This window comes from Miniopterus schreibersii, assembly GCF_964146895.1.
Source record: "Miniopterus schreibersii genome assembly, chromosome: 6".
Classification (NCBI taxonomy): domain Eukaryota; kingdom Metazoa; phylum Chordata; class Mammalia; order Chiroptera; family Miniopteridae; genus Miniopterus; species Miniopterus schreibersii.
Genome location: NC_138107.1, coordinates 54,357,892 through 54,429,980, shown reverse-complemented (window position 1 = coordinate 54,429,980; position 72,089 = coordinate 54,357,892). Strand labels below are relative to the sequence as shown.

Sequence of the window (72,089 nt, the reverse complement as noted above, 5' to 3'; positions counted from 1 at the left end):
CTAACAGGCCGACTCCCAAGTAGCGAGCTCCAGATCACGAGCCAGTCGGGACAAAGCGTTTTATATCTTGACTTATGAGGGCACAATAGCTGGCTTTTCAAAGGCACCACCTGTGATTTAGCGCGATTGACGTCTTTGTTAAGGAGGAGCCCGAGGGCAGAAGGGAAACAGCACGCGCTCCTTCGGGAACCCGCCGCCGCGATCCGCCTTCAGGCTGTTTCTCAGGGTCGCCGAGGCCTCGCCAGGTTTTTGGTTACAGTTTTTTTAAAAAGGAGGTGCGGGGAGAGAGGGGGGAAATGAACGTCGTCCAGCCTAACTGACCCAAAGCTCTGGACGCATAGCTTGCAAGTGCCCATTTCACAGATGGGTAAATGAAGGTCAGGTCCGCGGAGTGCCTGGCTCAGCAGGTGCAGGGGGTCGGGGACGCCGGGCTTCGGGGCACCCGCCTCAGGGTGCGGAGGGTGCGGAGGGTGCGGAGGGTGCGCGGCCGCGGGTGGGGACGGCCAGTCCCCGTGTCCGGCCCAACCTTCGGACCAGTGGCTTTTTGCTTCCTTCCCCGAAGGTCGCTTCTGACAAATCTATCTATTTGGGGCAAATTGTCAGTGAGAAACTTCCGCTCGAACTGCCCGGGACAAAACCGGCTGTTTGAAAATGGTAAATCCCGCGGCCCGGCGAGGCCGAACAATGGGCCGCTGGGCGGCGGCGGCGGGGGCGGCGGGCGGGCGGCACAAAGGGCGGATTAATTGGGGCCGCCGCTGCGCGTCCGCGCCCGCTGCACTCAGCCCGCGCCGCGGGGAGCCCCATTGACTGGGCCCCGAGCCCCACTTTTCACAAACTCCAAACAAAAGTCAATTTCTTTTTTATAAGGCGGGGGAGGGGGCCGCGGCCGAGATTCTCCACTAGCTTTGGGGGGGGGGGGGTTAGCTGGAGGGAGAGGGGCGTGGGGGAGCCCGGAGTGGAAAGGGGCGCGGTGGGGCGGGCTCGCCCCGTCCCGCCCCAGCCGCCCCCCGCCCGCCTCCTCCCTTCCAGGCGGGAGCTGAGATCCCCGCGCAGGCCCGGTGGCCGCGGGGCGCGGGGGGGAGGGGGGAGCGCGGGGGGGCGGGGGACTGTGCCCCGGGACCCAGGTGAGGCTGGGGCGCTGAGCTGGGGGAAGTACCGGCTGGTGATTTAGGAGGAAGGCGAGAGACGCTTCCTTAGTCTTCCTGGCCTCCCGAGGGGTGACCGCTCCTCAGACGTTTATTGAGCAACTACTATGTTCCAGGTAGGGGGCGGACTAAACCGCATTTGTCCCCAGTTTACACTCTTGTGTGCTCCGGGGCTGGCGAGTTGAAGTCCCGGGTGCTGGGTCTGCGCCGGCCGGTGGTAGGAAAGCTCAGGCAGGGGCTCGCCTGCAGCAGGCTCAGTGAGGGGCCTGAGGCAGCCTTCAAGGCCAGGCTGAGACCGGACGGGCAGACAGACCCAGACGCCGCAGAAGGAGGGAGGGCAGCGGATGGGCCTGCGGGCAGAATCCGACCTGGGCCCCTTCTCAACCACAGTTTAAAGCTGTAGATTTAAAAGGAGGTTCTCTGGGCCAGTCCGTGTACCCTTCCAGATTTCCCTTGAGTCAGAGGCTCTGAAAACCAAGGACGAATATTTATCTAAAGATGTCACAACTTTGAATTTCAGTAATAACTTATCTGCTAATCTCTGACGGAAATCTAGAATAACTATTACTCCACTGTGTATATTGAGTTCCTAAAAGATAAATTTGGGAATCAACATATTTCTCTCTACCAGTTCCCGGTATGTTTTCTTTTAGTTTATTGATGCCTTTGCAAGTTCAAATCAAATCAATGACATGACCTTTTGCTAATTATAAAACTTGTTAAAGCACACCAAAAACATATCGTATTGGACCCTTATTGGCAAGTGTGACAATTCTAAATGTGTCCATTCAAAAGTTGAATGAGGGTGTAAAGACCAAAATATTGCATTATTAGGAAGAAAAAAGAAAATGCAAGTATGAATCAGAGTGATGAAACCTCCACATTAAAGGATCGCTCTGTAGCTTTAGACAGAATCAATGATAGGCTCTCCTATCTATTAAAAGAAAGCATATGGCCACAGCTTCCAAGAACAACCAGCACGATCGCTTATCACGTCTATTTTACAGGTGAAGGTCCTCAGCGAGAGGGCAATGCCAGGTGATTTTGATAAGGTCCACCCATGAAAGGGTGACGTGCTGGATCAGGCCTTCCCATCGCTTCCTCTGGTTAGCTTTCAGGGCCTTGAATTACTCTCTTTCAGAAAGGATTATTTTGGACACACTCAAAGTGAACATCATCAGAGGAAAGAAGCTCCTGGGGATCTGATTATAATTAAACTTTTTTTATGTCTTTTACACTTGCTCGCTGAGCAAACACTGCTGGAAAGGGAGGATGATGACCTTGCTACCCCCAGACTTAGGTTGCCAGAAAAGTACAGAAATCTAACTCCTGATAATGGCAGAACAGGGCCAAGTACAGCATCAGACCTAAATTACAATAGTCATGAGCCAAAAAGAAGGAGCACTAGATCCAGGGATGACCTAGGTTTAAATCAATAAGAGAATGACATTTTCTCATGGCTTTTCCTTGAAGAAGAAAGGCAAAGGAGACAGGCTGAGCTTTGCGTGGTATGTTAGCCACAATCCTGGAAACAACATATCTAAGATTTGATTATGAAATATATCATACATATAAAATACTGTATGACTGTATCTGTACAATCCAAAGAATGAAATAAAATGAAAGCTCATATCCTAGCAGCTATGTTAAAAAAAAAAAAAAAAAGGAATCTCAGTACTATCTGTAAGAAGACTCCTTTGTGCCCTCTTGGGTTGCATCTCTCCTCCCCACCAACACACACCAGGGGTAGTCACCACCCTGACTCATTTGCTTGCTTGCTTTAGAATTTTACTACTTTTGTATGTATCCCTGAATAATATAGTGTAATGTTTTGCTTTTTAAAAACTTTATATAAACAGAAGCAAACATTATATAATCTTCAGAGATTTGTGTTTTTTCCCCCAACACTATGTTTAATATTGGTATTAAGTTAATTTCGGTACATTCACACAATGTGTTTTTTTCGTTGTCATTGTTGTATAGTATTCTAATCTGTAGGCATATCACACAGGATTAGTCCTCACTATGAATGGACATTTGGGTCTTCTCTCCCTTCTTTCTTTTATAATTATGATAAATGTTGTTGTGAGCATCTCAGTGCCTCTTGGTACATACAGGCAAGAATTTCTCTAGCATAGTAACCAGCAGTAGAGTTGTTCTCTTAGTCAATTTTAGTCAGTACTATCAGACTGTTTTCCTTAATAGTTGTATTAATTTATACTCCCACCAGGAGGTGATAAAAGTTATTGTTTTTTCACATCCATGTCAACATTTACTATTGACTTATTTAAAAATTTTTATTCATGTGGAAAAATATCTTTTTGTATTTTTCCCATTGGGTTGTTTATCTTCTGACTCATAGGAGCCTTAAAAAGTGTATTTTGGATACTAATCCTTTGTCTAAATTATGTGCATGCCAAATACTTTCTCCCTTTTATGATTGTCCTTTCACTCTCCTTCTAATGTCTTTTTATGAACCAAAGTTTTGATTTTGTGTGGTAGATTGTATCAGTATTTTCCTTCATGAGTTGATATTTTTGTGTCTTGTTTTAGAAACCTTTCCCTATTGTGAGGTTGTAATGGTATTGTCCTAAATTGTTTTCTAAAAGTTTTATAGTTTTGCCTTCTACATCTACATCGTTAATGCAGCTGGTATTGATTTTTGTGTACGGTGTGGGGTAGGGTTACAATTTAGTTTTTTCACTGTTGTTTAATAAAATTTCCTAGTACCATTGATTGAATCTGTTCTCTGTTTATCTCTAGTGCCCATGACATTATAAAGGCAAGTCTACCTATATACACTGATTTGTTTTCAGGTTCCTTATCATGTTCCTTTGGCCCGTTAGCCCTCTGCCAGTATCCCACTGTCTTATTTACTGGGAGGTGGGGTGCAAGTCTCCTTATCTTGTACTTTTTTTAGGGAGACAACCATTTTTTTACTATTTGCTCTTCCATTTCAATATTAGAGTTAACTTGTCAAGTTCCATGAAAAATATTGTTGGGATTTTCATTGGAATTAGATTTAGTCAATATGGGGGAAATTGCCATCTTCATGTTACTGAAGCTTCCTACTAACAACTTGATAATTCTCCATTTAAGATTTTTTAACGTTTTTTTCAATAAGGTATAATTTTCCTTTATACATGAGCTGCACAACTTTTATTAGATTTATATCTAGATTTATCATATATTTTTGCTACTATAATGGCATTCTTTTAAAATTATATTTTCTTATTGATTTTTAGAGAGAGATGAAGGGAGAGGGAGAAACCCTGATGTGAGAGTGAAGCATCAGTCAGCTGCCTCCTGCAGGCCCCCAACTGGGGATGGAGCCTGCAAACTGGGCATGGGCCCTGACCCGGCATCAAACCAGCAACCTTTGGGTGCGTGGGATGGTGCCCAACCAACTGAGCTACACCAGCCAGGGCAGTTATTACATTATTGACTGTATTCCCTTGTGTTGTACTTTACATCCCTGTGACTGTTTTTATAAAGGCATTTTGCACATAATCTCTTCCTTCTTTTCACCCAACCCCCCAACCTCCCTCCCATCTGGCAACCATCAAAATATTCTCTGTATCTATGAGTTTGTTTCTGTTTTGTTTGTTTATTTTGTTTCTAAGATTCCACATATAAGTGAAAGCATATGGTATTTGTCTTTCTGTGTCTCACTTATTTCACTTAGCATAATACCCTCTAGATCCATCCATGTTGTCGCAAATGGCAAGATTTCATTCTTTTTATGCCAAGTAATATTCCATTGTATATATATGTACCACCTTTCTTTATCCATTTGTCTATCAGTGGACATTTAGGTTATTTCCATAGCTTGTCTATTGTAAATAATGCTGCAATGAAAGTAGGAATGCATATATCTTTTCAAATTAGTGTTTTGGGTTTCTTCGGATAATACTGTACCCAGAAGTGGAATTTCTGGGTCCTTCTTTGTCTCTTGTTATAACCTTTGTTTTAAAGTCTATTTTGTCTGATATAAGTACTGCTATCTCAGTTTTTTTTCTTTCCATTTGCATGAAATACCTTTTTCCATCCTGTTACTTTCAGTCTGTGTCTTTTGACCTGAAGTGGGTCTCTTGTAGGAAGCATGTGTATGGATCTTGTTTTCGTATCCATTCAGCCACCCATGTCTTTTGATTGGAGCATTTAATCCATTTACGTTTAAAGTAATTATTGATAGGTATGTAGTTTTGCCATTTTATTATTCATATCTTGATCTTTTCCACCCCTTCTTCTTACAAGAGTCCCTTTAACATTTCTCGTAATACTGATTTGGTGGTGATGAACTCTTTTAGCTTTTTCTTGTCCTTCAGTTTTAAATGCCAGCCTTGCTGGGTACAATCACCTTGGTTGTAGGTCCTTGCTTTTCATCACTTTGAATATCTCGTGCCAATTCCTTTTGACCTGGATATAATTCTTGGTTCATAGTTATTTTCTCTCAGCACATTCATGACATGAATCCACTGTCTTTTTCTTTTTTTTCTGTTGCTGCTGTTGAAACATCAGTGTTTGGTCTAAGACTGCATGTTCACAGGTGATCTGTCTTTCTTCTCTGTGTAAAGTTTTCCCTCCCCTTTTCAGTTCTGCGTTTTTATGATCATAGTACTACATGTGGATTTCTTTTCTTTATCCTGCTTGAGAAGCATGTGGTGTCCTGCATCTGAGCACTAGTGTTTGCAGTAATATTGGAACTTTCTCAGCCATTATCTCTTTGGAAATTGCCTTCTCCCTACACTACTGTTTTCTTCACAAACTTTGATTAAGAGTAAAACTCCTAACATTTGTTTCCTATTTTTTTGTCACTGTTTCTGGACTATTGTCTGGAAATTATCTTTAAACCTGTTTTCCAGTTCACTCATTCTTTTTTCTGTTGGGTCTAAACAGCTGTTTAAGCCTCCTCTCCCATTTAAAAATTAATCATTTTATATTTTATTCCCTGAAGTACTTTTGGGTTCCATTTTAAACTGCTTGGAAGTTCCTTACAATCTCTAGTTCCTGGAAAATATTTTCAAGCTCCTCTTTTATTTCATTAAGTATATAAAATTTGCATTTGTTCACTAATGATGTCAATACTTGATGTCTCTAAGGGACTACTTTTGGTATCTGCTGCTCGCTCCTTTTGGTGCCATGTCTTCCTCAGCTTTATGATGTTTTTCTTCCAGGAGCTTCTCTTGTCTTGGCACTTTATCTCTGAGGTTCTTAGAGGCCACAGTCGAAGGTGAAGGTTTGCGTAGAAGATTTGCATCTGTTCTTCCTAGTCAAGTCACCTGGTCGTACTACCAACTTGGGGTCCTTTCATATTAAAATACTCTATTACTATGGCTAAAAAAATTTTAGGTGGGATGAATCCAGACGGAAAACCTGTGTGAGACCTAGTTGTGCTTCTAAGTTCTCAGGCAAGTGTTTTTTTCCGCCCTGTCCTCCCAGCATCAACATTAAGATAGACAAATGTCCTTGCTATGGCACCCCTCTATAGGGCAGGGTTTATTTTTAAATGTTTCTTTACACTGAGGATGCAGCCCCTTTGTGTTTTTAACTTTAAAGATTCTCCTATCAGGTCCCCTACTTTGGGCAATTCCTGAGCATTATCTCAGAATTAAGATTCAGTGTCTCCAGAGTCTGACAGGAACTCTCAGGGTGAAAGCTGACTTTGGGACTTGCTCACCTGCCAGAATTCCTGTTTTCACTTACATTTTGGGATCTAAACACTCCTTCCTTTTGTGCCAGTGATACATTTAAAATACATTTTTTAGCCTGGCCGGGCGTGGCTCAGTGGTTGAGCGTCGACCTAGGATCCAGGCAACTGGGTTTCAATTCCCGGTCAGGGCACATGCCCGGGTTGGGGGCTCGATCCCCGGTCAGGGGTGTGCAGGAGGCAGCCAATAAATGACTTTCTCATCATTGATGTTTCTATCTCTCTCTCCCCCTCTCCTTTCCTCTCTCTGAAATCAATAAAGATATATTTAAAAAATATATATATTTTAAATATGGTATAAAGCATTTCAGTTATTTTAGTTGAGATTGTCATTCAGTGTGTGTGTGTGTGTGTGTGTGTGTGTACAGAAAGAGAGACAGAGAGACAGAGACAGAGACTAACAGAAAGAGAGATTTTAAGGAACTGACTTTCAATTGTGGGGGATAGCAAGGCCAAAATCCACAGGGCAGGCCAGCAGGCTGGAAATTCCAGCAAGTCTTGAGTCCAAAGGCAGGTCTGTAGGCTGAATCCCTTCCTCTTCAGGGGACCTCAGCCTTTTCTCTTAAGGCTTCGACGGAGTGGATTAGGCCCACCCACATTATGGAGCGTAATCTGCTTCACAAAAACCCTACTTTAACCACATCTAAGAAATACCTTCACAGCAACATCTAAACTGGTGTTTGACCAAACACTGGCACCATGGCCTAGTCTAGTGCCACATAAAATTAACCATCGCAGGATGTAATCCACAAAGTGCTGGGAACAGAAGCCAGAGCTGTAATTTCTCATGATGAAATGGTAGCCCCATGCAAGGGCCCAATAATGTGATGCCCAGAGGCTTCAACGGAGAGCTCCTCCTAGGAGGCCGCCTGCCCGCTCTGTGCTCACAGCCTGGTGCTCACCGCGGGCCTGGCTCTACTATGGGTACCATAGGCTGTGCCCAACCAGCTCTCCACGTAGCAGTCCAGGAAAAGGAGGGGACAGTCAGTTGCTTTAAGTTCTAGGCCAGATAATGCAAGCTGTCCTGGAAAGTTATGTCATTTATTCAAACTGGCCAAAATTTATTAAGTATTTTAAACTAAAACTATAAAGAGGGCAGGACTGAGCAGAGTAACTACTACGTTGTAGGGGGATCAGAATAACGGTCAGTCCTGCTTTAGAATCTAAAGGGTGTTTTCAGGTGAATAAAAAGATTCTTTTTCTTCTCCCACTCCTTTCCCTCCCCAATCCTCTCCTCCTCCTCCCCACTCCGGCTTTTCTAGATATTCATGATTTCTTAGGAGCCTAGAAACAGAGGACAATAGAAATGCAAAAATCTGCAGGTTACCTGGCTGTCCACAGAAAGCTGCTGTTTCCTCGCAGTGAAGGGCGGGCCCACTTCTGCTGGAAGAGCTTCTCCGCGAGAGTTGGGGATGGGGGGGGGGGTCGTGGCAGCAGGAGGGAGGGGGGAGCAAGGGAGTCCTGCAGCCTTCCTGTTCCCGGTCTTCTTTCTTCATTTCTCTCTCTCACTTTTCTGTCCCTGTCCTGAGAAGTCAAGCCTCGCCTCAGCAGGAAGCATTAGTGCTTAAAACAGAACAGTGAGAGGCTAAAAAAACAAGCAATTTCAAAATATATGCACAGCCCAGAGCCTGGAAGAAAAAGTGAATGGTGGTTATCTGAATGGTGGAATTATCGATTATTTTTATCTTTATATTCCCCTATATTTTTCAAAGTTTCTACCATAAACACAAATAACTTTATACTCAGAACATAAATTGTGTTTAAATTTATTTTACAGAACAAGAACCTAAAATACCTTAAGGAATTTGAATTTTAAACTCAAATGTCTTTTCCGTATGCACAGTGTATAATACTAAGCTTTATACTGTTTAAAGCCACATCCATGCAAGATACTCCAGTGCTGAAAAACTTATTTTCATGTGAGCAAAATTAAAACTCACTAAATGATAAACATATTAAGATCCTTTGATAAATTTGTGTGGAAATCTTTAACATTTTAGATGAATTCCTCCAGAATTTATGAATTTTTCATTTTATTAGCATATTCTAAAAATCTGCTTTGCTAAAACTAAAATATTTTTTCACCTTCTAATTGAAGCTGGTATTTTGTCTATGAAATTTATAGCTTTAAAAGGTACAGTCTTTAACCTTTGTTACCTCTTTCAAACCCATATAGTCTATGTTCAGGGGAACTGTAGTTTAAAGTTCTTAGATTCCAAATCAGGAGGCATGTTCATTAATAAAAGCTATGGTTCTTTGAATTGCATGATTATGGAAAGGCCAGAGGATCAGTTTGGAGCAGAAGGGCTCAAGGTAGTTCCTTCTAGAGAGTAATCACATAAAACAGGAAACGTGTAAATCTGTGAACACAGATACATTCCTATGTTTCTCTGCAGAGGGGTCACTAACTACTGACCGAGCTAGGGAGAAATTAGCATTAGTGGTAAGACCTCCTAGGACTTGACTGAATTTTCTTGAAAAGAAAAAAGAATCCTAAAAGGTTAGGTAATAAGAAAAAAATGGTACTGCGCTGGCATGCCACTGTGCCTCTCTGGAGGGTTGCAAGGATGGTGCTCAGTGACCTCTCCGAAATGTCACAAAGAGCAGTGGCATCTGGATTAGTAGGGATATTAACATGCAGAAGGGACTTAAAAGTACCCTACAGAGACCAAGAAAATTCTTTAATGTGTATATATATATATATATATGTATATATATAAATTGTGTGTATACTGAATTAAGCTCTACAAAATATCTCTTGATAGACACATGGACTCCTTGTTTGGTGCATGAATATAAGAAGGAATGCTGGACCACCTGTAGTTCTTAATATTAAACCAATATCTCATCAGGCAAAACAAAATTCAGAATTAAGACTTTAGAATTTCAGTATCCAGATTTTGTCACCTTGGTGAGAAACATTAAATACATTACTAAAAATTTGTGATATGGGGACTCTAAAGAACAATATAAATGAACAAACAAAATAGAAACAGGCTCATAGATACAGAGAACAGACTGATGGTTGCCGGAGGGAAGGGGTTAGGGAACTGGCTGAAAAAGGTAAAGGCAATGAGAGGTACAGAGTGGTAGTTAGAAAGTGGTCATGGCAGTAATATTGGAGCAACCATGTATGGTGCCAGGTGGGTACTGGAAATACCCCGGGGAACACTTTGTAAAGTATTTGATTGTCTAACCACTATGCTGTATACTTGAAACTAATACAAAATAATATTGAATGTAAACTATAATTTTAAAAAGTTTAAAAGAAGAAACACAGAAAAAAAAGATTGATGTGATAAAAGAGAAGGGAAGGAGAGCTGACAGGAGTAAAATGGAGGTGAAAATAGGAAGAGAGAAGAGAGAAGCAGAGAGGAATAAGAAAGTTAGGTAAAGGGGGAGGAAGAGGAACCGTGTACTGAATGAGGGGATTAAATCGGGGGTGTGGGGGATGTGGGGGTGGGGGTGTGGGGGGTAGGGGGTGGGAACGCAGCTCCACTGGGCCCATCACGCATGAACTTTTAAGGCAGAGAACCCAACCCATAAACAAGAGATAACCTTTCAGCAGAGAAAAACATCCCACTTTCTTAGTAGTTAGGAAGTTCCTGGCACGGGAAGGGGCTCTTCCCCCTCGTGGGTAGGTCTTACTGATACTGAGAACAAAGAAAAAGGAATTGGTATTAGGGGTGCTGGGCCGCTGCTGGGTTGTCACCCATTTTCTCTGGCCCAGTGTGGTGACTCCCAGCCCTATGAATGCCCGGTATTGGAAGGCTCTCTTACTTCTGTCCCACCTTTGTGTGGGGTGAGGTGACGGGTCGAAGGCGGATGCTGTGAATACGTGGAATTGATTCCAGCAGATTTTCTCTCCAGCAACTCACTTACTTACTCACCTCTTTCCCACTTCTTCCTGGACGTTGTGTCTTTTTCACAAGAACAGAAGGAAGCCTGGTGAACCATGTCATCTAATGGAAACTTGGGACCCTGTAAATGCTCATGACCTGGACTGAAACGTGGAAGAATGCACTTGAAAACCGTACATTTCCCATGGTCCCTATACTTGTCCTTTCTCATTATATTTGATGTTAAGTGTCATGCAAAGTGAAAACTGTTGCTCCATTTAAAGGTGAGTGTTACAATTTGATAAGTGGGGACAGAGGAGGGTGAGTGAGGCAATTTAAAACCTGAAACAGGCCGAAAACTGACCATTTAACTAAAAGGCCTTTGCTATTTTTAAGCTTAATGGAGTAACAAACAATAGTAGAAGTTTAGAAAAATGATATTTCTAAATCATTTATAGAGACTTAATCTAATATAGCTTAGTTGATTTTTTTTAATGTACTCATAGACTGTTGTAAAATCTTATGATTGCTGAAGCTGAATTTCTAATTATTTTTGTTTCAGAATCTGAAAATTGCTAATCCCTTCTTCAATTTTGTAATAAGAACAAATAAATATTTAAAAAGGAATCACTCAAGATTTTGGTAAGAAATTTCTATCTCTTGTAATGAGCAGACATAAGGTCCCAAAATACAATAATAGTCATAATAATAACAACAAAACAAACTAGCAATGACTACCTTTTATTGGCTCTAATTATGTCCTGGGAATTTTGCAGTTTTAGCTCCCTTATCTCTATATCCTTTATCCCTATAAAGTAGTTACTGCTGTAGCCCCATTTTACAGATGAGCTAACAGAGGGCTATTTTAGGGTCTGAACCCAGAATTGCTCATAAGAAAATGCAGCAAGATCCATTCATTCACTCATTCTGAAATGCGTGCAGTCCAGCTGGGCATGCTGGCACCAAGACACAGATGTGGACACTGCCCTCATGAAGTTTACAGTCTACAGGGGATAGACTCTTCAATCATTTTTGCTTAAATGACTGCAAAAATGCAGATCTAATTAGACAGAAAAAAATAGTATTTCTTTGAACAAATTGATCATATGTATTTTTGAAGGTTAGTTATATGGTAATTCTGGGATCATTTAAAACAATTATAATTGTGGGAGACATTTATTTTTTGAATTTTTCATAACAGCTTTATTGAAATATAATTGATATACCATAAAATTCACCCTTTCAAAGTGTACAATTCAGTAGTTTTAAGGATATTCAGAGTTGTGCATCCACCAACACTCTCAAATTCCAGAATATCTTTATCACCCCAGAAAAGAAGCTCCCTTTCCATTAGCAGTCACTCCCCCCCCCCCCAGGCCCCAGAAACCACCAACTTACTTTCTGTCTTTATGGATTTGCCTTTTCTGAACATTTCATGTGAGTGAAATCATACACTATGTAGTCTTTTGTGTCTGGCTTCTTTCACTTAGCATGTTTTTGAGGTTCATCCTGTTGCAGCATGCATCAGTACTTCATTTCTTTTTATTTTCAAACACTGTCCCATTGTATAGATATGCCTCGTTTTATTTATTCATCCATCACTTGGTACACATCTGAGTTATTTCTACAGTTTGGCCGTTACGAATAATGCTGCTGTGAATATTCCTGTCTAAGTTTTTGTGTGGACATATGATTTTAGTTCTCTTGGTTATATGTCTGGGCGTGGAATTGTTGGGTTATATGGTAATTCTATGTTTAACTTTTGGAAGAAATGCCAAACTGTTTTCCAAAGTGACTGCACCATTTTACATTTTCATTAGCAATGCTTGAGGGTTTCAATTTCTCCACATCATTGCTAACCCTTATTACTGCCTATCTTTTTTATTATAGCCATTCTAGTGGTGTGAAGTGGTATCTCATCGTCTTCATTTGCATTTCCTTAGGGCTAAAGAGGTTGAGGATGCTTTTTTTTTTTTTTTTTTTTTTTTGTGATTTAAAATAATCTTGACTAAAGGAGCACAACAGAACCGCTTGAGGAGCTTTTACAAGTCACTACCTGGGCTTCACACCACGTAAAGTAATGACAATATTTGCCAGGATGGACTATTGATTTTTGGAATGTAATAGAAAACCACCAAAATGGCTTAAACAAAAGGAGAATTATTATTTCACATAACAAGAAGTGCAAGGGCAGGGAATTACGGAGTTGTCAACCACCTAGGACTATCGGGGAGACACAGCTTCCTTCCCTTACCCTACTAGCATGTTCATTTTGTCCGCACACTTGCTTTCTTTGCAGTAGCAAGATGAGGACTGGAATTCTGGGCAGTCGTCTAGACTTGGAAAGAGAAATCCTTCTCAGAAGACTTCAGCTGTCTTTTTTTTATATATATATCTCATTGGCCTAGATTTATATGCCACATGCCCAAATCTAAAGCAATCCTAAGCAAAATAAATGGAATTCCATGTATATGGTTTAGTTGAAGTGAGATTTACTATCTTCCTGAATGATAATTAAATGAGGTTCTGCTAACGGGAGAAGAGAGAAATAGATGTTGGAGAGGAAACGAACAGCGTCCCTGTTATGTATCTACAGCTACAACATCATGATAATGCAAAGTAGTAGGTTGAATCTTGAAATTGCTGCTATTGGACCATTGACACAACACTAATTTTATATGGCTTGAGCTAAGCATATGCCATTTTGAAAGATTGGGCTGAAGAGTGGGGAGAGGATAATAAGGCTCCAGGTTTTAGTTCAATCACTTAAAATAGCTCATAAATTGTGAATCACTTAAATTGATTGATACAAGTAAATCAGACTCTTGTGAGCAAGAAGAATTTGTGTAATAGATCTTATTTGATTTCTTTATCTCTTTCTTGGCACATCTCAAATGTTAGGAAATATTTCCTCAATTCCGAGGCCCAAAGCATTTGTCCCCATGCACGTGCTGATGAAGCCTGTGAATGTTTTATTTATATAGACTTAACAGTTTGTTGAATTTTAATTTTGAACAATTAAATCACAGAATGCATTTTTCTGTTTTCATTTAAAAAACATTTAAAGATTTCAAAGAGAGAATGACTGTACCTTCCATTTTAGGGGTGCCTTTTAATCTAGGCAGACTTTGAAAAGTCTACAGTAAACTTAGAATATGGACATGAACAGGATGACTTTAAATGTGGGTTCCCCTTGAATTGTACAGAGCTATGCATAGAGCAGATTGGAAAATGGCAACCTTTCTCTTTCTAAGATTTTTAATTTATGGATTTTTAAAAATAGGTAATACATTCACCCAGCACAAATCCAAAAGATACAAAAGCTATAGTAAATTGTCCCTCCCACTAGTTCTCTTTTTCTAAGACAACTGCAACTAGAAGAAAACTTTTATGACTATTCAAACCAGGCCTTTTCCTAACTGGTGACATACTTCACACACTGTTCGGCTCCTTCTTCATGTTGCTGCTGCTTTGATTTTTACCTCACAGTCCCTTCCAAGCTGGTATATAATGAGCATCCTGCTCTATTTTTTATGGCTGCATAATAGTCCACTTTGTGGCTATCCCGCATTTCTTTAACCAGTCCCCTGTTCATGACATTTACAGTGCTTTCTATCTACTATGAATGTAATATGAAGAATAACTTTATACATATGTCATTGTGCACACGTACATGTATATCGCTAGAGAAAATTTCTGGAGAGAAATTGCTGCGTCAATTTATCAAATTACAACCTTTTGAAATTTGATAAATGATGCCAAATGGCCCGCTATTCCAGAGAGGTTGTAGCAATTTAAACCCCCACAGCAATGCATGAGAGCACTTGTTTTCCTACAAGTGGCAGCTTCCTGGGAGAGAGATGTCATAAAGTTACCCCCCTGCACCTTCAATCTGGGTGTGTGGGCAGGACCCCAAAAGGATGTTGTTCCCATTTTTAATGACACAGAAATACTCATCATAGGGTATTAAAGGAATAAACAGAAGGGTACAAATCTAAACTGTGTAAAAACTTTGGGGTGCATGGAAAAAAAGAATGGAAAGACATAATTAAAATCTTGACAGTATTTAAAGTTTCTGTACTTTTCTACAATTAGCTCTAGTTCTGTGCATAATCAGAAAACAATCCCAAAGTCACTGCTGCTGTTGTCCTTGGGCTGGGAATCTCAGGAGGGCCCTTTCCGTGAAGCCCTCCTTTAAAGGAGCCTCCATCTCCCTCCCTTTTAGGCCAAGCACCTGCTCTTCCCTTGGGGGTTTCCTAGGCTTGGTCAGAGATGCCAAGGAGCTGGAGAGGCAGCCACAACTCACCTGTACAGTCTGGCAAATCTACCAAAACTAAAATTCCAGCAGGATTATGTCTTACTTAAAAAAAAAAAAAATTGTTCTGGTTTACCAATTTCACTGATCACAGTGGGGTTTCATCTTACTTTCTGACTTTTCCACCATCACTTGTTTTTCTGCTAAGACCATTAAAATATTTCTGAGCCCCCCCCCCCCAGCCCCAAAGACCACTCTATCCAGAATAAGACCTGTTCATTTGCTAATAGTCCCTGGGCCCCCGGGCAGCTCAACCCCAGCCTGGGCAAGGGCAGTCCTGTACACTGGAGCGTCTCCTGAGGAGGTGACTTGGAGCCAGCCGAGTCCCTGGCCCTGTCCTGCGCTCACTCTGCTTCAAGCCTGGTGGCTGTGGCAGTTGCAATTTTCTCTCTAAACCCCACTCCTTTTGTCGACTTGCAGAGGCTTACATTCCAAAAAAGGTAATTTGAAAGTGCTGCTGAATTAGATGCATTTTGCTAATTTGTTTTTATTATGCATAGAAATATTGGTATAAAAGGTGTTTCAATTATTTTCTAAGGGAGGGACCTATGCATTCTCTTGGGCCACAAAGCTTTTAAATGGAGTTATTTTTCTCGGCCTATAATCGGTCTCCCTTTTAAGTACCCCAGCAGAAAAGTAAGTTTACTGCTCCTGGCACAATGAGCCTCTTCACTTTTTAGGTTTGGGAGACCTGGGTGACCTACGAAAGTTAATTAGAAGGTTAACAAAGACGAAGACGGAGTCGAATCCATCGCCTCTCCTTCAGCCTAGATGTCATCCATTCATTAGGGAAATCGTTAAGGTGGCCCTTATGGAGCCCACAGACGATCTGCCGTTGGCGGGCGACAGTTTTGATCAGGTTTTCCTCTCCCGGCAACGCCACCCTTAGTGGTACGAAGCGCCGAGGCCGAGGGGGGGGCGTTTCGGCAGCGCTGCGGTTAACCAGCCGGTGCCGCCGGCTTTGATTCTCGGCGGCCCGCATACTTGCTCCATGATGTAATCCCATTGAACCTGCAGGCCGGGAGCGGGCGGGAGCGGGCGGGAGCCGGGAGCGCGGCCGCGGCGGGCGGCGCGGGCGGGACGCTCTCCCCGCGGCTCCTGCCTCCCGGGGCGGAGGGGGGGCGCTGGGGGGCAGCTCCGGTCCCGCCCCCGCGGGCAGCCCCGCCTTTTTGCTTTGGGGGTGGGGTATTTCTCCCGCTCTCCCGCCCCCGCCGATGCTCTGCCACCCGAACAGCAGCAGCCACGGGGGCGTCTGTCGGACTCGCTCTTTGCCGCCTGTGGAACCACCCGGCTAATAGGTCTGCAGTGTAGACACGGCCTCTCTGCCATCCCGCGTCTGGCCTCCACTCGTATTTGAACCTAGAGTTTTCTGATTTAGACAGTTACTAAAGTCTTCAGGGGTTCAATCTTGGTATTATATATTTAAAGATGGTATTAATTCTGAATATAAAATGCCATATATATATATATTTTATGTGGAACTTTAAGTGTACAGGGCAGTGGCATTAAGTACATTCACGGTGTAGAACCATCACCCCACCCGTCTTCCCAGAGGGAAGCTGCACTGTGGGACTGACAGAAAGCTGCCTTTCAGGGTTGGTTCCATGGTTTTCCAAGACATCAGTAAATTCTCTTTAAGGAATCGCTATCTTTTAAGGAATTGGGAGCTTTTGTACAGTTTTCCTTCATAGCAAAATGTGGCCCCATATAATGTCGCTCTTCCTTACCGTGCAAGACGTCTCCAGGTACTTTTGCCTCTGGCTGGACCGGCACTGAGCAAACGCTTACAGAGCCTCCCCCCAGTGACCTTGCTCACCTCCGCACTGTGGGCCGCGCTGCTGTGCCTGGGGAAGGGGAAGGGGCACTCTCAGCTCTTAGCATCACTGATGAGAGGACCAGAACTGCTGTCTAAATCTATAAAGTCGCATCTGGTGACTCTACCGGCACCCAGGCTCTAGTCTCTTCCTGAGACAGACTGAGAGGAGTTTCCCTCCGGTCCTCCGGCCTCTCCCTCCTGCCTACCCGGTCGGTGGCAGGCAGAACTCTGTGGCCCAGATCAGGGCTCTGGGACAGTAGCTGTCACACAGGCTCTGCCAGCAGCTCCTTCAGTGGAGTCATCATTCCTCCTTTCCTGGGTGTCCCCACAGCCCTGGGGGAAATTAGAGTGATGTGCCCCCAATTTCCCAGAAGAAAAAGTAATAAATATAAAAAATCAACTAAATAATTAAAAGTGCATAAAATCAAGAGTGTACAAAGCATGAAACATAAGCCATAGCTCTCTTTGTCACCAACACCAAAGTTTTAAATAAAACCTCACTATTCCAGCCCTGGCTGGGTAGCTCAGTTGGTTAGAGCATCGTCCCAATAAGCCAAGGTTGTGGGTTCGACCCCTGGTCAGGGCATATTTCTCTCTCTCAAATCAATAAAACACACACACACACACTCTCCCTTCACCATTTCCCATATCCAAAGGATTTCTATTGCCCCCAGAGGCTTTGTGCCTTTGATATCAGTTCTATCATGTGTACTTAGCACCTATGTTGTTAAATTGCTAATCTTCCTTTGCTGTACAGCTTGCAGTATATAAAGGGCCCTCAAGTAATTGAATTAAGAGACTCTTAGTGGTTAGTTGGTGGTGGTTCTGGGCTGTCACATAAAGTGCTACCATGTGGCCTCTCTGCCCCACTGCATTTGCTTGTTGAGGTATCTCATCTGGCCACCTTGTCTGCATATTAGAATCACCCCTGGAGCTTTTAAAACTCCCAAGATGAGCTGCATCTTAAATAATTACATATGAATTTCTGGGTGTGGGACCACAGTGTGGCTTGTTTTTAAAGCTCCTCAGGGGATTCCAATGTGCACTTATAAATCTAAGGTGATGTATCAAGTTGAGAACTATGATGGTTTATGATGTCAACTTGACTGGGCCATGGGGTGCCCAGACATTTGGTCAAACATTATTTCTGATGTGTCCATGAGGATATATCTAGATGAGGTGAACATTTGAATCTATAGAGTGAGTAAAGCAGATTGCTCTCTTTAAGTTGGGTGGGCCTCATCTGATCAGTTGAAGGCCTGAATAAAATAAAAAGGCTGAGTAAGAGGGAACTCTCTCTGACTCAATGCCTTTGAGCTAGGATATGAGCTTTTTCCTGCCTTTGGACCCGATCTGAAATATTAGCTCTTCTTGGATCTTGCATCTTTAGACTGAAACTACACCATCGTCTCTCCTGAGTCCATCTTGCTAACTGGAGATCTTGGGTCTTGTCAGCCTCTATAATCACATGAGCCAATTCCTGTAACAAATCTTTTCTATATAGACATATATCCTGTTGGTTCTAATTGTCTGGAGAACCCTGATGGATATAGATTTTGGTACTGAGAAGTGGGGTGTTGCCGTAACAAATATCTAAAAATGTGGAAGCAGCTTTGAAATGCAGAAATGGGTAGAGGCTGTTTTGAGGTGCATGCTAGAAAAAAATCTATGTTGCCATGAAGGGACTCTTAGTAGACAGATGGATGTAAAAGGTGATTCTGGTGAGGGCTCAGAAAGAAAAGAGGAGAGCTGGAGAGAAAGCTTCCATCTTCTTAGAGAATACATAAATAATCACAAGAGAATGTTGGTAGAATTATGGATGTTAAAGGCTATTCTGGAAAGATCTCAAGTAGCAATGAGGAACAGGTTATTGGAAGCTAGAGGAAAGGTGATCTTTGTTATAAAGTGGCAAGGAACTTGGCTGAACTGTGTTCAAATGTTTTGTGGATGGTCAAACTTCTGAGCAATGAAACTGGATGGATATTTAGCAGAGGAGATTTCCAAGCAAAGTATTGAAGTTGTGGCTTTATTCTTCCTTACTGCTTATAGTAAAGTGCAAGAGGCAGATGATGATAACTATGTATGGTGCCATTTGGGGCACTGGAAATATTGAGAGAAGCACTATGTAAAGTATGTGATTGTCTAGCCACAGATGTCTAGCTGTACATCTGAAATCAATACAAAATAAAATTGTAAGAAAAAAAAAAAGAGGTGAGAGATGAGTTTAAGAAGGGATCCTTAAGCAAAAAGGAACCATAACTTAAATATTTGGAAGATTCTCAGCCTATCCATATTGCAAAAATGATGAAGGTGTTCTGAAGAGAACACTGACAGTGTGGCTGAATAACACTTTGATAAGGAGATTAATGTGGGTGTGAACCATGGATATAATTAGCCATCTCATCAGAAACAGAAAAAGAGATGGAATTTCACCATTAGAAATACTGCCAGCTTCAAAAGAAAAAAGGAATGGAATGAAGGGAGGCTGCTAAGATGGGTACCCTTTGAGTAAAGAGAAGAAAGTGACTCAGTGATCTAGAGCTGCTACTTCTACCTCAGCCCCAGGGGCAAGGCTGCTTCCTCCTTGGTTTCAGAGGGCAGGGCCCTTGAACAGAGAGGTGGTAGGGGCTCTCAGCAGAGCCTTCAGGGTGACACTGCCACCAGAGTGGCCCTAAAAGGAGGTGCATCCAACCAAAGAGAATTGTTCTCAAGCCTTAAGATCTAATGAAATTCCTTGTAGGCTTTAGACTTGCTTGGGACCTGTCACCCTTTCCTTCTTTCCTGTTCTTTTTGGAATGAGAATGTTCCATGCCTGACTCACCATCGTATTTTGAAAGCTCATAACTTGTTTGGTTTCATAAGTTTACAGCAGAAGAGGAATTTTGCCTTACCTAGAGTCTCACCCATATCTGATTTAGGTGATATTTAGAAGAGACTTTGGACTTTAGACTTTAGTTTGATGCCACAATGAGTTAAGACTTTTGGGACTGTTGGAATGGAGTACATGTATTTGTATGTGAGAAGAACATGGATTTTGGTGGAGTGTTATGGACTGAATGTGTGTGTCCCCCCACCCCAGGTTCATATGTTGAAGCCCCAACCCCGCCATCTGACTATATTTTGAAATAGGGCCTCTGAGGAGGTGATATAGGTTAAATGAAGACATAAGAGTAAGGCCCTAGTCCAATAGGGCTGGTGCCCTTATGAGAAGAGGGAAAGGCATGAGCTCTTTCTTCCTCATATGAGAACAGAGGGAAGGCAGCCACTAGGAAGCCAAAAAACACAGGCCTAAGAAGAGTGTAGCAGTTAGGACCTTTCAGAAGCAAAGGTCAGTGGGAATGTAGAACACATATAGGGAGGAGTGGTTAAGAAGTTGGTGAGGGTAGGGAGATTGATAATGCAAAACAGATTTGGCTGCCAGGATATCTGATCATTCAGACTCTCCACCTTTTCTCATCCAATTCATCTTGAGGGTGGCCTCTGTCATCATTGTCTTAATCAAAGCAAATTTGATTATAAGGATACAAGACCCATTCAAACTTACATATGTATTGGGGGAAGGCTGGTGGTTATTGGATGGATACCAGGGAAGTAAAGCTGGACTTCTTGGAAAACTACAGGTATTCTCCATTCTCTCTCTTTCTCTGAGGCCCTGGGACTTCCTGTGCTAGTTCACCTGGGCAGGTCTGCCTATCCTCTGCGTAATGCTCTCTCTGCCACCACAGGTGGGATGAGCCTAGGAAGGGGTGTAAGTCATCAAGCATCTACTGAGGAAAGGCATGCTGAAAATTTCTATTCAGATGTTAGAAATATCCAAAAATACCTTGTCTATTTTTCTATTTTACAATCCTAAAGAATTAGATTTAAATTTGGATTAATGGATACACTGGGGAGTGAAGTATAGTGACTTATTTGAAATGCTTTTATCAAAAATAACTTCACTGGAAAGTGTTTCTAAAATGTTTACTTTTCCTGTCTTTCAAAGATAGTGACAATATTTGCTCCCTCTTGGTGACATGTGAGTCATGATTTTAAATAGCAGTTCCCGTGGAAGAGATCCCGGGGAGAAGTGGAAACAGTGCTGGGTTTAGGGATCAGAACGTTCCCTTCCTGCCAGCTGTATTGTCAGAGGAGCCTCGGGCACCTCACTGAGCCTCTCTGAGCCCTACTTTCCTCATATGACAAAGAGGAAGTGGAGGTGGTTACTTGTCTCTTCTTTTTATCTTGGGGGTAATTACTTTAAATTTATATGTAAAATAAATTAGTAAATTTAAAGTATAAGTTATTATTTCAGTCTTTGGCACATAGGACTTGCTTGATAAATGTTGGTTCAATGACTTCTATGGTGCTAAGGCTATCCATGTAAAAGGCATAGGAAATTGAGCTGAATCTGTGCAAATCCTAGATCTTATTAACTATTAAACTGAGATTAGTTTTTGTAATACTAAATTCCTCCTAGGAGCTAGTTCTGTTAGCTTCTTCTTTCACAAAGTGGGGTATAAGGGGGGGAAATCAGGTAAATTAAAGGTTTCATTCATTGAGTTCAGGTTTATCTGAGCTGCTACTGTACAAGAAAAGCATCAGTAATGTATTCATTTTTTAAAATTATTCAACAAATATTTACCAAGGACACTGGGAATATGTGGTTGAACAGAAACAGACACAATCTCTGCCCTCATGGAGCTGATGATCTGGTACTCCAAACACCCTCACACATCAGAAAGGACTGGGGAGAGGCTTCATCTTCCCTGACCTGTTTTCTTAGTCTCTGCAAACGTCACTTTGACCAGAGCCTAGGAGGAAGTGGGAGAAGCAAGACAAACACCAAGGCCCAGCAGTCCAGAAGAGGGCTGGGGCCTGAACGTAAATCCCACATGAAGGCTTTTACATTCCTGCCTTGGCTGGAGGTGGGGGACAAGTTTTTTTCACCGAGGCTGGGACACCTTCAGTGACTCTGTATGACAGCACCCAGATGCCATGCCTTGGCTTAACTTTAATCCGACAGCTAATACTTTTGGAGAGCCTATTAAAAGTCAGGCACTGTGCTGGACACTCTCCATGTTTTGTGTTTAATCTTCATACCAGTCTTGCAAGGGAGATACTATCATCCTCAGTTTGCCTATGAGGGGACCGCAGCTGTAGAGGACGTGGTCAAGGTCACAATAGGTGGCCTACTTGAGTGCCTTCCCTCTTTCCTCCACCATCCAGGCCCTTTACTCCTTCGGTGGGAACTTTGTGTTTTTATTCTTTGCCATGATGGGGGGAAACTACACACGTTTTTCAACATATCAAAGGATAACGATAACAATGGCTAATGTTAATTGAGCGAGTACTATGTGCCAGACACTATAGTATAGCTCTTTACAGGTATTAAGCCTTTTAATCCTCACAAACCTATGAAATGGTTACTTATTATTTAATATTATTCATCTATTATTTTATAGATGAGGAATTGAGACACAGAGGTTATCCAAGGTGACTCAGCTAGTGTATGACAGACACAGAGTTTAGACCCAAGATGCCTGGGTCCAGAGCTTAAAATGTGTCGTTTCATCCAAGAGGAATACACAATTTAAAACATCTATCACAGTTTTAAGATGGTGAAATAAGGGTCACTAGCACGGGAGGGGATCCCTGTGTCCTCACCTCCCACCTCGGTCAGCAGGGGACCCGATTCCGTCCAGGGTGATGGAGTGCCTCCCTCTACCACTGTGCGGCCTGTACAATGGTACACAACAACTCTGAGTTCCATCCGCCATGAAATGGTACATGACCAAAAAAATGCACCTAACTTAGTTTCTGTTCCCACATGTATAACATTTTCCACACTACGCGAGTTCTCTCAAAGAGTTAACAGCATGCCTTGAGAAGAGGAATTGAAGAAACCTAGGAGCATTCTCTTTACCAGCTCAGGCAAATGACTGAAAAGTCAAATATTAATTGTTTAGTAAGCTTCGGATCTTCATTCCCACTGACTGGCTATTTGGATAAGTTGGACAGTGCAGCGCTGACTGGGCACCGTCCTCAGCGGCTCGGCTGGGGGCAAGGCAGAGGGAAGGCAGCAGGGAGGTGTGGGGCTTCGGGCTGGAGGATCCTAACCCCAGTCCACTAAGAACACTCTCCCTTTTCTGCATCACAGAGACACATGAGTGACCTCTGAAGCAGGCTGATGTCCTCAGATGCAAACCTAGTTTGTGGCTAGGAATCACTAAGGATGCTTGATAACTACAAATTAAATGAATTAGGTGCACAATGTATAATTACTAACGTTCTACTTTTCCCTTGTCTTTGTGCACCATGACAGCAAAAAGTTTCCACAGCAATTGGTTTGTATAAGCAAAAACCAAAATTAAATTAAGAGGTCACACACCAGCAGCAATGACAAAATCAGGAAAACATTTTCTAATCAGAAACGGCAAAGAAATCGGGGCTTTTATGTAATGGTGAAATTAGGGTTTGGATGGTGGTATTCTTTCAACCAACTTTTCACAAATATTTCCTGGAACAGGCCCAAGGACGGAATTCTAATTTAGACTATTCTTTTTCAGATGTAATTGAATTCCCTTGTTTAGCTTCCTGCCTCCCCCACCTTTCCTCTGGTGGCACAGGAGTGCTGCTCCGCTCTCACGTGGCACCTGCATGGCCTGTAGACCATGTTTGCTTGACTTGTCTCCAGGCTTTTAGTCCATCCTCAGTCCTCAGCTACTTTGTATCGAGGAAGTTTCTCCAGACCTTTAGCTCCCTTCCCTACCCCTGCTGCTGGCCAACACCCCCCTCCACTGCTCTGCACCCGCAGCCCCCAAAGTTACTCTCCTATGAAAACTAATGACTCCCTCAGCTGGGGAGGTGATCCTCTGAAAAATATCCTCTGGGAGGCATCCAGAGCAAGAAAATATGGAGAAAGGAGTGGAATCCTTGACTGATGTCATTTAAGATTGTGAGAGCTGACACCGAGCTGAGCAACTTGGGTTCCTTGTGGCTAAAGGACTGCTGCATCAGTAGAACCAGGAAAGGGAGCTTTTGTTGCTTCACCTAGGCTGAGGATCTAGCAGTATACACACCAGGCTGGAGTGAAGGACTCTAAGGATGCACTCGTTCCCACTGTTAACCTCCATGAGGGCAGGCCTCTGGCTTGGCATCCACTTGGAGAACACAGGAAAGCCATTCCACGGGAAGACGTGACATGCCAACAGATTCCCACCACCCACCTGGAGGCCCCTTCCTGCTCCTGGAGTTGTGCCTGGCAGGCTGGCTGGCTGACTTGGCTTCAGAGTTTGACAAACATTAGCTTCTACGCCTGCTCCTTGAGATTAAAGAACGTTCAGATGAAGGCAGGTGTCTCTCCTTTCTGTTCTTGAATGTTTTTTAAAAGGATTTTTATTAGGATGTGGCAACTTCAGTAACAAGGCTTTCCCTCTCCTTTTGGGGGATTCTTTTCCCGCTGTTTGTCAGAGGCTAACTGAGGTGGTTTAGAACACATATGCAGTCACACACACACGTACAAGCATGCACACTCCCCAGAAAGTCAGCAGTCTCTGCTCTGGTACTCACATTTTATCCCAAGGAAGGGTGGGCCTCCAGGACAAAATCCCCACAGTCACTGGGCAGTAGAGTTTGGTGAGCAGCCAGGGGGCTGGTGGGCCAGTCTGCTCTTGCCATGAGGGCATCTTTAGCCTGGTTTAGTAGGAACCAGAGTCGGTGTTATTTCTGCCATGGCGTCCCAGAATCTAGTTGTCCCGTCTCCAAGTGCAGCCTTCTGCGTGCAACAAGAGAATGCAGGCTTCTTTGAAACAGGCTTCTTGGAGCAGGAGCATAGGGAGCCAAGTGTGAAGGGTGTCAGCAGCGGTGACACGCCCTGGGGGAAGATGTGGGACCAGCTGGGCTCTGAGCCAACAGCAAGGGAGGGGAAGGCTGCTGAGAGTTGGAGGAGTTCTTCCAGGATCCTGTTAACTTAAAGTGACCCCCTCACCATTGCTCTTGCCCTGGCCCCGGGGCATGCACTAATTTTCATTCAGTAATGTATTCCTTGGTAATCAAGTCATTCTCATACAAATGGTATTGTTCAGTCCTCATAATGCAGGAATTAAGTGGAGCTATCCCAATTTTATTGATGAAGAAACCAAGGATTCAGAGTGGTTTACATAAAGTGTTCCCCAAGGTAAGGCTGTTAGTACTGGCAAAGACATGCAGTCTCAGGCTTCCTGATTTTAAGTTCTTTCCCTTGCATACCTTTAGTCAACGGACAGGTGTGTACTGCATTCCTAGCAAGAAACTAGTATCAGGTTCTGTTGAGAATTCAAAAGCACTGTGACTAGGTTCCTGCCATCCTGGCACTTACAACACGGCTAGCCAGAATTATCAGATAAGGAAGGGCTGGATGGTATTTAATGAATTACTGGCTCGTGTAAACACTCAACAATTGGTTCTTGAGCATTATGTGCCAGACACTGGGACAGGAGTAGAGGGACACAAAGACAAAAAGGAAACAATCTCTATTCTCAAGACAAGGGACTTTCACTGCTCAGAACTGTTCAATGGCTTCCTGTTGCTTCTAGGGTAAAATCCAAAGTTCTTGACGTGACCCACGAGGCTGTAGGAGATCAGGCCTCTCTCCAGCCTTACTCTGCTCCACCACACTGGGCTCTGCTGGGTTCCTCAATCAGGCTAAACCTCCTTCCTTCTTTGGGGTCTTTGCACCCTAGGATGGCTTCACAGAAGTGTCATTTGAGCAGACACTTGAAGAATGCATAGGAGATTTCCAGACAGAAAGTGATGGGGGAAACAGTGGAATTCCAGATAGAGGAGTTGGGGGGGGGGGGGTTGAGTGAATAAGAATGGCTGGGAAGTTTCCTAGAAAAGGCAAAACGTTCTTTGTATGTAACTGATATTCAACAACTATCTGTTGAATGGAACTGGGCTGGGAAGGCTGGGGATGGGGTGTGTGGCAGGATGAGAGAGCAGGAGAGTGAAGGTAGGACCACAGAAGTGTCAGCTGAGCATGCCCAGGGGCAGAGAAGCCATCTAAGAGGCAGCTTGGGGAGGTGGGGCAGTGATTTGTACAAGGGTGGGTGCTTTATGCGATGGGATGGGAGACTGGAACTCCAGTTGTAGCTCAGTTATTTGCTTTGTAACCTTGGACAACTCACTTCTCTTGTCTGGGCCTCAGAACTGGTGAGGAAGATGGAATCTCTAAACCTCTAAACTTCTCTTTCCAGGTGAAATGGGCTCTTTAAATTTCAGGTGATGACAGAGAGTTGCAGAGGCCAGGATGGATACAAGACACAGGAATAGGGGAGGGAATCCCAGAAGGATAGAGAGACCCCAGGCAGAGTGCTGGCATCAAAGGCCCGAGCGGAAGCCAGGGGCGGGGTGGGTGGGAGAGGCTGCTGTCTATGACTCATCTGTACCCCACCAGGACAGATCAAACCCCCAAAAGAATTTTCCAAGACAGCCTGACTTTTCCTCACTTCTACACTGATCCCAAGTCTAATGTGTGTGTGTGGGGGGGGGGGCGGGAAGGAGGGGGGACCAGGCCCACCTTCAGAGGGGAAGGCTGCTGTGGCCAGCAAAATTGAGGCCCAACTTCAAAGAGTAAGGAAGGCGGAGAAAGAACTGAAGGGGCTTTTCGGACAGCCCAAATGACTGGACAAGCCCCTAACCCAGGTTTTATCTCTAGCGACCCTACTCTGCCCCATGGATGTCACTTGTTTCTCTCTCTCTTTCTTTTTTTGGAGCTAATGGAGAGGGGGAGCCAGGCGAGGGAGGTGGGAAGAGACTTTTTTCACATGAGTCCTCAGAATTACAGTTCACAAACTATTCAGTAAACTGACCGGCCTCAACCTCCCCTTCAACGGCCTAATCTAAGGGGTGGATCTATGTGTTTTGTTGCTTGTCAGAAACAATCGCCGCCCGGCCCATTACATTTACAGCACGTCGCCCTTTAATTGGTGTAACACGCTGAGGCCTGAAAGGAGGGGAGGCCCACAAAAGCGCCTGTGAATGAGCCTTGACTCACACAAAAACACTCTGCAGAAGTTCAGAGCTGGCCACTAACAAGGAGGTAGGGAGTTAGTTTGAAAAGGGGTGAAGTTCAGAAATGTGTCACCTTGAGGAGCCTCCCATCAAAGCAATGGTCGCATTGACAAGCTGCAAAGAAGAAAAGTTAAACCTCGGGGCTGCAGACTCGAGGATTTATTCTTTTTAAACTTGAGGAGGGGTGGGGGTAGGAGAGGGGAGAGTCTTTCTTTTTCTTCTCCTGTTCCCCACCCTGGTCTCTCTGCTCCCCTTATTTACTTCAGAGAGCCTTAAAGAAGTCGGTGTGAAAAAACATACCTCCCACCCCCCTGCTAAGATACACTGTTAAAAAAAAAAAATGTATAAAAAAGTCAGGCTGAATGCGGCGGCCTCAGGCCTGCGCAGCTGATTGCAACTTCTGTGGGAATAGCGTCGTGCCTCTGCCCTCCTGTCCCCCTGCCCTCCTGTCCCCCCGCCTGCATTTGCTAAGGCGACTCCCCGCGTCCCGGGGCTGGGAGCGCGGGGCGCTGATTCGGCGGAGGCGGGGCCGTGCGTTCGGGCTCTAAGGCGGGAGAGCCCGACCCAGGCGCGCGGGAGCAGGGCCTGCGCCAGAGCGGGTCCCGCTCGGTCGGGTCCCGCTTGAGACTGTCCGGGAGAGGGGACCTAGCTTTCCCGGCTCCTGCCAGCAGCACCTGGAGGGACCCTACCCAGGCTGAGCGGATTTCCACGCTGTAGTTCCAGTTTGCAAATTAAGGCTTTCCTAAAATTAGAAACCAGCGAGCGCACGTCCCGGGGGGAGGTGAGGGACTAGGTGGCACCTTCCGTTCCTGCTCCTTACATGGTCACCTGCTGGGTCCCTCTCTCGCACTTTCCTCGCTCCGGACGCCGGAATTTACCCAGTGGTGGCAGAGGGGTCGACCTCCCTCGTCACCCTTCTCTGCACCCTGCCCCTCGCCGTGCACCGTGGGGAGCTCGCCGCCGCACCTCGCGCCCGGGTGGACAACCACACCGCGTCCCGCGCCCCGGGCGCGCCCAGCTCTCCGGGGCTCCCCCCTCCGCTCGCCCCCTCCCGCTTTGCCTGGCGACCGGACCCCCGCCCCCGGAGCCGCTCCTGAGAACCCGCTGCCCGGTGCGAAGGCGGGGGCGCTTTTCAATGCAGGGGCGCAGCTCCCTCCAGATTTGTAATCCGCCAAAAAGCCGCTGATTGCTGCAATCGTTACTTTTCATTAAAAAAACTTAGAAGCAATTTGGGAGAACCCTTCTCAATGAATACATTTACCCCCGAACGGTCTTTATTCCCCGCCTCCACTTGATGAGTTTCTCTGGCACGGCTCCGTTCTTGCAGGCGCAGAATGGGCAATCCCTTGATCCCCGTCAATTGTCATCCCGAGTCGGGGCCACTTTGACCGCCAATAGTGGGGAAGTCAGAGCTAATCCTCAGAAGGAATCACGGGAAAAGAAAGGCAACAATAACCAAGTCAAGCGTAAAAAATGAAAGAGAAATCTCTATTATCACTCACTACATTTCCCAGCTATGTACTGAAAAAATCAGCCCGCTTGTCATTCGAGTCAGACACCGGCACAAGAATATGGGGTCGTGGCGGGTTGGTAGGCTCACACGACGTAAGGGGCGACATTTGAGAGCGAAAGGCCTCTCTTCTGCCTCTGCCAAATCCCCCTCACATCCGCCATAACCATTAAATACAGACTGACTTTATTCTGTATGGGGAGGCCCAGGGGTGGGTGGTGAGGGAGCCCCCAGCTGTGCATGGATAAAAAAAAAATCCCTGGAGAGAGGACTGGGGGGGGGGGGGGGCGGGGTATTGATAGTAAAGAAACGCGCCCCTCGCGGGCACTTCCAGCTCCCGGACCCACGGTTACCTCAACCACGCCCACCTTGGTCGAGCGGGAGTACTCCGCGCCCCTGCGCCCCTCTGCGCCCCCCTGCGCCCCCTGCCCCCCGCAACCCTGCTGGCGCGCGGCCTCAGAGCCGCGGACTTCGCTGGGGCGCAAGTGCGTGGCGCGCGCCCTGGGTCCGTGGGCCGCAGGCTCCGCGCAGCCCCGGGGCCCCCGCGCGGTGGGCTGCGCTGCGGAGCGAGAGGCTCGCTGCGCCTCGGAGCTCACGCGGTGAGACCTGTGAGAGTGTGCGAGCGCTGCCGCTTTCCACGCTGACACCTACAATTATCTGACACAGGCCTTGATTCCTTTATGCCGCAGCCAAGCGAGGGGCAAGTTAGTTCTAAAGAGGCCGATGTTAAAGCGGGACGCGGGGCCGGATTGCAGGGCGGCCGCCTCATCGCCCGGAGGGGGGTGCCCCAGCGGCCGCGCGCCCCTCTTTCCCTCCCGCGCAGGAGGGAACCTCGAGACCTGGACCTGCTCCAGCAGCCCGAGTCTCCCGCAGCCCGGGAGGGCCGCAGAGGACCTGAATCCCAACCCCCCGGGCAGAGAAAGGCCCGGGGCCCGCGTGACAACCTGCAGGCTGTGCCCGTCCAGCGGCCTTTCCGCGTCCCCTCTCGCTAAGTCACAAAGCCGGCCTTGGGATGCCTTTTTGGCTACTTTCATTTTCCCCGGTGGGTCGAGGGAGCCTCCCGCAGCTGGTAGGTGAGGTTGCTTTACCTGTGTGCTCGCGGGATGGAGAGCAGGGGCCACGTGTGGCACCAAGGCGTCCACCCACCTTCTCACCTTCCCCTCCTCTCCTCCGCCTCGCCCCCGCCAGGCCTCAGGGGCGCCCCTGTTCCCCGCGCCCGGGCTGCGGCGCGGCCTCCAGCCCCAGACTCCCGCGGCGCCGCGGGGCCTCCAGAGGCAGCGCCCAGCTCCCGTCTCACCCCGGGCACCCAAACCCATGAAGCCTGGAGAGCTTCTCCCTCTGGGGACCCTCTCCCGGTTGTCACACACACACACACACACACACACACACACACACACACACACACACGCCCTTCACGCCACATACACAATATCACAAGTGTACACATGACACACCGCATACCACCTACACGAGCGTTCTCACACTTGTGTATCACACGCTTGCAGAAAAACGTTCACGCAGTAACATTCTTACCAAACACATTCCCATGTACACAAGGCCTGGCTCACCACACGCACGTAGTCACACAGGCACACATTCCTGCACACCGGGGCACACCCCGCGTGCCCGCACGGCCTGTCCAGAATGGACGGGAGGGAGTCATTAGGTTGGGGGTCAAGGACCTTGGCTCTAAGACCTGGGCCTTATGTGAGCTTCCTCGCACTGGCAGATGCCCGAGTTTCCCCACGGGGCAGTGTGCTGAGCCCGCCCTGTGCCCGCACCCCTCACCCCGCGCTCCCCAGGCGGCCAAGCCGATCAGGCCAGAGCCCACGGCCAGGACTGGACAGAGGGACTCACTCACTGAGGCACCAAACACAAGCCCACGAGCGTACTTAAGGGAGTGGGCAAGCCGCCCTCCTGTGGCCGCGGGGGTTGGGAATGGGATGGGCAGGGAAGGAGTGGATCCGACCTTACTGACCCTCATTCCCACCCAGGTCGGGCCACCGGGCCTGGAAGGATGGCTTAGAGAGCTGGGTGATAATTGCCTTCTACAAAGCGAGTCTGCCCAGATTTACATAAACGCAGATCTCTGCGTCGGAGAGCTGGAAAGGGTGCTTGCAGAGAAGGCGACATTCTGCAATCCTAATTAGTGATTTTTGTCCCCTTGTTACTGGGCTCAGCATCTCATGCAAATGAACCCTTCATTTCAGCCACATCACCCCAGCTCCAGAATTAACTGACTCTTATCTTTAATGATATGCCGCAGAAGTTCTCCGAGCACCGGCTAGCTTTTTATCTTGATTACTCTAATCAATAAGAAATGGTAGAGCAGAAGTATAAACTCTATTGGCTTTTAAATGTTGCCGACAAGCCCTCTAGATGGCATTCCCGTTCATTGTTATATATTGAAATGATCCGCAGCCTAACAGCCGATGCAGATAAAAGGCAAAGGAGCATTAGCCTTGGGATTCACCCCACCCAGTCCCTGACACCTTCGGCCCCCACTCTAGAGGGAAGATTCTCTGTGTTTGGGTTTGAGAAGGTGAAAACATATATATTTTAAAAGAAAATTGCTCTTTTCGAGGAGCAAAAGAAACACACACAGGTAAACAAACAAATTAAGAAACATCAGATTCCCCTTCCCATTCAGATAGTGTTAAAGGTAGAAGCTTTGGAAAAGCACTTTGAGACACAGAGCCTCACCGCCTGGAAATTAATCAAATCCGTGAGACACACAGGCACCCTCCACCTATCTCACTGGCCCCACCTCCAGCTCACACATACTATACACGTTTGTATACGTATACATGTATAATTTCAGATATTTTGAAATCAGGAAATGCAATGTTCTCCACTTAGTTCTTTTGGGAGAAAAACGGGGATTGATTCCCTTCCTCTCTGCAGATGATTCCTTCAGCTCTAGCTGGATGTTGAGTGATGATTGGCCAAGGCGTTAAAGCACCTCGAATTAGAAGTTTGGGGATTATTAGACGCCCAGCCCCAGATGGGTTGAGACTGGGAGCCATCCCTCCCGCCTGGGGCAACACATCACCCACACCCGTCCAAGGTCCAGGTCTCACCTCCCTCACAGGCCCAGTTTGCAAAGCACAGTCTGTTTCCCAGAAAGCCAAAAAGAGGGTGCGGAGTATTTCTTTCCTGGGCTCCCTGAGAGTGAAGTGTTTATGGTGTGTGAGAGAGAAACATCCCTCCCCTCCCTTGACCAGCTCAACACTCTCCTCTGAGTTTGGTCGGGGGCAGCGTGGGAGCTTTCCGGGCGTCCCAGGCTGTCCAGGGGCTGCAAGAACGCTGGCCGTGATCATTCATCAGAATCCTGTACTAATTTACTAGCTTTCGTTAGAGCCAGTACAACCTACTGAGAGCCTGCTCTGCACCAGTCGGGAGTGCGGCCCAGGCTCCGAGCGCGGAGAACCTTTCGGGGTCTCGCCGACCCTCCTCCCTCCCCCCTCCACCCTTTGGACCGGTTCCAGGGACTGTGGCTTCCGAAGCACCGAAAGCTCGCTAGCGGTTGGCGCGCACACACAAACGCACACTCGCCACAGCCCAGCGTGCCCCGCACGGCAACCCCTCGGGGCGCGCCGCGGCAGTCTAGAGACATTCCCGCCCGCTGGGCCACCTGCTGCCCCTGCGGCTCCCGTGGCCCGGAATTCTGCCCCCCGCCGGGTCCGCACAGCCCTGGGCTCGGCGCGGCGCTTCGGTCCTCGGGGGCGGTTTGGGGCTGGTGGGATCAGCTGCGCGCTCAGCCTCGCAGGGGCGCACCTGGCAGCAGAGCCGAACCAGAAACCGGCACCCGGCGGGCGCACAGGTGAGAGGCGGCTCGCTGGGAGCTGGAGGGGCCGGAACACAAATTCCAGTCCGCCAAGGCCGCGGTGGATCCGCGGAAGGAGAAGTTGGAAATTGCTGGCAGGCTAACCCCCCCCTTTTTTAAATGACACGTGGGGGGAAGGGCTGAATGTATCAAAATCATGTAAAATTTCTGTTCTTAGCAGCATCCTTGTTATTAGGAATGATGACTAAACCGCCAGGATTATTCTGGACTGTAAGTTATCAAGAGCCCACTAATTTCACATTAAAGCCCATTGACTGCAACGACGTGATTGAAGGGTTTTTAACAATTAACATAATCAGAAAATGAGCTGAGATAATTTTTATTCAACTCATTACTTTTTAATCATGTATTTCTTTTAATTAATATCTTCTCCGTGAACATAACACAAAGCGGAGCCCCAGTGCTGGCCCAAGCCAGCCTGCGGGGCTGAATTTGACACAGCCAAACATTTCACCAGCCACATTTCATTGCATCTCTATTGTGGTGTGGATGAAATAGCCAAGTCTTGTCCAAAAGTCACCATGTTGTTTTGAAACACAATTTGGGAGGGGAGGGGGTGCGCACAAGGCTGGAAGCGCACAAGCCATACGCTTTTAATACAACTTGACGCTTTACATTTGGGTGCCTCTCTTGGTTTGCAGCCAGAGGGATACAAATAGGAAGAAAGAAACAAGAGGGAAAACAAGAAGAAAAAGCTTCTGGAGATGAATGTCCCATCCTGGGCTCAAGAGAATTGGGCTTTTGGCTGCTCACGCCTGCGCCCCGGGAGGCAGGGAGGGCTCGGAGCCGTCTGAGGGCGCAGCGGCCGCGCGCAGGTCCTCGGGGCCGAGGCGCTCAGCCCCAGCCCCTTCCCCCGCCTGCTGGGCTGCGGGGCCGGCGGAGCTAAGCCTCCCCGCTCCCGGGCCGGAAGGGAAATGGGCCGCGACCTGCGGGCCCTTCTTTCTGGCAGGATCCTGACCGTCGCAGCGGCCGTCTCGGGTCGTGACCGCACCCATCCCTCAACGCTTCCTGGCGTCCCCAACGCGGGAAACTTGATCTAACTCAAATGCTCAAAAGGGACGAAGAGCGGACATTTCTGGCGGCAGAGAGGCCTCCAGCCTCCGCCTTGGCGAGCTCCCCCTTCACTCGGGTAACTCGGACCCCGGGGCGCATCTCGCCTGTGGCTTCGCCACAGTCCCAAGAAAGAATGTGTCTGGACTAAGATCTCGCCCTGTGCGAGCTGCATCAGCCTCAGAAAAATAAGAAACAAAGCCGACCCCTGGTGGAAGAAAACGAAAGTTTACGAAGATAAGCAAGGTTAGGAGGAGCCGCGCGCCCAAAAGTCCGCGCGGGAGCGGGCGGCCGAGGGAAGGGCGAGCGGGCGGAAGGGTGATAGGCGACGGCAGGGACAGTGGGAGGGGCGGGGAACAGGAGCGATCACACTGCACCAGGTGGATTCAAGCGGGAAAAGCTGGGGAGAATTAGACTGGGGGAGCCCGTTCTGGGGGCCCTTGGGCCAAATAGGCATCAAATGCTTGCGGCCTGGCCGGTATCAGGGGTCAGGCGGGGCCGTCCGAGTTCTCTCGCTCCTCAGTGGAGGCCTGGAAGTTCTGTGATTGCAGAGCGCAGATGGAGGTTTCTGTTGGACACTGGCAGCCACCGACTGCCTGATCCAGAGAGCATCCAGATTCCAGAAAATTCCTTCTCTTTCCTCTAAACGAACTTCTGCCTCCCACCACCCCTACCTCTCAGTCTTAGCTAGGTGATGGTAAATAAGGAAAAATCCGACCTACCAAGGGGGAAAAAGGCTGAAAATGCAAGCCCCATCCCTTCCTGGAATTTATTAATGGTTGAACTTTAATGTGGAACATCTGGGCACGAGGTTGTGTGCCCAAGGGGTGGTGTATCTCAGGCACTGAAGGAAATCAGTAACGGGAGAACCCCTGTACTGAAGCCTCTGCTGATGTCCAGGGTCACACAGTTAAAAATGAAAGATAGAAAAGGTGACATCAGAGATAAAGATCTCACTGATGAGCAAGTCACTGTTTACTCAGTGAGCACTTCGGTTTAATCAAGGAAGTGCAAAGGGTGGCGTTTATGTCCTTCAGCTGTTTTTAAAGCCTTTTCTGAATCTACTGTCAAGATGTACCTCTGTGTTTCTCCCTCCTCACCTTCCTACCTTATCTCCTTACCCTTCTATGTGTCCTGATATTATACAGGGGTTTCTTTCACACACACATCTCTCCTGCACCTATGACATGCCAGGAGCACCCCCCCCCCAATTTCCCCCTCCCCCATTATCCATTTATCCTGGTCAGTTCTCAGGAAACATTTGTTGAAGTGTTGACTGTCTCTGAGATTCAGAGCTTGGGCTTATCAACCAGGACTATGAGCAGGGTGGTCCTGGGCTGGTCTTCCTGAATCTGGTATGAATCTGGCATTGCCACTCCTCGGCAACTAAGAACAATTGGTGCTGTTCCAGGAGGCAGTGTTTAAGTGGATGATAGAAAAGAAAACCCATTTGCTGTGCTTGTGACTCTCCACGGTGAAGGGCGTGCAGGCAGGAGGCGAGCACAGGTGTCCTGAAATCTGCTTGAGAGAAGCTGGTCATGATGATCAGTTTGGTGTCTTGGCTAGAGGGCAGATAGCCTCTCTTGGTAGAAATTAATGAGGTAGCTGTAGCACATATGTGCCAAAGATACGGGCTGCAGTAAATATTAATAAGAGGTGAGTCCATGTTCCAGGGAGAGTACACAGCATTATGTCCCACATAATTTTGTCAGTGACAGTATACGCTCCTTTTGGAGTTTCCCACTTTGCCTCTTGGCAGAGCCATCACTGACTCCAGTAGAGCCTTGACCCACCTCTGACCCAAATGATGGCCTAGGCTTGAGATGAGGGAGACCAGGTCAATAACGGGAGGCCTGGGAAATGAATCCTAATTCCTGTGGCCACCCTCGAAGCCAGAGGCAGGGCTATGGTGACCCCACTTTGGCGCAGGGCCCTCTCCTCAGGCCACTCCATCTCATCTTTAAAGCTGTCGTGAACTCTCATCAGCTGCATCCACTTCACTCTTTCCTGTTTATCAGAGCATCATGACACTCCGCTCATCCTAGTGTTGTAACCTCTGTGACAGCAGGAATGTCTCAGGGCTGCCCAATGTCTCATTTTCAGTAATTTCAAAAGTGATACTTTTTCCAGTTTAGACTGAGTGTAAACAATATAGAGCAGAGAAGAATGCACAGTTATTAGAGCACTTTATGATTTGAGACACCCAAACTGCTCAATTCAGGTCAGAATGTGCATTTAAAGGCTATATTATCTGAATCATGTACCCCCCTCTCCATCGCCAGGTGATTGCATGATTTTGCCTTGCTTTGTGCTCTGTAGACATAAGCTTGCTCCCTAGAAAAAGCTTCTTGGACACCTTCAGGGTGCTGGAGGAAGAGCTTTGTACTTTGAATGGTTTGTTGGGACTCCATCATCCCTTTGGTGAAAAACTGAAAATCTACTTATACTGTATCTAGATAAAAATAAAAATGAACACCAATTGGTATTCAGTGAAAAATACTAAACCTGAATAATATGTGACATTATATATCATGTCATATTTTTAACCCTTTGCGGTCGTTTGTCTACTCTCAGCCACCAAAGCTTTTTTACCGTTCTGGTCGTATGTCTGCTCTCAGCCACCACAGCAAGGAACCATACGAATCTTAACTCTATTCATTCATGTAGCAGTTCATAATTCTCTGAAAGCTCTTAATTCCGACCAGTACGACACCCATGTCCAAATTTAATACGACTGCAAAGGGTTAAAATAGGTTTTATCACAAAAATTTCCCACCATACACAAAAGTAGAGTGTCATAATCCCTGACGAATCCATTACTCGATTCCAATAAGCATCATATTTTGCTTTCTCAGTTCCCATCTTTTTCTTGGTTTGGCTAGGGTATTTTAAAGTTTATCCCAGACATTAAATGTCATTTCACCCCTAATACTTCATTATGCATAGAAAAAAACAACATTTCATAGTCACATGGCAATATCACACTTAATGAAAAATAATAATTCTCTAATATCATATACTATAATACTAAATTTTCCCTAATTGTCTAAAAATTTTTTTTATAGTTGGTTTTGTTCAAATCAGGATCTAAACAAGTTATGCTTATATTTAGTTGTATGGCTCTTAAATATATATATTTTTTCAGAGAGTGGTATGGGGGGAGAGAGAGAGAGAGAGAAAGAAAGAGAGAGAAATATCGATGTGAGAGACACACATCAATTGGTTGCCTCCTGCACTTGCCCTGACTGGGGCCGGGGATCTAACCTATAACCGAGGAATGTGCCCTTGGCCCGAATTGAACCCAGGACCTTTTAGTCCGCAGGTCAATGCTCTAACCACTGAACCAAACTGGCTAGGGCACTCTTAAATCTTTGTAAAATATTTTTGTTGTTGTTGCTGTTATAGCTAGCTTTTAAGTCTTTTAAAATACTTATTTACTATAATCTATTTCCCCCCCTTTCTTTTCACATGACATCGACTTTTTCAGAAATCAGGTCATTTTCCCTGAGGAATATTCCACACTCTGCACATGCCTGCTTGTTGCTTCATGGTATCATTTAGCAAAGATTTCATGTGTCAATGAAGCACAGATTTAAATTGTTTTTACTTCTCCTGTATTTCCTGAAGACTAGAAGTAAGGTCTAACAATTTGAATAAACTCAGGTTCTTTTTTGTTAATCCTGACCCGAGGATATTTTTTCCATTGCTTTTCAGAGAGAGTGGAAGAGAGAGAGAGAGAGGGAGGGAGGGAGAGAGAGGGAGAGGGTGGGGAGAGAGAACCATGGGTTGGTTGCCTCCTGCATGCACCTGGACCGGGGTCATGGCTCAAGCCTGCAACCCAGGTACCTGCCCTTGGCTGGAATCAAACCAGGGACCCCAGTGCACTAACCACTGAGCAACTGGCCAGGGCTCAGGTTCTTTTTTTATTGTCCGGGCAAGAATACCATCAGTCAGAGAACCCAGGAAGAGAAGCCTTTTGGCAGTTACCCTTCCTCCACATTGTGGATGCGGCTTTGACCTTCATCTCCATCCGCCAAACATGCACTTAATGCTGCTTAAGGCCCAGGAGTCTACATTGAGAGAGGGGCTGAGCCTCTCGCCTTAGATACTGACCAGCATCCTAGTTTCATGTCTGAAGTCTCATCACTCACTCAAATGGCCGACCCCCCAAATGACCTCCCTCTTCAGGTGACAGGTGCATTCATAAGATTGGGGTCTGACTCTGACCCTTGCAGGCCTCAGCCAGCTGTTCCTATCGGAATAGAAAACATCAGCCCCACAGCCCCAGGATTCATACACAGCTGGGAAACAGAGTCATGCCCGGGTGGGGGGTACAGTGGAAATGCAATGTTCATACAAGAGCCAATATTAGCTCCTCCGAGCGGAGAAGCAGCGTCAGAATGAGAGGCAAGGGGGACTACAAAATGTGGAAACGAGCAGAGGGGTAAGTATGGGGCATAGAAACACAACTCATGTTTTCCAAATAGGCAGTAAGAAGTGCATCCCATAACGGTCAGAGTCAGCATTTCTTTGTGGGAACCCCAGCCACTCTGCTTCCCAGAGCCCCAGGCAGTGTTGCATGTTGTCCCCAGACCTAGCCGTGTGGCCCTCCTGGGACACTGATCCTTTGCCCCTGACGCACTCTCACGGTGTGTCTCATGGCTTCCTGCCAGAGCCTCATACTAGGCACGACTGCTCTGCACCAGTCTCCAGGCTGGCTGTGCCAGTCCCCTGAAGCCACCATTAGGGCACACTCATGGCCCTCTCCTGTCTCTGACAAGTCCCTGACGCTGCCTGCAGAGTCACGGACATCGATGCCTCTGGGGACTCAAGCTCTTAACTTCTCAAGGCAGCATACTTTTAAAAATGAAACGACACCTTTTGGTTCTTGCTGGTTTAGTTCTCGCAGCCCTTTTGCTCAGAAGAGGAGTCATCTAAGGGAAGCGACTCCATGCCAGACTTCTTTGTATGCTTGAAATCATCTCTCTCTCCCCATCTCTTTGTCCTTGAACCAAATGCCAAGTCCCTGCCCCTGGGAATCCATCATTTCCCAGCAAACCCCTGGGTTTCTCAAGCTCCAGACCTCTAGTAGGCTGCCTCCCCTTCCCCGCTTCCAAAATGCTTAGATGTGTGTACCCCAGAGCCCACATCAGTGTCAGTTAGGCAAACACTGGGACCCCTGCTATGTATGTTTTGTATACCTCACTACTTTTAAAATTTTCTGCTACCAAAAAGGTCCCCAGAAAAAGTTAATACTAAGCTTGAAAAATATAGTGCCATACGTGTAAAAATACATATAAAAATGAAAGAAAAAGGCAATAGGTGAAATAGTATGAAAACACTTATAAAAACTGTTAGAAACATCATTTCATTTTAAAAGTTTAAAAAATATTACTGAATTAAAAAATTATAGGACCTAAGGAACATTGTATTTTGAAATTGCCTTAAAATCACTTGACCATCTTATTTGGATAAATAAACTGAAGCTCAGAGAGATTACATAACCACAGTTGATTAGTGAAAGGGCTAAATTAAGTAAAACTGGTTACGACGTGGAATATGTATGGAAATTTGCATATCTATATTTATAGCATCAGTTTTCATGCTCTGTTTTGAAGAGGTGAAGAACCCTTTGTTGTTAGTCATCTTGAGTTTGTTGTTAACTATCAATGACAAACAACTGATTTCAAGTTTGAACAGTTCCCTAACCCTTTACAAATCAGCACAAGGGTTTCGGCTGGGTAAAAAAGAAAATCTTTAAAGGTGAAGTAAATTATAATCACAAAGAAATGGAGAGTTTCCAATTTTACTCTAGCAGACAGTGCAATTTCCATACCTCAGTTTATACAGTTTACATACAAGTTTACACAGTTTGTAGTATTTTATCAGATGTCTCTGGAATGTGTGCTGGACGTGAGACTTTGGAACACAGAGTTGCCTATAGCCAGATAATAATCAGTGAAGCAGAGATTTGCAATTATTTGGTTCATTTGAACTGTAGGATAGCTCACCTGGGTAACTCAGAGCCCAAGGCCTGGATTTTCTCATGCTAATTAATTTCTCTAGTTCTTAGCATAGGTACACAGTGCATGCTTAATTAATGCTTGATGATGGGAGTGACAACTAACATTTATAAAGCATGATATACTCCATCAAATCTTTTCACACAGGAAGTCCTGGTAATTATAAAAGGCTTCACTATATGTTGTGTAATTCCAGCCTGAATAAAAATGGTGTGAGACTACTATAAACATTGTATCTCTATCTCAACCATCAATTTATTTTAGGTCTTTTTTTGGTAAAAACGGATATATTAAGCTATTTGACCTATTGCAAGAAGGATAAGAAGGCTTTGTGCTTTTTTAGGAGCTATAAACATGTGATAATTTTTCTGCTTGCAAATATCAGAACAAGTATCAAGAGGGAATGGACACGTGACCACATAGAGTCAATTGGGATCTCCTGGGATTAGATGTCCTAGTCTAGAGCAGTGAATGTGCATAGGCCTGGGGACATAGTTTGTAGGTTTATTGACTCAGTGACAGTGAATGCAAGGAAAGCGAATGCTGGACACATGAAAAAATTAATACTGGTCTACAAGTCTAGGAACAGACTGAAGGGTCCTGGTTTGATTCCCTTTAAGGGCAGGTACCTGGGTTGCAGGCTCCATCCTTGGCCCTGGTTGGGGCACATGTGGGAAGCAACCAGTCGATTTGTCTCTCTCACATTGATGTTTCTCTCTCTGTCTCTCTCCCTTCTACTCTCTCTGAAAAGCAATGGAAAGAATATCCTTGGGTGAGGGTTGAAATAAATAAAAATTTTTTTTAAGTTTTTTTAAAAAGTTAAAAAAAAAAAAGACTGTAACATCAACTTCCATCTTCCTTTCCAGCCTGCCTACCTGCCCTACAGATTTCAGACGCATCAGTCCCCACAACTGCGTGGGCCAATTCCTTTATTCCATAAATGAATTTCTTCAGAGACACAGTATATATACTATTGTTTCTGTTTCTCTGGAGAGCCCAACCAATACAACCTACTTTACAGAACAGAATAATTTTAAACATTATATATGTTGCAAATTAACTTGTATTCCTCTAATTCAGAATTTTATTAATGTAGAATTTTAATTACCTAGATGTTACTTTGAAGTCTAACTTTCTAATATCTATGAAGACAAGCGTTGGGCAAAAATGACAGATCACAGGTGGCAATGGTTTACCCAGAAGGAAAATAACGCATAGATTGCACAGATGGAGAAGCACCTACTACAGCCTGGAATCACCTTCTAAATAGCTACCTGAGCACAAGCCTTTAGCTCAGGCTCTGGTTTTTGGAGGCATCTAGACTAAGACAGTGACAGAAGTGTACTATCAAAGAATGGCCTCAAGAAGCAACTGAACCTGTTGGTTAGGAAGAAGTGTTCGAAACAAGTTATGTTAACATCATTTTACGCTTCATTTAAAGAAACCTTACTCAGAAATCTAACATACAAACAAAGAAAATTGGGTCTCCACTTCTATCCTTCCTCCAAAAGTGCCTAAAAGGATATTTGTATTAGTTTGCTAAGCTGCTGTAACAAAATACCACAAACTGGGAGGGGAGGCTTAAACAACAGAAATTTATTATCTCACAGTTCTGGAGGCTAAGAAGCCTGAGGTCAAGGTGTTGGCCAGGTTAGTTCCCTCTGAAGGCTGTGAGACAAAGGTCTCTTCTAGACCTTTCTTAATGGCTGGTAGATGGCCATCTTCTCTTCTCATTGTCTTCTCTCTATGCAAGTCTGTGAGCCCAAATTTCCCCTTGTTATAAGGACACTGGTCATATTGGATGAGGGCCCACTCTCATGACATTATTTTAGCTTGGCCACCTCTGTAAAGTCTCTGTCCCCAAATAAGGTCACATGCTGAGGGGCTGGGAATAGGATGTCAACATATGAATCTGGGGAGACACAATTCAACCCATAAAGGCTCTTAGATCACAGTTTGAAAGCTACTACTCCAAAGATTCAGTTGGATAATTTGAAACAATCCTACCTGTTTGATTAATATTTTTATTAGATAGGAGCACATTATGTAGTCCCTTGGGGTAACAATCCTACTCAAAATTAAGCACTCCACATGAGCAATGCTAACTTTATTTTATACTAGAAACATTTCACATGGAAACCCCTGCCCTCAAAATTCAATGGTTATCTGTCTCACAGATCTTTAAGCTTTCAGCAGATTTGAAATTGCCATTTGGGAAGAGTTTTAGCCAAGGCCACAATGCTTCACACTTTCATATATTTTCTACTATGCCTGCTCTCTAGAATAGCTGGGCTCCTATTAATCAGTAATACAGAATGCCTGAATTCTCCCCTCCCTAAGGTTAGTGCATGGGCTTGTTACATATCAAAATAGATGTCAATCATATCAGTTTGGGACCTGACAAAATTGCATCAGGAAGAAAACCCCAATGGGAATATTAAAGGATATTCTCAAATAAAAGAGGGAAAGAGAGAACCAGCGGAGCAGTACTTTTTTTAAATAATAGACTTTACTTTGTAGAACAGTTTTAGATTTACAGAAAAATTAAGAAGGTAGTACAGGGCACTTCCATGTATTCCCTATTATTAACATCTTACAAAAGTCTGGTGTATTTATTACAACTAATGAACCAATATTCATACATTCTTATTAAGTAAAGTCCCATAGTTTACTCAGATTTCCTTAGTTCCTTTTATATCATTTTCTCTTCCAGGATTCCATCTAGGGCACCCTATTATATTTAGTTGTGATGTTTCCTTGAGTCCCTCTTAGTTATGACAGCTTCTCAGATTTTCCTTGTTTTTAATGATCTTGACAGTTTTGCGGAATACTAGTGAAGTATTTTGTAGGACCCTCCTCTGCTGAGACTTGTCTGATGTTCTTAGAGCAGATTCTGCCCCAGCTGGACATGAAGATGGCTGCAGCTCCGGCCCACACCTTGGCTGTGGCCTTGCGAAAGATCCCGAGCCACAGGGTCCAGCTACCACACAAATTCCTGATTCACAGAAACTGTGCGATAATAAGTGTTGTTTTAAGCGACTAAGTTTTGGAGTAATTTGTTAGCAGCAATAGATACTAATACATCAAATTGTGAGGCTTATGGTCTAAAAGAGAGAGGGAGCAGGAGGGAAAGGGCTTAGAGGACAGATAAGGGGGGAGTTAAATTTTTTCTTTTATAAAATAACTTTAAACAAACATGACAGAATGTCAATAATTGTTAAAAATCTGGGTTGTGGGTACATGGGTATTTGGTATATTATTGTATGTGCTCTTCTGTATTTTCTTTAATTCTCAAAAAAGAATAAATTCCCAGTCGCAGACTAGGCGTCTAGGGCTGAGATGCCATCTTCTAGCTCTCTGGATAGGAGAAATGCATCTTCTGTTTTCAACTTCAGTTCCACAAAGTTGTGGAGCCTTTCTCGGTATATCCTTCAAGTTAGTATTTCACTTATTCCCTATGGAGCTAGGCGCAGGAGACAAGGGAAAAGAGAGGTAGCTCATTTAGATTCTAAATCCCAAATCACCAGGTTTCAGGAATGGCGACTCCACAGACAGGAGAAATTAAAAAGGGAGAGTGAACTGATTTGTTTTTGAAAATTATTTCCTGCGAAGTTGAAAACATAAATTGCCCAAGCACGTGTCAAAGAGTTGTATGAGGCAAGTGCGACTATTAATCTGTAATTCAGACAAACTCCTCTCCCACGAGAAAGCGGCCCTGGGCTACTTACACGTTTCTTTCTTCTTTTGTCTTTAGGATAAACCAACTTAAAAAATGTTTATTTCACAAGCATAGATTAAAAACTGGTGTAGGATAAAGTAGCAACTGAAATTATTGGTTCTCTCATTTTCATTACATTTCTCTACCTATTCGTGGCTCCTTCTGCATCCTGGTGATACTATAACCAATCGTACTATATAGTTAAATCACTAGGGTCTACCAAAGAAGACATTACTTGTGATAACTTAATAATTATGCAACTTCAAATGTTAGGCTTTGATTTTAAGGTTCACTTTCACATTTTATTCCTTTTTTTTGTATTAGCCACTTTACGAGGCCCATCTTGAGTTCCTCTTATGGAAAATCCGGTACAATTGTAGGGTGAGGAGACCTTACTCCCACTAATGCATGTGCTATCCACTTCTCCCCCTTTTCATAGCCACACAAAGCAGCACATTTGGGAAGTAATTTATCTATCACATATGAATCAATTTTGAATATGTAGCTTTATACTTAAAACACTGCTTTAAAAAACTAATACTTTCTATTAGGATTTGTGTCTTTATTATTGCTTCTAATCCCAATAACTTTTTTTTCAAATTTAGATGTGTAATTTTCAAGACTGAAGTAGAGGGTGCATTTAAAGATGACGTTGCAATTACAGGCTTTCTCATTTGGATTGGGATGAGCCAATTTCCTGAAAGGTAGGATGGAATAGCAATTTAGAAGTTTCAGGTGAGAGAGTTGTTCAAGGCTGCTGAAAATGACCTACGGGCATGTCTTGGCTATAGGAAGAGGAGTGGCTTTGCTCCAAACTGGATTTCAGGCAATTAATGCCTAAGGCTTGAAAGGTTCCTGACAGCTTGGTCTGAAAGTTGAGAATTAGTATCTTAGAATTCTTTCCTACCCGTCTTATTCTTTACATCTGGGTCCAGGGGCCTAATCATGGAAAGAAGCAGAGAAATAACCAAGTGTTTGTGATCATTATGGAAATAAAGATTTGAAGGAAATCCTGAACATGCAAGGTCTGGACATTCACAGGATGATCCAGAATTTGTGTCTTAATGCAGAGCATTTCTGGAACAAACTTATCATCCACATAGCTCTGTCAGTAAGGAGATATATTACCCTAATCAATACACTTTCTAATAATAGGGTGGATAATATTTTAATACATTTTAAGAGGAAAGTAGAAGGATTGGGTCATTATTTTAGAGAGATGGCTAATTACCTCATGTTAATAGATCTCTAGAAAAGATGACTTTAGTAATCTTGAGCCTTCAAATTTCTCTTTCTACAGTCTTTAGAATATAAAAGGAATAATAGTGGCCACATATATATTTATTCTCCCGGGATGGAATTCATTTACCCAGAATTTAACCAATTACTGTATATATACACCTATGTTTGTGCATGTGTGCATGCATGTGTATGTGTGTGTGTACCTTGAGCTTAAGATCCGTATAGAATAAAAGGCTTGCTGCTCTGACTTGATAGAATTCCATTCTAAAACAGAGAAATTTGATGTTAGGTGGCTTCATGTCAGGTAAATTTATGATTTTCTTTAGACTTTACAAAATATTGGAAATAAGCTTTTGGATGTTTGGTTCTTCCCTTATAGACTCCTAGATGTCTAGGGATCTCAGGCTGGTACCTGGTTTAAAGGATGGAAACAACTGAGTCACAGCTTGTCAATTAAGATCATTGCAGGCACTCTGATAACTGAGTTGAATCTCTGCAAAGTTGATCTGCATAATTAACATTCATTTGTATTTGAAATGGCTCAAAATCCAGGAATATATTTGTCACTATCAATTAATCTCTTTCTGTAAGATTGGCCCAAATAATGAGCTATATTAAAACACACACACACACACACACACACACACACACACACACACACACATACTTGAGATATGAATTGAAGGGAGCCCCACCCAAAAGGCCCAATTCCTCCCTTTAGCCAACCCACCTTGATACCCTCCACTTTCTTTTCCACAGCATAGATTCCAGTGGGCAATTGTTTATGACCAATTTGCCATTAGGAGGGAAGAGAAGGACCTTGCAGTGGACACCTATTAAGTTTATTATCCAGCCTCCATTCTCTGCAAACTTCTCCCTCTCCCCCTCATCCACATGGTCACAGGACAGCCTCTGAGCAGCCATGGTTGTAAATTATGACCGCCTAGCTCTCATCCTGGTTATAGTTTGGACTGAACAGAGACTCAGCCTTGGAAAATTTGGCATCAGGAGTAAGATCTGGCCTTTGCCTAGGTTGAAATCTTCAATGCGGGAGATATAAAAATGGAGTTTGTGCAGTCATATTTTCTACTATGAAGACTGGGTAGTTAGATACACAGAATAAAGCAAAGATGGAGACAATGCCTGGTGCATAGTTCCAGTCCCATCCCCAGACATTGCCTCGGTTTCATCCTTATACTTCCCACTTTTTGTTTAAGTTAACTTGTATTGGTTTCATTGAAACAAAAAAATATTCGACAGATAGACTATCTTGATGGAAGCCTACTGTCAAGTCCCACAGTCACATTATTGCCTCTATCAGATCACTCAGAAGTTATTCTCAAAGGTGCAGAGAATACAGTCTCTGAAGATCTAGGTATACAGTCAAGGTACCGCAGGAGAGTCACATGAGGACCTTGGTTTACATCTCACAGATCCAAGATGCATATGTAAATATTAATGTGTGTGTGATCAAGTAATTAATTTAAATTATTGTCATAATCTTTAAAATGTTAGCAGACTAGTAAGAGGGAATGGAGAGGCAACTATCTCCCCCATGGTACTGAGAGCAGCAGAGCAGTTTGTTTTTCTTGTTTTTTGTTTTGGTAGATAATTTCTTTCTCTACTTTTTAGGATCAAAAACAGTGATCCTGTCCAGTTTTATCATTCAAATACAGAAAGCATAAGCTCTCTGTTCTACATATAAAGCTGGGATGGACACAGCTGGGAAGAGTTGGATAATTACAATATCAATCAGGTAAGGGGAGATTAAATGACTTTACTTCAACAGAGCATTTGGACAGAATTATAATTGGAAGGAAAATAAAATAGTTTACAAAAGAAGCAAAGAAAACAATTGAACATTGGCCTGATCTTCAAGTAAGCACAGTGGAAAGATGGTAACAAGTGATATTTGCTCCAAATGTTGCCATAGGGGAATTGAAGAACATCCACTTCTCTGAGACATGGACATTGGTGCATTTTTATTTGTAACAATTACTTCCTTCTGCTTCTGATGTCATGTACACAGTGAATATGACTAACAAAGAATATTTAAAATTTGATATTAAAAAGGCATTTTGATACTAAAAATAGCATCTTGTTGATTTCTCTAACAATCTATATATCCAAGAAAATTAAATAACCAACAATAAGTAATACAACATACTTGGAAACTGTCAAGAGATTCATAAATTCCATATGTACTTGTTAATAACTATTGAACAATTAATGAGATTTTTAAGTAGTGCAATTACTTTTCTATCTATAGCTAAAGTATCTTTATTAGTCAGGTTTATCCAGAGAAAAACAGAACCAAAGGATGTGTGTACGTGGATATATAGATAGATAGACAGACAGATACACACACAGATAGAGACAGAGATAGAGATATAGGCAGGGAGAGATGAAGGGAGGGAAGGAGATAGAGAGACAGATAGAGTATAAGGAATTGACTTGTGATTATGGAGGCTGAGAAGTCCCAAGATCTGCAGTTGACAAGCTGGAGATTTAGAAGAGCTTATGTGTAATTATAGCCTGAGTCTGAAGGCCTGAGGACCAGGCCTCACCTCGGCTGATGGTGTAAGTTTCCACTGATGTATCAATGGAAAAAGCATTTAAAGTGAATGTATATTTGCATTACACAAATTCACTGTAACAAATGTATTGAGGGCCTACTATGTCCAAGGCATCAGGCTACTTGGAGGACACAGGCTATGAGGAAGAAGAAAACTGTAAAAAGAAGATGTAGCATCTACAAAACAAGAGGAGGACATTGGTGGGTGTGGGGAAGCATCAACTTGATGCAGGATATTGGATCCTGAGTGAGGTAAGAAGGGTTTTCATACAGGGCAGGGGGCAGCAGTGACTGGGTGTTTGCTTGTATTCAGAGGCACTGGTCAAGCAAGTATATTAAGGTTAAAGGGAATCTGGTTTCTCACTGTTTGAGAAGGGAGTTACAAACATGAAAAGGGAGAAAAGTAGAATGAATGTTGTAGTGTTAGAGTAGAATTAGCAATAACACTGGCTGGAAATACATATAGATATAAAAATAAATCTAAATATTTATTTATGTATATGTACATGCATACACATATGATTTTGTGTATTTTCCCTGGCTCTGTCCACTGAGAAAGCCTAATAGCAGACACCCCCCAATAATAATGACCACACAGTGCCCAGATTGTGGCTTCTAAATATCATTCTCCACTAAAAGTAACCAAGAATCCTTGGAGAAATAGCTGATTCCACCACTGGGGCAAGAAAAGCACAAGTTTAGCTTGAGTCATCTAGTGTTAGAAACTAAGAATGTGCTCAAAGAATGATGGGGACATGTCAAGAACATACAGAAACTGGCTTGACTAGGCTCCCACTGGTCAAATCTGGGACAATTTGAGCATAACTTATTGTTACACAAATACAATTTCCTACTAATTCGGGTTTTTTTTTTGGTAACAAAAATCAAAATGTAGCCGTCATAAAACAATATCCAAACAGATTGGGTAAAAAGTAACTCTAAGACCCCTCAGAAACATAAATTAGCACCATAAACTGAATGGGAGTTAGTATAGTAACTGCAATTTACAAGGCAAAAATGAAAGCAGGGTAACACAAAACAGCCAAGAAACAATTTTATATCAAACTTGTCAGGTATTTTCACAGAACTGTTTTCCAGGTTATTAACTTAAGTTCTTGTTACAGCCCAGCAGTGGTATTGGGATGCTTGTTAGAGAGTGTTCTCTACTATTGTCTTGGGCATGTCAGAAACTGGATGGGAGTTTGAAGTTGATCGGATTTTCCAGGTTTTTGCACTGGGTGCAGATTTGTTCTGCACCCCGGGAACCCCTTCTATCCTAAGTAAACCTGGACATTACCCACCCTTGGACCAGGCTACAGAGTGAGAGAACTTAGTCCTGTGCTGTCCAACACAGCACCACTAGCCAGATGGGGCTATGTACAGTTAATTAAATAAAATTATCATTCAGTTCCTTAGTTGAAGTTGCCACATTACAAGTACTCAACAGCCACATGCGGCTAGTGGCTATCCTATTAGACAATGCAGATACAGAATCTTTCCATCACACAAAGTCTATCGGACAGTGCTGACGTAGACAGTTAAGTGTTTGTTGTTTTTAGCTTGAAAGCCAGTCTATTACATTCAATACTGACTCCTCTGCCATTTTTCTGTAGAAATACTGGTTTATTGTATGGAGTTTCCAATGTTTACCTGTAACTGATTAACGTGGGCAGAGCATGCAGCAGTCTACTTATTTTCAGGAGAATTCTTCGCATGTCCTGGCTTTTGAAAGTTCTCCTTCCACAAATCTTTTACGACTATGTATCCTGGTAAACCCCAGTCATATAATTTCTTCCCACCGACCTGGACAAATACGATGGCTTGTTGTGGATAATAAAGAGAGGCAGCTACTCCCATGAAACCAGGTGAATACACCAGCTTCTTTGCTTTTGAGCTTCTAGCCAAAAGGAGTCCAACAACACCAGCAAGGCCAATAACAGCAAGTCTTGGAAGAAATTCAGGAGGCGCCTTTTGGAGATACTCATAGCTGTCCAAGCCCCAGTGAACCAAACTTCGCACCGCGGGCTCAGCCTGGGAGTACCGCGCCTGACACCAGCTGGCGTGCGGCTCGCAGCGCTGCCGGAGGCGTGAGACGCTTTCTTCAAGTGGAGTCCTTGGCGCCTCCACGTATTTTGACGGGTCCTCGGGAACGGAGTAGAGTGAAAGCTCACTGACCTTCACGGAAGCTTTGTGAGGTGAGTCCTCCCTCTGTGATGCGGAGACTTGGAGGGTGAGCAGACCCAGGCCGGCCGGCCCCACGCTCCTCCGAATTACTTTGAACATGTCGCTGGAGCGGCGGCTCTGGCAGGGCCGTGTTTTTGTTTTTTTTTTTCCTCTCGTTTTGTTTTAAGCTTGGAAGCCACTAGGCTCTACAACCAAAAGTAATCAACAGACGTTTTTACTCTCTGCGAACGGGATGCCGGGTAAGATTATGGTAAACACCAAGTAAACACGTCGGCAAAGGCACCTGCCGGCGGTCTTAGGGAGCTCACCCGGCATTCCCACGTGCCTGTCGTTATGCGGGGTGACTTCTAGAACCTGGGAAGTCGCACAGGGGTGGGCGCTCGAGGGCAGGATCCCGAGATTTCATTGGTCAAAGCGGTGGGCGCCTGTCTTCCCGGAGCGGGCAGCACCGGGCCTCGCGCCTCTGGGTCAGCCGCCAGCCGCCAGCCGCCAGCCGCCGGCGGGGGCGCGAGACCGCGGGAGTGTGCGCAGTGCCGGACGCACGCCGGCCCGCCCGCCCCGAGAGGCTCCTGGTAGCCAATGGGGCGCCGCGCGCCGGGGGCGGGGCCATGACGCGCGCCCCCTCGTGACCCAGCTCGCGGCCTGCACCCGCGGAAGCCGGAAGCAGCGGCGGTCCGGGCGCCGGCTGAGGGGGAAGAGGCGCCGAAGAGCGCCCTGGGGAGTGGGACCCCCGCGATGGATCCCGACGCCCCGGTCGCGCGGCGGAGGTCGTTGCTGCTGCCGCGGCGGCTGCTGGTGCCCCTGCTGTGGTCGCGGCTGGCTCTGGGCGCGCTCGCCTCGGGCGGCAGCCCCCAGGGCGTCCTCCTGTACGACCTCCTGCCCGAGCAGCAGTTGCTGGAGGTGGAGGACTTGTCTCTGACCCTGCTGCGGGGAGGAAGACGAGGGCCGCAGTCGCTGCCCCCGGACCTGCCGGATCTGGATCCCGAGTGCCGGGAGCTGCTGCTGGACTTCGCCAGCAGCGCCGCACAGCTGACCGGCTGTCTGGTGCGCGGCGCCCGGCCGGTGCGCCTCTGTCAGACCTGCTACCCGCTCTTCCAGCAGGTCGCCAGCAAGATGGACAACATCAGCCGAGCCGTGGGGGTGGGTAGCGGCGCTCACCCCGCACCTCCGGCGTGGACGGTTGGGAAGGGAGGAGGGCGCAGGGAGGTTAACTCGGCGAGGGGTGACTCACGTTTCCCCATCGCTAAGAAGAAGGGGTTGGGCTGGGAATGTGGAGTTTGAGCATCAAAAAAGTGGATGGCATTTTAGGGCTTGCAGTCGGAGGTTTTACCCTCGTAGCTGCTGTTGGGCCTCCTCTTGGTACATACTATTGGCAGAGAGAGAGGACTCGTTTTCTTGGGGCTCCTCCACCCCTCACCCTGCCTTTTTCCTTTCCTCCCCCCCTTTTTCCCCTTCCCCAGACTCCGCCACAGCTCCTTCCCATTTCCACCTGGAGTTCCCAGGAGGGACCCTTCCCTGAAACCCCAAGTGGAATGGGGGAGCTGTAGCGTGGTGGTGGTTAGGAGCTTGAGCTTTGTAGCCAGAAATGTTCAGATCCACCACTTTCTAGAAGTTTGACCTTGGGTTATCTTGGAGCCTTAGTTGCCTCCTCTTGTTAGCATTCTCTGTGCTGTTTTCCCGTCTGTGAAATGTGGATAAAAAGAACTCTTAGAAAACTGGCACGTAGTAATAGCTTTTAGTAAATGGGACCTAAAGTTTTAGAAAATGGTAAATTTACCCCCTTCCCCATCCTTGGTACCCTTAGAGCTTCTCTGGTCATGTGGTAGGTGCTATGAAGGACTTAAAAAAAAAAAAAGACACAGAAGATACCTTCCTGTTGCTAAGAACCTTATAGGGTCTAGAGTAGGAAAGGATTAGTGTGTCAGGGCTGGTGGGAGTCATGAGGTGTGGGCCCGATATGCCCTGTAAAGGAAAAACATGAATAACTTTGGGATTGTGGAGTGGGGAAGTTCCTCTTGTATTGAGAGCACAAGTAGTCTCATGAAAATGTGGTTGGAAGTATTTGATAAATCACAGTTGATTTAACAAAATATAGACTTGTATATATAGTTACATTTTGCATTGAGTCAACCTGATATTACATAATATATATATTTTTTTACATAAAGGGGATTTATTAAGTAAATCCTGTGGTCAATCTTTCTGTAAAGAGCTAGTTTCCAAATTAGTTTAAATAAATTCAGGTTTCCATGCAATATTTTCAGGCATATTTCTATTGAGTATAGCAAAGGGGATATATATATACATACATATGTACATCTCACTATATGATTTAAAAATAAAGCCCCCAAGACTTGTTCCTGTCAACAACAGCAGGGTATTATATGGCATCATACTCTGTTTGGAGCAAAGGTGAGTTGTTTTATAACTGATCAGAATAACTGATCATGATGCAGAGCTTGTTCTTTTTTTTTTTTTTTTTAATCCTCACTTGAGGATATTTTTCCCATTGCTTTTGTGAGAGAGTGGAAGGGGGAGAGACAGAGAGAGAAACATCGATGTGAGAGAGACTCATCCATTGGTTGCCTCCCATACATGCCCCAACCGGAGCCAGGATCGAGCCTGCAACCCAGGTACATGCCCTTGATTGGATTCAAACCTGGAACCCTTCATTCTGCAGGCAGACACTAACCACTGAGCAAAACTGGCTAGGGTGAGCTTGGGTCTTTTGAGGCAGCAAATGCTTTTTTCATTTGTGGGATACTATGGAATTAAGAAAAGGTTAAAAAATTACTGCAGCCCAGCCAGCATGGCTCAGCGGTTGAGCATTGACCAATGATCCAGGAAATCACGGTTCAATTCCCAGTCAGGGCACATGGCCAGGTTGCGGGCTCGACCTCCCACTAGGGAACTTGCAGGAGGCAGCCAATCAGTGACTCTCTCATCATTGATGTTTCCATCTCTCTCTCTTTCCCCCCCCTTTCCCTTCCTCTCTCTGAAATCAATAAAGATATATTGTTTAAAAAATACTTTTAAAAATTACCACGAACTCTAGTACAGTATTATGGATATCACCAGGGTTGGGGATTTAATCCCCGGTCAGGGCGCATACAAGAATCAACCAACGAATGCATAAATGAGTGAAACAACAAACTGGTGTCTCTCAATGTCTGTCTCCCCACCCCCCCAAAATCAAAATCAATTAAAAAAAATTGTTTGGAAACTTTTTTTTCTGTTACAGAATACGTCTGAGAGTCATAGTTGTGCCAGAAGCCTCTTAATGGCAGATAGAATTCAAATAGTTGTGATACTGTCTGAGTTTTTTAATTCCACATGGCAGAAGGCAAATTGTGCAAGTAAGTTATTCTTTCATTTTCATGTTGCGATTATGGTTCAATAGTATAGATGTCAGATTTTATTTTAATGAAACTTGGAATCTTTGAATCTATAGAATACTTTTTATTGCTATGTTTAAGTGAACTTGGATTAGCATCATGGTTTATTAGTGGGAACCACTTGGGCAAATACTGAAAGGCAGAAAAGTGTCGTAGTTAACAGCATGAGCTTTGCAGTCAGACAGATCTGGGTTTGAGCCTAAACTCTGCCACTTATTAGCCAGCCCTAACTAGCTGTCAGACCTTGGGCGTGTAACTTAGCCTCATCTATAAATTGATAGTAATAATGGAACCTACGCTATACCATTGTCTTGAGGATTAAATGAGATAAATTGTGTACAGTACTTAACTCAGTACCTGGCACATAGTTAATGTTCAAGAAATGTTAACTGTTTAGTAATAATTATGATATTTATAATAATCTTTCAAATGGTGTTAGGGTTGATGATAACATCTGTTCTACCAGTTTTGCAGGTTTGTATGTATTTGTGTAATAAAATGAGATCTATTTTTAGGCTTTCTTTGGAAAAATTAAAGTCACTATTTCAATTCAGAAGTGTTTTGAATACAAACTGTGTTCTAGGCAGTTTTTGTTTTTCATGTCTTATTTAGTGAGGATGAAAGTTATATTTACAGAATAACCTAAGGCAGACAAATAAATGCTTTAAAAAGTTATAGTGTCCTTGGAGGAAGTAGAGAACAAATTGAATTTGGGAGAATTTGAAATGATTTCCTGAAGGAGGTACCTTTTGATCCTTTATGGGTGAGCATGATTTCCATAAGTAGACATGAGAGAAAAGACATTGCAGACAGAGAGGCATCATAGACAGAGGCATAAAAGAGGAGCTTTTCCAGGGTCCTGAAAGCACAATGGATGATACAGTTGGAAAAGGAAAGTAGGACTTTGACTGATGGAGTAGTTTATCTCTTATGCCAACATTTTTCATACTGCTTAGAATACAAGCATATTATTAAGAAATTATTATGTACTATAGTATCTTGGGGATTTACAATATATATGGAATATTAAAGACCATGAGAAATACTGCAGGTTTAAAAAAAGCTTTTTAACATCATTTAACCTACTGCTTTTCAAACCTTTTTTTTTTTTAACTGCAAAGACCTCTTTTTTCATGGATGCCATTGCAAGAGGAAAAGAGCTGTTTTTAAGTATTCTTAAGTCCTTTAGAAAAATCCACTAATACAGGAAAAGATGTTAATTACAAATAATTTTTAAGTCAGTTAATTAGAATAAGTGGAATACGTATCAGGGTTCATTTCTTTTGATTGATGTGACTTTATATACTTGAGGGGTTTTTTCTTTAAAGGGTATTTTGTAATGAAGATTTCACTAATTCAAAATAGCTTTCTTTTCCAGTTAAAAACAAACATTTTGCTGCATATTTACTCAAGTTACCTGGAAACACTCCTAATTATGTTCTCTGCAAATCTATGTAATAAAGATAATGAGAACATTTTTAAAAAAATTTAAAGAATTGTTCAAATAACTTTGAAATTTTTACTGAAATTTAATAAAGCATTCTTACTTGAGCAACATGGTCTTCTCTTACAAAGTAGTGAGAAAAATTTGTAGGAAGGAAAAAAAATGAGGAAATAAAGAAGTTGAGTAGCAAGCCATCAATTAAATTAAATAGTGTTTCTCAAGTTCATAACCCTTGTTTCATTAGAGTTTCCTAATAAGCCCTGTGAGGTAGAATGAGGGTTCAGAACATAAATGAACTGCTGATCAAGTCTAGAGCAAAATTCAAAAGGCTTTAAGATTGTTCATCTGAGTAGACAGTGTTTATGAGTTAATGCCTAATTTTGTTTTTGTAAAGTTCTGTTTGACAAATTTATTGCACAGTTTCCATTTTAAGAAATATAAATACATTTTAATTAGCCCTACAACAGTTTAACATTTATGTTTTATACATGTTAGATATTATGGAAAACCCTAATCTTTTACTAAAAGTATTAATGTAAAATACTCTTTTTTTTCTAAAGACCAATTAGTATTATATAAAATTAAAACTAGATAATGTGAAAAAATTTTTAATAGAGTTGCACACTTCCTGAAGTAATATTGTAATAACTTTACGGTGTCAGATGGGTACTAGATTTAACCCTTAGCAGTCATCAGGCATCAGACATCAGGTTCTGATGCAGTCACATCTCTAGCAACCAGATCTCTTAAACTGCTAATTTCATGAGTTCTTATTTTATTAGTGAATGATGCTAAAGTCTTCTCTTATCCTTGTATGTAAAAGGAAATCCATTTCTCACCTATCCAGTCATAGTTTATGAAGGCATTGGCCTGTAGAAATATGTGAAAGAATACCCTGACAAGGAAAAGCTGAAGGAGCTCACCACCTCCAGACCAGTGGTGCACGAAATGCTAAAGGGTCTTCTTTAAGAAGCAGGAGAAGAAAAACATAAAAAACATAAAAATATGAACCATAAAATGGCAATAAATATGTGTGTACTATTAACAAATGAATCTGAAAAAACAAACCAAGAAGCAGAACAGAAACAGACTCATCGATACAGAGAACATTTCGATGGTTGCCAGCTGGGAAGGGGTTGGGGGGCTGGGTGAAAAAGGTGAAGGGAGTAAGAAGTACAAATTGGTAGTTACAGATAGTCATGGGGATGTAAAGTACAGCATAGGGAACATAGTAATATTGTAATAACTGTACGGTGTCAGATGGGTGCTAGATTTATTGGGATCACTTAGTAAGTTATATAATGTTTAATCATTGGGGTGTACACTTGAAACTGATATTATGTCGTGAGTCAACTGTAACTGAAAAATTAAAAATGATTTAAAAAAAGGAAATATGTAAAAGAATACAAGGGATATTTACTCTTTTAATGAAATGGAAGAAAGCAATCATATCACACTATAATTTTAAACAAATTGTGCCCAATCAGAAGTTTGCCTAGGATGTTGTCATTTTGTATTATAGGAGACCAGAATATACTACCCAAAAATATGACTACAAGAGACCAGATTATGCCACCCTAAAATATGCCCCTTTGGCATAAGGATTAGTTTGAGCTACTTATTTTTGAGAAACAGGAGAAGCTCTGAAAACAGTAGAAGTAACATTTTGTAAGGGAAATTTGTATTTATGAAAGCTTCATTTGTAAGAGTGTCTATATGTATATATACCAGGAAGAGCTCAACTCTTTCAAGTCACATTACAAATAACATGGAAACTAGTTCTTGTGGGGAATGATTGCTAAAAAGTAAAGAAAATATATCAACGGATTCTCCTGTACAGACTTTTGAAGCTGTTATCAGAAGTGTATTTATTGTGGATAGAAGTGTATTTATTGTGGATATAAGGATAGCTTTATTATTGAGATGCCTCTTGGTTGTCTTATGCATGTGACATTTGAATAACTAGCAGAATGACCAGATTTGATGAGACCAAGGATTGTTTTATGGTTAAGTGTTTCTGTTCTTTGTTTTTTTTCTTTTTCAACTTTGTTGAGATATAATTGACAAATAACATTGTGTAAGTTTAAGGTATATAATGTGTTGATTTGATACCCTTATAGGTTGCAAATGATTACCACTATAGTGTTAAGTAACACCTCCATCACATCACATAATTACCATTTCTTCTTTGTGGTAAGAATATTTAAAATTTTCTCTTTTAGCAACTTTCAAGTACTTAATAAAGTATTGCTAGCTATAATTACTATGCTGTACATGAGATTCCCGGAACTTATTCATCTTATAACTGGAAGCTTGTATCCTTTGACCAGCATCTCCCCATTTCTCTCCCTCCCCACCCCTCAGCCCCTGGCAATCACCATTCTCTCTGATTCTATGAGTTCAGCTCACAGTTGACTGTCTGTGTTGGGGTTTATTTGTGGACTCTTGATTCTGTTCCATTGATTTCCTTTCCTATGATAAGAGTCAATCTTCCCTAGCTGATGGAACTCCCAGGGAAGGGATTTATTACAATTGAGTTTCTTTTGGAGGATCTATCTGTCTTTAGGCAGATAAGGTGAATTCATAGAAAGCTTCTCTCTGCATCTGCTGTTTTTCAAGTGCCTTCAGCTCGAAATAATTCTCATGGCAAAGAGGTATATTTTAGAAAGGCATATTCTGACACCCTTCATTTATTATGTCTTGATTCTTTAAAAATCAGTAATAAAACTTAATGGTTAATCGGAAGGTCAACTACTAGAACCTCCCTTTCACATATTTTATCTACATGGTAATATACTAAGCGTTAGACTCACTTATTTGTAGCTTTTCATTTAAAATGTCTTAGTTTTCATACTTACTAAATTTATGTTGTTCAGGTACAAAGTTCCCTTAGTTTATACTATGTTTTCTGAAGCTTGCCCTATTTTTCAGAAATTGAGAGAGTGGAAGGGAGGGGGAGAGACACAGAGAGAGAAACATCGATGTGAGAGAGACACATTGATTGGTTGCCTCCTGCACGTGCCCCGCCCGGGTCAGGAATTGAGCCTGCAACCCAGGTATGTGCCTTTTACTGGAATTGAACCCATAACCCTTCAATCTGTGGGCTGACACTCTAACCACTGCACCAAACTAGCCAGGGCTCTATTGTTTTCTATAAAATTAGTTTTGAAAAACAGCAGAGATCTTTATACAAATTTCTATTAGATGCCAAATACTTTGTCTAAAGATGTATAATTCCTGTTATGATAATTCAGTAGATTTCTATGTAAGGTTTTAACTTGAATCCGTAACACCCCTAAAATGCCTTTTGAGTTGGTGCTTGAGCCCTCACTGAGAAAGAAGCTATGCTAATCTGTCCTTGATGAGGCTGCATTGATTATCTGAGATGAGGAAAATTCATAATGACCACTTCATTTAGTGCTTATAGGAAGTTTTATTATTAATATTCCTTAACTTACTAATTTTTAAAATATATAGCTTCTCACTGCTTATAACCTTATGCTCCCAATTCCTGTAAAAGGTAGAAGAGGAATTTTATTGGAGCTCCTTTATTTTAAGTCAGAAAGTCAGGGCTCTTTAATAATGAAGACATTTTTAGCCTCATTATATAAATGAACTCCTTTGTGCTATATAATGCCACTCTTTAGTGATCATTGGAAAAATTTTGATGGCACTGCATTAATGCAGTATATAACTCGACGACCAGTCTATATAACTAGCTGTTAATTTAATGTTCAAGTTATTTTAAGGGAAAAGGAATGGCTGTCAGTAAAATAGAAGAGATTACTTCTTTTGTTGTTCAGAGAAATTCCTTTATAAATTACTTTTTTCTTTTTTTGGTCTTTTATAATTATATAAATTACTTTTTTAATGATGTAATTTCAGTTACATCCTTTGTATAGAAGAAATTACCATTGCACTCAATTATTCATGTACTACTTCTGTACACAGGGATGGACACACACTCATCTATCCCTATATTACGTATGTCAGTTGCCATGACATGGCTCATTATAACACAGATGTACAATTGCCATGGGTACAGTTGTATTCCCTTGTACTTCCCTGAACAATGTCAGCTACAAAACTGAAAACCTGTTCAATCTTGTGTACCCAATATACTAATAATCTGCGTATTTGTAATTGTGTTTCTTTTTATTTATATATACTCTGCCTCATGTGTAAAAAGATTCAAGGCAACTTTGTGATGATGTTAAACCAGGATTAAGGGGGCTTATGTTATATATTTTTAAAAAATAATTCACTGTGTGAACTTTTTGAAAGCTGACTGATGGGGTAACATTTTTAAATAATAAAGGAAAAATGGCACAATTAAGAAAATATTTAATTGAGGGCCTGGAAAGTATATTTTATATTTCAATGCCTTACTAAATTGATGCATGCATGATTCCTCAGTGTGCCACTTTATTTCTCTGACTGCTAATTTGTGATGTGATCCCTCAGATTTTGAAATGATAAGGTGAACAGTCAGTGGAATTTACATTCTTGAGAAGATCCAGCTGCAGAGAATGTAGGTAGAGTACATGAGTTGAGAGAAAGAATGACTGTAGAAAGAGGTTCATTAGCAGTGGCCCGTGTATATTAGGTGCAGAACAACCCCTGTTCTTAGGGGACTGTGTGAGGGGGTGAATGGTGCTGAATTCCAGCTCAGCCTCTGGAAGCAGGAGTGTTGTTTTGTAATTTATCTACCCAGAGGGGATGTCTTTGTAAAATTTACACAAAGAAGTCTTAATGTGCTACTGCTGCCCTGTTCACCAGGTTTAGGTTTCATCTCAGTTGCCAACACTGATCATTTAGTAGTAACTGAGCCTCTGTATCGTGTAAGATGTCTATGGGCAGTGGAGGGAGGAGTGGTGGCAAGTGTTTATTGACTCTGAGTATTGAACTTTAATGGTTAGAATTTAGATGTGAATATCTAATTATTTTTTAGTGTTTGCAAGTGCAGGCTCAGGAATCAAACAGTAGAAATTTCAAGTTTTCACTTCCTGGTTTTGTGACTTTGGGCAACTTCCTTAATTCCTCTAAGCTCCTGTTCCTTAGAAAATGGAGATAATGATAGTTCTTGCCTCATGGGATTGTTGTAAGAATTAAACGAATCAATATGTTTAAAGCCCAAGCATAGCACTTAGAACATAGCAAGTACTCAGTTAATGTTAGCTTTCATTGTAGTGATTGTTGTTTATCATACTACATGCATGTCTCATAGCATATCATATCCTAGTGTCTACTATCGGGGAGAAGAAAAGTCTTTTTCTTCTATCTGTTCTAGGTTTTCTGGCTGAGACTCTGTAAATTAGACTGGCCAAAGACAGACTAACGAGAAAAACAAACAAGTTTATTAATCTATGTGTTGCACTTGTATCCATGGGAGCCCCCAATGATGAGTAACCCAAAGGGATGGTTAGAATTTGGGTTTATATACCATCTTAGGCTAATCAGAAAAAAGGGATTTGGGGCTTCTGTGTAGAGGAGACAGGTTATGGGAAGGTGACCAGAAAAAGTATGGTAAACAGGTTGTGTAGTAAGGTTAGTCACAGAGACCTACGTAAATCTCTTCTCTGTTGTGAGAGCTCTTCCTTTTACTTGACCCGGAGACATCTTTACAAAGGGAAATTTCCTTTATAAATATTTACAAAACAAAAACTTGTGCCCTGCTTTTAGAAGTTTCCTGCATCTGCTGGTTCTCGGTGGCCTTTAACTCAAAATAACCCATATGCCAAAGAGGCTTATTTTGAGGTGGCATATTTCCAGTCCCCTTCACTGCCTATTCAGTCTCTCTTTTCCATTCAATTCTTTTCATTGGCATTGCCACCTTTCTCCTGGATAATTGCAATAGCCTCCTATCCCATCTCTCCATGACCAGTTGAGAGCTATCATACTAGATGGCCCTGAGGGGTATAAGATACAGCTACCAATTGAAATTAAGTGGGGTTGATTACTACAGAATAGAAATTGGAAAGTAAACTAAGTGGTAGGGTATCTCTAAAGATTGTTTTGTGGCCCTGAGACTATAATTTGAATTGAGTTCCTTTATTATAACTAGAGTTTTCTAAAATAATGTGCTACAACCAGAATTGGGAGTCCAGAAGGTAAATGGAGTCTGTCCAGGGTTGGAAATGTTTGTATGTGGAACGCAGTGAGGGTCAGGATTCCAGGAGGGTGAGATTGAAACGGCTGACCTCGAGTTCCAGGATGTGGAGCTAGGCACTTGAACCTAGACGAGAGGGTAAACTGAGATCACGGAAAGGTACAAGCAAAGTAAGGATAAAGAGTAGGTTTATCGAAGAAGTGAGAATAGGTAAATTGTGCTATATTCAACATAGAACACTGTTAAAGAATGAACTTGAGAGAATGCTAAGCAAGAGAAGCGAGTTGCTGAGGAATATCATTGTGAGATTTTAAAAATATATATATCTTTATTGATTTCAGAGAGAGGAAGGGAGAGGGAGAGAGAGAGAGAAACATCAGTGATGAGAGAGTCATTGATTGGCTGCCTCCTGCAGGCCCCCGACTGGGGATGGAGCCCGCAACCCGGGCATATGTGTCCAGGAATCGAACCGTCATCTCCTGGATCCTAGGCTGATGCTCAGCCACTGAGCCACGCCAGCCGGGCTCATTGTGGGACTTTTTAAAAAATATGTAAAACGGTTCTGTTTTTACTCCCATACTTTACTTGAAGCCTCTGTATCAGTATTTCAGGAAAAATTCCTACCAGCTTGTCTCTCTGGTCTCCCAACTCACAATAGGTTAGAAAGGTCATGTGAAAAAAGTTATCTTGTTAGATGCAACAAATGACCCACTAGTGAAGATGGGACACAGAACTACTAAATTCTACACAAAAAAGGATCAAAAAGGAGATTAATTTAGGTAAAATTAATGCAGGATAAACATCTTCTGCCTAATCAGCACTAAGAGTACCCCTACTAAGGCAGCATTTGATAACTGATGTTCAGGATTAAGACAATGCACTGACAAAAATCAGTTTAAATTTTATTTGGGATATTGTTTTTATAAAGAAAGGAGGATATGTGATTATTATTATTATTATTTATTAACCCTCACCAGAGGATATTTTTTCCATTGCTTTTGAGAGACACACTGATTGGTTACCTCCCACTGGAGCCCTGACTGGGGCTGGTGATCAAGCCCCCAACCAAGGTCTGTACCCTTGTCTGGAATCGAACTTGGGACCCTTCAGTCTGTGAGCTAATGCTCTAACCACTGAGCCAAACCAGCTAGGGCAGAATATGTGATTATTTTAAGCTTTCATGATAACGATTATGACATAAAAGATACTTTTGGAAACTAAAAAGGGTAAGCTTTATGTATGTGGAAAATTCTCTTATATGGAACACTTCAAGCTTGTTTAAAAAATTACTATAGTGTGAAACAGAAGATGATAGTTTGAGAGACAAATGACAGTATATAATTGTTGCTTGAAATATATTAATATACTTTTTGGTTTTTTTTTGACAGATTGTTTAACGAATAAAAGTGAAGAATTATCAAATAGCACATTAAACTTCCTCAATCAATTTAATAGCACCTTGACCTGCTTTGAACATAATCTTCAGGTATTTTATATATGATACTTGAAATTAAAATGAATAATAATTCCAACTCTTATGGCATTAATTATTGATATTAATCTGTACACACAATGTAGAGAAGTTAGTGGACCTGGATGTCTGGTAAATTCTTCCATTACTAGCCCTTAGGAAAATTATGAAAACTTCAGTTTTCTTTTTTGTACCACAGGGTTAGTAAGATCTACCCAGCCTACCTTCAAGTATTTTGTAGTGAGGATCCAATGAGAACGAGCATGAACACATTAACTGAGGCATGTGATTGTTTAACTCAAACATAATGGTCTGTAATTTACCTTGATTTGGTTTATGCAGTACTGTATTTTGCAATGCAGCATGATTCTGTGTGTATAGGAAGCTTATTCTTTGCATCAGTATTTGCTTACATATATTTTACCTACTTTAAAAGGCACTGTTTAGTAGGTAACTTTGAATATTGATTATAATATAAAAGGTAGCCTTCAAGAAACCTACTCTAGTGGTTTTTGGTTTCTCCACCTCTGATCCTTGAATGTTGGTATTGGAACTTTCCTGGTGGTGGTGAGGGGTGAGATTTAAACCCTGATAGAATTATTGTTTTGAAACTCACTTAACAAGTAATCCCCACAAGTAGATGTAAACATGTTTAGGATATAGATATGCATGATTTCCTCATGATAACACAGAATTATGAATTTCCTTGACAATAATAAAAACTATTACATGAGAATTTCCCAAACTATGTTCTGTAAGATGTTGGTAGATGGCCTATCTACTAATAAGGCTGGGAAATTCTTTACTACAGGATTTCAGAATTTTAGTGGATTATTGTGTGTTGTAAAACTCTAAATGGTAATATTCATATACAGTATTTGTCAAAACTATTTGTCCAGAAACTCTTTGCTTTAGGAGATTAGTATTCTGATGAGTGTATTTTAGGGAAATAAGCATTTTCCCTGGAATGTTAGTTGCAAATATTTTTTCCTAGTTTGTTGCTTGTCTTTTTATTGTGCTTTTCTTTTTGTTAGGAAGAAATTTTAATTTTTGTGTTAGATTTATCAAAAAAATTTTAATGGCTTACAGATTTTGTGTCACACTAGGCGGCCTTTTCCCACTTTGAGATTATTTTTAAAAATTCTCTTGTGATTTCATACCTTTATGATTTTTATTGCTATGTCAAAATATATGTGCATTTAAAATTTTAATATCAATGGCTAAATTACACTATCTCATCAAGGGTCTGTGCTCAGTATTTAACTGAACACATTTAGCTGCTAAATGCACAGTTGTTCTATGAAAAACAAGCAATGGTCTATTTCTTGTGGCAGAACTAAAGGGCATCTTAGTTTCTCTGTCAAATAGATGGTGAGGGTAACATTGTGGGGACTGTATCGTTAATCCTCTTAGTATTCCTTTCTCTTTCACTCCAATATTCAGTTAACACAGCATTTCTCCAGGCTACAAGGTAAAGAATAAAGTGGCTCTTTAGAAAACTTGTTCTTGGAAAGACAGGTGTTAGTCCTGAAAGTGGAAAAGACTGAAATTCACTAACATAAAATCTGAGATGTTATATCCATTACTTTCATTTTAAGTTATACAATTCTTTGGTGTTAGCCCCTTTTTGTTGAGTAGAAAGGACTGGATTATAAGCCTTGGGGTAAGAGGGTTGTGTGGCGTTGTAGTTTTAGTGCCTTTTCCTTTCCCATTAATAAATGCTCTCTGTTACAAAGTCAGCACAGGCAAGGGCATATTTTATTTATTTGGTGAAAGTAGGATACATAGGAACAAATACATGAAGTGACAAGATAATTTAGGAAATTTTTGTTGTCCTCAGTTAACAGAGGCTAGTGCAGTGACTTTCAAAATTTAGAGGCAACTGGAAAGTTCCCAGTATTTTGCTATGTGCTTTACATATCAGGTTTCTAATTTGGGACCTATAATACAGGTAGTGTAGTTCTCTATTATAGATGATAAAACTGAGGCTCAGAGTCATTTAGCAACCGACCCAACATCATAGCTCAGCACTTTAACATACTGTGTTGTTTCCTGTTTTCTAGAAGGGCAAATAGCTTACATTAAAGAGATGTAATGTTTATTACTTGTGCTTTTGATATTTTAGGGGAGCATACACAGTCTTCTACAGTTAAGGAATTATTCAGAAGTGTGCAAAAACTGTCTCAAAGCATACAAAACTCTGAGTAGTCTGTACAATGACATGCAAAAAGTGAATGAACATGAGAATAAGGCTGAATCGGGAACACATTTGTGCATTGATGTGGAAGATGCAGTAAGTACTTTGCTTCTAATATGATACATATTTTGCAGTGTTGTTGAATTGCAGTGCCTTCAGTATTATTACCCCTTTCAGAGTTATATTGGAATCTTCACATGCTGTCTTCAACTAGCAATAACAAGTTATAAAGTAGTAAAGCTTTAGATTATCCTGCTCTGTCAAACTAAAATGGAAATTAATCACATGTTCATAAGTGAGTTGATAATTTGGTACGTTTTGATTTTTAAGTTTGATAATGTGTGTCATTTTCTGAGTTGTGGGCTTTGTTAGATGTTTACATTTCACTCTCTTATTCATATATTGCTAATTCAAGAAGTCTCTAAATTTTGCTATCGTGTGTTTCTGAAGCCATTTCTCAATTACTTCCTACTCCATTGCTTTTTTTTTTTATATCTATTACTATCTGAATTTATTTACTTGTTTATAGTCTGTCTGCCCTCACTAAAATATAAGCCACATGAGGATAAGGACCTCATGTCCCTTTTTGTTCACTGTTCAGTATTTAGAACAGTGCCTGGCATATAACAGACCCTTAGTAATATGTATTGATTAAATGAATGGTCAACAAAAAAGCTTTTTTTTCTCCATTGGATGGCCTGCCTTTTCACGGGGCACCACGAGGTGGCGATCATGCCTTTTTATGGGAATATGATGCCTGAGTATTGAGGCATTAGAGGAAAGTGAGAAATTATTGCCTAAAAGTAGAGAACTCAAGGTCAAAATTTATAAACTTAATGGTTGAGAATAATGAGTGTGAATTATCATAGCAGCTCAGAGTTAACTATAGTGGATCAATAATATTCAGGATGGCAAAGAGCACTTAAAATATACACACCATGGGGATTTTCATTTGTTTTTTTACTGCGTTATTCCCAATGTCTAGAATAGTACCTGACTTCTTGTAGGCTCTCAATAAATAATAAGTATATATATTTAAAGTAATGGTCTATTTTTTTTTTTTTTAAATAAGAAAAATGAATATTGGTTCTGTAACCAATGAGATTACACAGAAAATCAACGTGACCACCTATTTTAGAACATCCTTCTTGCAATAAGCAACACTTACAGTATACAATGTACTCTTTGTACACAATATCTCAGTTAAACAAAATCTAGGCAAGATCAGTTTTCTGCATTAAATTTGATAGTTTCCTTGTATCAGCAGACTGTTTGACAGAAACCAAGAGCTCAATGAAAGTAAGATACTGTTGCTCCTAACTTGTATCTATTGTATACTGCTAAATAAGATATTAATATTGTCTAATAAAGTTTCCATGACTCATTGGGTATTATGTACTTAAAAATTATTTGCCACAAGTATGAACCTTTTCATATATCTCAGATAAAATATTAAGCATTTCATAGATAAGCCCTATTAAGCTGATATTTTTATTTTCATCTAAAAATATTGCAACAAGATTAGAGATTACATATGTGATGTAAAAAAAGTTTTGTTTTTGTGAGTCTTCCACTCCTCCCCCTCCATTTTCCCGAGGTACAATTGACAAAATTATAATGTAATTGAAGTGTATTATGTGATGATTTGATATATGTATACGTTGTGAATGGATTGCTACAGTTGAGCCATTCTTTAAAATCTTTTTTAATGAATGAATCATGGTCTAACTATATTCTTATCGATGCAAGTTCTGTTTGAACTCTGTGAAAGGTTAACATTATTTGGACAGTATCACAAACTTATAATATGAAATTTTTGTGTGGATATAAATTCATACAATGACTGATTGTGAACCACCTTATTTCCTGGCAGGAGAAATTGTTCTCAACGACCCATAGATTTTGTATGATGTATATTTAGTCTAAATTCTGAGTGCCTGTTTAGTTGTTAACAAAATAATTGTATGAAATTGAAGACAAATTAAATATAAAATAGAGTAATATTATTTGTTATTGTTCCAGATGAATATTACTCGAAAACTTTGGAGCCGAACTTTCAACTGCTCGGTCCCCTGCAGTGACACTGTGCCTGTCATCGCTGTTTCCGTGTTCATCCTTTTTCTGCCTGTGGTCTTCTACCTTAGTAGCTTTCTTCACTCAGAACAAAAGAAACGCAAACTCATTCTGCGTAAGTGTCTTTTTACAACTGTTCATTTATTTAGATAAAAATCTATATTTTAAAAATTTAGGCTTGCTTTAGAAATGATATATGCTCTGAGAACTCAAAGTATATTAGCCTAAGGTAGTTCTCTACTTCCATTTTGCAATTATACTTACTAATAAAAGAGATGTGTAAGAAGTTTATAAGTGCAGATAACCCAAAGACAACACAGTGTCTTTCAGATGCTTTAATTGAGAAAGCTAGGTTCCCTAGAGTAAGGTTGGCAACAGCAGAGAAATAAGCAACAAAGACTTTGCAGAGCTGAAATGGCCACAGTAGGGAGACTGAGACAGCTCTTAGGCCCACTGGGGCCATGGCGGAAGCACCTGAAAGTGTGGCAGGCAAGGAGAAACTATAGCTTACACGCAGTCTGTTTATAAACAAGTTGAAATTGCAGTTGCAGAACATTTTTTGACATATAGCATGTGCTTGATACAAATTAATTCCTTTCCTTTGTTCCCATCAAGTAGGGCAGAGCAGAAAAAGCACTGACTAAAAGATCCTGATCCCACCTAGCTGAAGAAAAGTGGCTCTAAAACTCATGAGTTGCTCGTTTATTATCAGAATGAAAGTACAAGCTTATCTTTTAGTAATTTTAGTTTTTAAAAGGAAAATGTATTTTGGAGAAAACAGTTAGACTTTTTCCCCCCTCTCAAATATTATTCCTAGTCTAGAAACCTATGACATAAAAACTCACCTGTAAATTTCTTTATAGCACTTCATGGTTTTTCTAACTTTGTTTCTAATATATATAACTTTAAAAAAAAAAGGTTACTTGTAGATAGTTTTGGACGGGATTTGTAATGTCTTATGACCTTCAAACGCTAGCTACTAGAAGGGAGAGTCCTTGTCACGTCATGGGTATGTTTAATAAAGCTTTTTTTTTTTTTTTTTTTTTTGTAAATATATTTTTATTGATTTCAGAGAGAGGAAGGGAGAGGGAGAGAGAGAGAGAAACATCAATGATGGGAGAGAGTCATTGATTGGCTGCCTCCTGCATGCCCTGGGAATTGAATCTGCAACCCGGGCATGTGCCTTGACTGGGAATCAAACCGCGATCTCCTGGATCATAGGTTATGCTCAACCGCTGAGCCACTCCAGCCGGGTAGTAAAGCTTTTTGAAGATTGCCAGCATTCTGTAAATATGTAAGATCTCAGTCCTAAAAACTCTTATTTAGAATAATAACAAAACAGCCCAGGGACTTGACTATTGAAAGACTATTTTTCAGGGCTTGGTTTACTTTTAAAGTTTATCATCTTATTTGCCTTGCATATCTATTTAACTACAAAAGTATTTATTGTTTCTGATCAGAGTTTTTGCTTGTTTTTACAGTAAAAATCACTATTTGTCTGCTTGTATAAGCTACAAACCTTGTTCTGATTTCTTAATTTTTTCTTTTATTTCCCGATTTCCCTATTCCCTTCTCCACCTCTTTTCAGTTAGTCAGCAAGTACTGCCAACCCTACTTCCAAAAATATATCTTAACTTTTTTTTACCTTTACTGGTAATACCCTAGCCCAGGCCATCATCCTTTCATTGCACTAATTCAGGAATCTCTTAACTGGTATCCTTGCTTCCATCGCTTGACCCAGTACAGCCCATTCTCTATCTAGTGATTCAAACATAGAATTAATAGATGAATACTATAGTTTTTTATACTATAGTTTACATAAAATAATGAATAATTATTTTTAGAGAATTAAATTTAAGTTAAAATTTAATACTTTTGATTTATACAGCCAAACGTCTCAAGTCCAGTACCAGCTTTGCAAACATTCAAGAAAATTCAAACTGAAACATACAAAATGGAGAATTAACATATTCCATGGAAGAATGGTAGAAGATACAGCTTGGTCCAAAAGAAGATAAAGTTCTTAAGAAACTCAAGGACTTAAGATTTATTTTTAAATAAGAATTTTCAATTTTTCTTTCCTTTTCCACTCCCTTTGTAAGGGTTTGGGTATTTTTAATTTACAGGCATAGCAATGTTGTCTATTTTAAAGTGTATTTGTTATAATAACAAAAGATGCAAGAACAATCTTTGTTTTATTTTGTAGGCATATTATTACTATTTGAAACTTCTGGTATCTTATTAACAGTATCTCAAGTAGCAAAGTTTTAAAAAACTAACATTTAAAATTAATCAGTTATAGCAAAGACTTTGAAAAAGAAATATGCTTGCCAAAAAGTAGCAGATCCAAAGATTAATTTAAATCACCATTGCAGTATTATTGTTACATATATATTTAATATGTCATGTTATAAATAATATGTAATTCAATCTCTAGTTTCCTTAAAGTCATTTTTTGAAACCACTAATTATAAACCTCCCTAACAATTTTTAGAAGTGGGAGGACACATTACATTTATCTTTGTAAAAAGATTTATGGTAACTGGTTTCTTACTTGACTTTTATAAATAGTATTTTACACCTTATTTTTTCCTTTATTTCATAACTAATTTGAAATCATTGGACTGCTTTATTATATTCAGGGCAAGATGGATTCTTTTTATACCAGGGATTTGCATTGTGAATTGCATTAAGTTATTTGGCAATTTATAACTTATTACTACTTTAAATCAAATGTAGCATTATCACACTGTAGTGACTTTTTAATGGAGATTTTCTTTTAGGATATATGGGGATTTTTGGAGGGGAGATAAAGGAAGAGTAAAAAAGCTTAAGGTTCAGAAAATAGGGACCAGAGGGGATGCTCACTCTAAGACTGCTAAGTGGTTCATACTACTGGCACGAGTCAGACTGAGAGCCTGATACAGAAAGCAGATAGGTTAAGATGATGCTTATTTTTTTTCTAAATTATTTCAATCAGATAAAAGAGATATGATAGATATGAAGTAAAATATTTCATTCTCAGAAAACATTCTATTTTGGAATGCTTATATCTTTTTTTAAAAAAAGCTTCATTTCAGAGTTGTTTACAATATTTTCCCTCAGGTTTTTAGTGTTAGGTATTTCATTTGCTGATTCCTACTTGCTTTCTTGGTGGAAATAGGCTTTGTATTAAATGTTGAGAAACAAGAATTTGGTTAAATGTTACAAGAATTTGAATATCTTTGTGTACTGTAAAATACTCTATAGAGGGACAAGAAGGTAGTTTTTGTTGTTGTTTTAAATGTTTATCGTACAGGCAGAGTGAAAGAAAAGGTTCATTCTTGGATATGTAACATATCCACAAGCTGTAATAGTTTTTCTAGTCTGCTGTGATCCATTAAAAATGTGCTGGGTTCATTCTGTTTTACTGTTCCCGCTGCTGATAGTAATAGTACTATTATGATCTGAAGCATATAGTTGAGGGCCATTGAAAGCAATCTTTCATTAATGCAGATAAAACCAGTTTACATGTGCAAAGGTACAAAATGGCATATAAAATTCTGTAAGTAGTGACTCTGAGCACTTTTGAATATTATATATTTCTAAAAACCATTGCTTTTGGAAATGTTTGCTAATAAGCACTTTAAAAAAGAAAAGGCAGCCTTTACTATTTTTCTGGTTGAGTCATTGCTCTTTAGAAGTAACATCAGCAAGAGATTTCAAAAAATAAATATTAAGTACTACACTAAAGTGTGTAAATATTTCATTTTTTAGTCATATTGAAAAATTCTTTGCATAGTTCTGAATTCTTAGACACAAGGCGTATGTGTGTACAAGAACATCTTTAGTTTTTTTTGAAACTTTGACATAAAGGAGGTAGCTTAAGGAAATTGCAGTGCCATATTTGATTTTTAAGTACACTTTTAAAACTTCAGCTGTAATTAAATATCACATTTCAGTTTTTCAGGTATTGAGTTTAAATATCTACTTTAAAAGTACCATCTGTCTTATAACTTTATTGCAAATAAAAATGCACTTTTGGATTTTGTTGTTGTTGTTGGATTTGAGAGGTAGGAATAGCATCAGCTACTTTAAGTGTAACTCTAAATCAATGAACGACACCAGGGCTTTGCTGGTAAATGCTGCTTCCAGTGGGACCAGTATTTTGTAATGTTTCATGGATGGGCTCTACTTTTTACTGCAATGTACTCCTTATAAAATGAAATGTTTTCCCAGAACAACATTATAGTTGGGTTGCATTTCTGACCAAAAACGACATCAGAAAAATAATAGACATCACCAGCAATGAATTGTGAAAGCAAAAATATACCAGTAACCTATGTAACATTTCAAAATGTAAAAAATTATGTTCTAAGTTTATATATGTATGTAGATATATAGCCTGAGCTAGAAGAAACCTTAGAAGTCATCTGGTCATAGAATCCTAGAGCTGAATGGATTCTCTAAAGACCACTTAATCCAACCTTCTGTCTGCTGCATGGATTCCTTCTAAAAAGTCTCTCTTATTTCCTATCTTATTAACTAAGGAAGCAGAACATTGTAGAGCTCCATATTTGTAACTGAGCCATCGTTTGATAGACAACTCTAAAACTGAGATTTGAGATGCCTAAGCGAATATTTTTCCACTGCTCCACTCTGCTTATCTTATAAATATTCCTTAAGATGATCATATTGATTATAAAAAGGGCTTCGGCCTATGCTGAATTATATATGTAGCACATAAAAGTTACAACTCTACCAAGTATGCTTATTCTAAACTATTTCATTAGGAATAATATATACTAGTCATATATATAACACATTTAATGATCAGTAATTTTCTTTGTTTCCTTGGAACTTAAGAGGTCTTTTGAAAGATAATAATATTGATTCATGTTTCTAGAAGTATGAAAGTTTTCAATAATGATTTTAAAACTTGTTTTTCCTATGATAAACAGGTATTTTAAAGCAAATCCATCCCAATACCCAAATGCAATTAAAATACTTTAAACCTTTAAAAGGAATAATAAGCCAATTTTAGCTAGATATTGTAATAATTCCTTCATTGTCTTAAATATCAGGATTGTATAAAAAAGATTTGCCCAGTAGCAATGGAAATGGAAAACAGCTCAACAATTGTAATTTCTGGAATAATTGTAGGCAGCAACAGTGTGGGTCGGCAGGACTGAAAATTATTAGTTTATCCTGTTTTCACTTCTGAGACAGAAGAGTAATCAGAATAAGTTAGCAGAAAGTTTCTGGCCTTTACTGTGTATCTTTAGAGCAGGGGAGGGAAACGTCCGGTCCGCAGGACGTATGTGGCCCGTGAAATCATTTGGTCTGGCTCTGCCAAGCCAACCGTAGGTGGAACTCAAAATTCAATAAATCTAGGAACTTTTTTCATAGCTAATTTTTTAAGTTGATAATTTTGTATGGCCTGCAAATGGTATTATAAATATCCAAATGGCCCTTGGCAGAAAAAAGGTTCCCCGCCCCTGCTTTAGAGGCAGGTACCCGCACCAGAAAGCCTTGCAGTCATTCCCGTTTTCAGAGGGGACCAGAGTGATTTCTTCCCTTTTCTTTCTCCTTTTTGTACCTCATTTTCTACATTCAGTTGTAGCGCTATTGCCAGTAATGTAATAGGAGCTGAGATAGGAGCTTGGCTTTTTAAAATCTTTCTATCCTGGCTGTTCTCCAGTAAATATGGTACAGGGACTCTTACCAGTCAAAACCCACCATTCCCCCTAACACACAGTGCTCTCATTGATTTTTTCCTATGGATTTGGAGAACGAATTACTGTGGTGTGGGAAAACAGCTAGCATTAGAATGTAAAGAGCTTAGGTGAACAGGAAAATCTCCAGATTGAATCTCCTTACCTTGCATACCTCTACCCTGTGACTCCCAAATATTTATATAGGAGGGACCTAGGGATGGCAGTCTCCATGGGAAAGAGGAGTTGGGGGTCACTTGTCTTGAAGCTGTATGTGCATGGCAAATTCACTGTGTATTACTAGATTGTATACTTCTGGGGGTGACTTTGGGGAAACAATGGGAGCTAAAGCTTTGTTTGACAACACTGCTTGGAACACTTAGCCCACCATCCACTCAGGACTTCCTCCTTGCTCTAACCCAACATCTGAGATAAAAGCAGCATGAAATGGCTGTTAAGCTACTTTGGCTCTTCCTCCTAGGGGTGTGTCCTTTGCACCAGGGGATTCCTTGTTCACTGTTTTTCCTTCTGTCTCTTCATACCACAATAGATGGAATCATAGGAACTGTCCTTCATAGTTTGGCTGCTATCTCTGAATCTGTACCACTCATTCTGTGTCTTTGAAACACCAGGGATAGGTGCTGGGAGGGGCACTGCAATTTTGCTTGTAACCAACCCCACCATGCTGAGAGTGATTTAGA

The 72,089-nt window shown here is 42.1% G+C and overlaps 1 protein-coding gene and 1 pseudogene across 2 annotated transcripts; one reads left to right on the top strand and one right to left on the bottom strand.

Moving 5' to 3' along the window:
* Window positions 1-46,138: 46,138 nt before the first annotated feature.
* On the bottom strand, window positions 46,139-49,454 carry LOC308558466 (MICOS complex subunit MIC26 pseudogene; annotated as a pseudogene). Its single transcript has one exon. The product of its transcript is annotated as an MICOS complex subunit MIC26 pseudogene (transcript).
* A 195-nt stretch (window positions 49,455-49,649) lies between these two features.
* OSTM1 (osteoclastogenesis associated transmembrane protein 1) lies at window positions 49,650-69,720 on the top strand. Its single transcript, XM_081139727.1, has 6 exons — window positions 49,650-50,146; window positions 52,248-52,362; window positions 61,343-61,440; window positions 63,551-63,718; window positions 65,645-65,810; window positions 67,584-69,720. Exons 1-6 carry the CDS (start codon window positions 49,742-49,744, stop codon window positions 67,637-67,639), a joined length of 1,008 nt encoding a protein of 335 aa, XP_080995853.1. The 5' UTR covers window positions 49,650-49,741; the 3' UTR covers window positions 67,640-69,720.
* The last annotated feature ends 2,369 nt before the right edge of the window (window positions 69,721-72,089 follow it).

Bases quoted from the DNA above. Each gene is read 5' to 3' on its own strand.
- OSTM1 (XM_081139727.1), top strand. From the start codon at position 49,742: ATGGATCCCGACGCCCCGGTCGCGCGGCGGAGGTCGTTGCTGCTGCCG. The intron at 52,363-61,342 runs GTAAGTTATTCT...TTTTTTTGACAG, and splicing joins GCAGAAGGCAAATTGTGCAA to ATTGTTTAACGAATAAAAGT. The intron at 63,719-65,644 runs GTAAGTACTTTG...TTATTGTTCCAG, and splicing joins GCATTGATGTGGAAGATGCA to ATGAATATTACTCGAAAACT.